Genomic DNA, 72,089 nt, shown 5'->3' on the forward strand with positions numbered 1-72,089 from the left:
AGAAGTTCCGTAGAACTAACTCTGAAGAATCACATCTTATGCACAGCTTTTTATAATAATACATACGTCACACATACATTGCACCTTGTGACCCCTCAATGCCAATCCATACCCTGGTATCCTCCCTTAGGGATGGACTCTGGGCACATGCAGATCTCAGTTGTCCATGTGCCAACATAAAAGAGGAAGGACTGGATGAATTCCAGTCCCTTATGGTGCAATTTCCACAAGGTACAAAAAAGATATGAGTACATGAATTCTGAAAAGCTTCAAAACCAAACCATGATTATATGAAACTTCTCAGCAAAACATTCTTGTGTTCTAGTTCCTCTTTTAATACAGTGTTGTCTTGACACTGACTTTCAGGAAGCACACCAACCGCAAACCACTTTTCTTTGCAGAGAGACAAAACAGTATCCAAAGGCCTATTTCCTCTTTTATGCCAAGAAGTTTGGTTCCTCTTTATACAAACCACTGCAACCGATACATTTAATATAATGAAACACAGCACTCAGATTATTGAATATAGGATAGAGGCACTCTGAATGTATAAATCAAAATCAGAAATCAATTTCCACAGCAGGAAACTAGGATGTGATCAGTGAAAGAGAAAAGGTGGGAAGGATATTGGCTGAGGAATGACAGTGAAACCAGAAGGTGAGAGGAATATGTTTCGATAGTGATTTTGTGGGGCTTTGGGAAAGGTAAGCATTAGAAGAAAGAAACTGGAAGAATCTAAAAGACCACCTTTTAATTTTAGAGTTGGCTTTCCTGATAACTTGGTAGCATTCTTGGAGCCTACTAATTTTTTTGGAATCCAAATACCCAGGTATAACAAATATAGCAAGAAGCAAAGAGTTTGATTTGATCATTAATTGAATTTTGGGGGCCAATTTGGAAATAAAGTATTTCTGTTTTATGGTAAGTTATGAAAAGACCACCAACTGAGGCATGTAATTAACAACAGCATAGCAGAATGATAATAGAATTGAGTCTATTGGCCAGAATCCCAGTGAAACTCTTATAAATCTGGTTAACAAAAGAGACTGGGTGGTAGAGGCTAGATCTGATTTAGCCTTCCTGGGCTAAACCACAATAGTATAAACACAAGAAATTGTATAACCACAATTTCTGATTGGTGCCATTTTTAATTAATTAATTAATGATTCATTAATGATTGGTGTCATTAAGGTGTCAGATGTGGAATGAGCAAGTCTTGGAATTTATGGTAAAAGAGCTTTATGAGATTTGAGATGCGAGTTCCTCATTCTAAATCAATATGTTAAGGAACGTACAGTGATCTGCAGTTAATGAGTAGAATCATTCAGATTGTAAGTATCTGCTGGGTCTGAAAATTACAACAATGAAAAGGTTTGGTTTATTTTCTGATGTTTTTGTCCATTTTAGTTATGAGAGCTAATATTTGTGCCTTATCTCTTTTAGGTTTGAGGGGATTAGTCAAAAGTTTAGTTTTTTTTTATTTATTTCCATGCTCATAATATCATTACCATTATAAGGCTTTCATTATTGCCTCACTCTCTAGGTTTTCAAGCTCTGCATTTGGCAATCATAATTATAACCTTTATGGTTGGTCTTTGTATCTCTTTTCTAATAGAGCAGCTCCTCTGATAAGGACTTATATATGAGCTTTAACTATTGAAGTCACCCCCAATTACAATGTCTACCTCAGCAAACCATTACTTTAAAGTATGAAAAAAAGAACAGCTTCTTATTGGACAAGGCTGGTTCTAAAAGGCAGCCAGGTTGGGCACTGGCCCGAGGGCCCCGGAGCTACAGGAGCCCCTGAGGGGCCCCTGAGGGCCCCTCTGCTCCCCTTCCGCAATCTGCCCCCCCACACCCCCTTACCTGTCAGCCGGCTTTTTAGCATTGCCCTTAATGAAGATGGCAGCCGCAACTTCCCTAAGGTACTGAAGCCGCTGCCACCATCTTAGTTGATGGCAGAGATGTGCGGATGTAGCACGCACATGTGCCATCAACAAAGATGGCAGCGGAGGCTTCATTCCCCTTAGGGAAACCGCAGCCGCCATCTTCATTAAGGGCAATGGTAAAGACTAGACAGGTAGGGGGGCCATGGGGGGCCATGCGGGAGGGCCACCCACCCACCGGGGGGCCAGGGCAAGCTGATGCCCAAGGGCCCCCGCATGCCTGGAGCCGGCCCTGATATTGGGGCAATAGTATATATGCAAATTAGGGGCATGTCCTTTATAAGAACCTTTTATAAAAGTGAATCTACCTGAAGGGGCCCTCAACATTCTCAAACATTGAAAAGGAAAACCAGCCTCAATATTTCAAGCTGCCAGGTGCTGTAAAATGAGAGGTAAACATTTTGTCTGTCAATAAGCAATCTACTTTTTACATTTGTATGCAAGTGTTTTGTGGGCATATATGTCACCAGTCACCTTTATTTATTTATTTTATTTGATTCAATTTCTATACCGCCCATAGCAAGCTCTCTGGGTGGTGCACATCAAGTAAAAACACAGCAAATACAATTTAAAACAACCTGGTCATCAGATTACAATTTAACTGTCTGTTAGAACATTAAATACAAAATACTAAAATACCTTATCACAGAACCACCCCAATTTTCCATGTTGACAGGGTTGCAAACAGATTTAGCAATTAACATAGAAGAGCACAAGACTGTCACTTGATTCCGCTAGATTTCCAAACGTTCCATTTATGATGTTCGAAAAAGGTATGCTTTAATTTGGATACCTGCGTTGAACAGGGAGTTGGACTCAGTGGTCTTATGGGCCCCTTCCAACTCTACGATTCTATGATTCCATGCAAACAAAAGCATTAAAACACTTTAACACATCATAAAAACAGACTTTAAAATATATTACAACAAAACAACCATTAAAAGCATATTTAAAAAAAGTATTTAAAAACATTTTTAAAAGCTTTAAAAACATCTATTAAAAACCTTTTTAAAAAAAATATATTAAAAAGCAATTCCAACACAGATGCAGATTTGGATAAGGTCTTTACTTAAAAGGCTTGTTGAAAGAGGAAGGTCTTCAGCAGGTGCTGAAAAGATAACAAAGATGGTGCCTGTCTAATATTTAAGGGGAGGGAATTCCAAAGGGTAGGTGCCACTACACTAAAGATCCATTTCCTATGTTGTGCAGAATGGACCTCCTGATAAGATGGTATCTGCAGGAGGCCCTCACCTGCAGAGCGCAGTGATTGACTGGGTATATAAGGGGTAAGATGGCCTTTCAGGTATCCTGGTCCCAAGCTGTATAAGGCTTTGTACACCAAAAGTAGAACCTTGAACTTAGCCTGGTAGCTAATCCATAGCCAGTGCAATTCTTTCAGCAGCAGGGTGACATGTTGGCGATACCCTGCCCCTGTGAGTAGTCTTGAAGCCACGTTTTGCACCAGCTGCAGCTTCTGGACTAACCTCAAGGGTAGCCCCACATAGAGCGCATTACAGTAATCCAGCCTGGAGGTTACCAGTGCATGGAGAACAGTGGTCAGGCTATCCCAGTCCAGAAACAGCCACAGCTGTCTTACAAGCCTAAGCTGGTAAAAGGCACTCCTAGCCACTGAGGTCACCTGGGCCTCTAGTGACAAAGATGGGTCCAGGAGCACCCCCAGACTACGGACCTGCTCTTTCAGAGGGAGTACAACCCCATCCAAAGCAGTCAACTGACCAATTATCAAAAATGCCATATAGACAGTATAGTAGCCATGACCAACAGGTATGTACATTAAATTTGTATGTGGTGTACAGAGCTTGGAAGTAACTCATTACAAATAACGAGTTACTTGTAATTTATTACTTTTTTGAGTAACAAGTGGGTAACTTTATTACATTTTGTTGGTAATAGAATGAGTAGTAACTTCATTACTTTTGAGCTGTAACTGTAATGTTTCCAGAGTTACTACATGGGGGAGAAGCAGAGGAAGTCTTCTGCTCCTCTGATTTGTGGATAAAAATCACGTGCTTCAAATTGGGCTTCTGTGCAATGTCGCTCTTCCCTTGTGCTCTATGGGTGCTTCGGAGGTGACGAGGGAGGAGGTGGAGAGTGAGACAGGGTGGAGAAAACAATTGTTTAAAAATAGACAGGAGTGGAGGGAGAAAAGAGCTGGAGGGCAAGGAGGCAGCAGAAAAATGGACATGAAGAACTGGCTGCATAGGTGAGAAACGATGATGACGTGTGTGTGTGGTGCGCAAAGCTTGAGGTGGCTTCTGCCTCTCTCCTCACCTGTCTCTTACCAGCGGAGAGAGACTCAAGCCAAAAACCATGGCTTCAGGGTGAGCGAGGGGCAGTGCTCAGTAGAGGGGAACTAGTGGTTCACATAATTTGGACACTGTACTTCAGGTAAAAAGGTGCGAGTCGTTTCCAACTCTTAGGGTGACGTCTTGCGACGTTTACTAGGCAGACCGTATATATGGGGTGAGATTGCTAGTTCCTTCCCCGGCCTTTCTTTACCCCCCAGCATATTCCGGGTACTCATTTTACCAACCACGGATGGATGGAAGGCTGAGTGGACCTCGACCCCTTTTACCGGAGATTCAACTTCCTCCTTCCATTGGAATCAAACTCCAGCCGTGAGCAGACCTTTGGCTGCATTACCGCCGCTTACCACTCTGCGCCACGGAGGATCTTGCTGCATTACTTCAGGTAATGCAGCCTATAAGAGCATTTGCCTTTTTTGCAGCCACAGTGCACTGTTGACTCATATTCACCTTTGATCAACAACAATTCCAAGATCCTTCTCACATGTAGTATTGCTGAGCCAAGTATCCCCCCATCTTATAACCGTGTTTGGTTTCTTTTTACTAGGTGTAGAATTTTACACTTATCCTTATTAAATTTCATTCTGTTGTTTTCAGCAGAATGCTCCAGCCCTCCTTCAGTCATCATTCTCATCATATCAAAACTGCAGAGTTTAGGTATTTCCTTTCTTTCCCCATGGCAGTGCAGAGCATTTCCTTGAACACTACCTATGCCTCTGCTTTATGCATTTCAACTCTGGTGACTATCTGTGCACTGAATCTCATTCTGTTGCGGTTCTTTTTAGTTTGTTAATTGCCTCCAGTGGATAATCCATTTTCCTCTCTATGTGTTCAATTAGCTAGGATTTTGAGAGCTCCCACATCCCATCCCTTTCCGCTTTCTGAGTCACATTTCAGGAAGCAATCTATTGTGCTCTCCATTTAACATCTCTGGCTTTCTGCCATTTTGAAACTTAAATCCCTTTTATTGTGATGTGAGGACAATGGATAAAACAAATCTTAAAGAGTCGGAAGATAATTTAATGACTTTCTCTATTAGGGTCATTCCCAGCCTATCTGCCTGGGAAAACTAATGTGAATTAAACCTACCAAGAGAAATACATCAATTAAGGAATCAAAAGCTGTACTCTGAGGTCCTGAGCATGCCTCTTTCTAACCAGACTCTGGGAGTAGGTGTCTGTCTCTGAATCTGGATGGATTGACCTCAAGGCAGTATGGTCAGCAGTCACCACCACTAAAATCAGAAAGGGATGAGGGGGAGGAAGTCCCCATGTGAGTTTCACATGCTTCTTACAACAGGACACCAAATACTACTACTAGGGATGGGGGGGAGCAATGAAGTCAACACTATATGGACATGGGCTGAAAGGCCCATATTTCCTTATTAACATACTGACCATATGTAGTAGCAGTCAGTGGATCGGGCAAACCACAAATCAGAGGAGGTGCTAAAGGTACTCAGATAAAGACAAGCTACCCTAGGTGCGGTAGAACCCATGAACAACATGGCTGCTGCTTCAGAATTCTGATATTGTGATAAGGTTGGGCATATTGAGTGTCATGGGTCCCAAGGAGAACCTTTAGCAAGAGTGGGCAGATGAAAAGTGGGGTACAGATCTGGGGGTTGGGGTTGCCAGTACTGCTGGAAGTAATAAAGGAGGCACAGAGCAAAGGTCTTCAGAAGTGTCTGGGCTTGCTAATAGAATTATTGAGAAAAGCCCTAAACCCTTCCTCTTCTCCTGAATTGTCTAGTTATGAATCTGATCTCTCTGGGCACCCAGACTAGATTTAACTGTGGAACAGTTAAAACTCAATAAAGACCCAAGAAAGCAATGTGAAAGTAGTCAGTCTGAGTTGGAGTTTACACTTTCACCAGTGTCAAGGAGATTAGATGAGAGAAGGCTTCAGAAAATGCTTTCACTCCTAGAAAGAACCTTCGCCTTATAAGCAAAAGCAAGAAAGACCTAGAATAAACCTGTAGAAGTAAGCCCTTGCTCTTCTCTGATATGAAAGTTTGGTATTGACTTTTTTTAGCACTGTTGTGGCAAACTCCTTGCTCTCACCGCCATCCCTTGTTCCTGAGCCTATACTGTTTGATAGCCTGAAAAAATGCCACACTATTCTGGTTCATGCCTAGAGTGTTTTAACTTCCTGAAGAAAAATCCTGCTTCATTGGTTGGAAGCCAAAGTGAGATCAACCTTTGGCAGGAGTGCAATGAAACAAAAGCCACTGCTGTCCCTACATGAAAGTGTCTACATGTGCCTCTCATCTATGAAAACAGAGCACTGTGATGCCCCTGTATTTATAATACTGTAAATATGGTAAGTGTGGGTTTATTAGAGTATATATGGTAAGTAGACTGAGTGAGAGGGGGGAGTACATGGGCTGGAATGCTGGAGAATGTTGTACTATGATTGGCTGAGTGTTTGAGTGTCTGAAGGTATAAATGAGAGGATGAAAGTTGAGAGACAGTTCTGTTGGTGGGAGTTCTGAGGGAGGTTGGAGTTGGTTTTGTGGGTTGGATTGGATTAGGCTGGTAGTGATGCAGGTTATTGACAACTAGAAACATAAAGAGAAACGCATCTGATGAAACCATACGCTTGTTAACTATACCTTTAAGTAAACTTGTTATTCCTGTGTATATAAATAAATATTTCTTGGTTTACCTAACGCCTGATCCTTGGCTGGGTTTATACAGACCAGAAGGGTGTGCAGGGCTTATACCAAGGTTGGGAAACAGTATACATGGTGGCAGCGGTGAAGAGATAGTGTAACATCATCAGGTATCCAGAGCAACCCAGGACTGTATGCTTTATAGTAGTCGCTGTTTTGTTGCATTTAGGGTTCTGTGTTTCTATCTCCTTTTGCTTTTGCTTTCCTTCTCTTCAATACAAATTACACACTCCTTATCATCCCCAATCATCTGGTTTTGTTGAATGCTGTAACCAGTCTTTGAAAACAAGGTTAGCAAAGCTGTGTGCTGAAACTAATCTTTCTTGGCCAGATGCACTTCCTTTAGTTCTTATGGGGATGCAAAATACACCAAACAGAAAACATGGACTGACACCACATGAAATTCTCTTTGGCCGCCCTATGAAAGTGCGGGTGGCTCCTAGACCAGCTCAATTACAGTCTTTATTGGAAGGCCAGGAGGAACTCCTGGTCTACTGCACTAATCTTGCAAAAATGCAAATTGCCTCAGAAGAACTCTAAGATAAATAGTAATGGTTCTTACCAGGAATGCCTATAGTAGGCTGGGAATCTCTCCCGCACAACACAAACAAACAGAAATTACTCAATATTATAAAGGAAAAGGAAAAGAAAAAGGGAAAGGGAAAGAAGTAACAACACTGGATTCAAATTGTATGCCTCTCCTAAGATCAGATAAGGATATTATTGATGTTTCTTTAAGTGCCTCAGAAGTGCTGGCTCAGAAGTGGGAGGATTCACCTTGTCTAAACTTAGCTTAAGAGCTAAAACGGGCAGAGGAATGTGCTGCTTCTACCACTCTTGCTGCTCTAGCTATAAAAGAAACTGCAGCCGACCTATCCATCTCCAGCTCTATGCCTTCTTTAGAATCCTCTCATAGAGACGAAACACCGGAGCCACTAACTCATAGAGACACTGAAACTTCAACATCTTCTATAACTTCCCCTTTAAGAGCGAACTCTCCGGAATATGACGATTTCAGTGTCTGTGACTTTACGGATTTCATTGAAGCTATGTATAAAGAGGGAAATTTGGACAACAAAGTGTCTCATAATTTATGTGAAAGCAACTCTAACCATGCGAAGCATGGCAAACAGGGAGACAATGGGTTAAATGAAGAATGGATCTCAGCAGTTATACAATATTTTTTGCAAATTGTCACATATGTTGCTGAGTCAAATTCCTTACTAACAACGTTAATAGAGCTCATTTCAAAAATAGACTCTCAGACTAAACCCCTCAAAGAAAACCCAGCAAAAAGATCACAAGTCTCCCAAACTATGACAAAGGATTTGAACTCTGGCCTAAAGAATAATGTTCATATGAATTCACAAACAACACAACAGTGCAAGAAAAGCAAAAATATAAAAAATTCTAGATTTCCCCGAAAGTCACACATGAACTTTGGGAATCTATATAAGTTGTTAGATCCTCCGCGCTGTGCTACAAATACAAAAAGAAAAGAAAAGCAGAGCTAAGAAAAAGAAGGAAGTCAAAAACTCTCAAGAGATCGAGCCCCCCCGGAAGGAAGACAACGCCATATTGGCGCAACATATACCTTGTTAGGTAAAATCCTATCCTCTGGGCCTAAATGTTACTTGGAAGTCTCATGAACCAAAGTTGCAAGGCACGATGGAACACTGCTAAGACCGGAGGAGGGAGGGGGACAACAGCCGCTCTAAGTTTCATTTCCTCTCCTGGGAACTTAGCCCCAGAGGTGCCTGCCAGTCGGCAGCAATGTTTTAGCAATGTCTTAGAAGATAATCATTCAGCTGTCCTTGACTGTTTTACCTCTTATGTGCCTTGTACTTCCCCCCCCCGCTCATGTATCTGTCTTGTAAATAATCAGAGGCTTGTATTGCTTTCTGAATTCTCTCTGGATACTCTCTTAGAGATGTAGTAATAAAATCTCATAAGGTTATTGATAAGCGCCCCTTTCAGGGCTATATGTATTTTCTTGTGTGAATGTTCCCATGTTTTATGACCCCCAAAGTGTCAAACCAACCCCTCTTCCCAGCCCTTATCTTAGAACATATTGCTCAAGGGTCCGAATTTCAAAGGAAGGACATCCTGACATCCGATACGCAACTAGTGATATGTATCTTGGGCCTGTTACTTGTCTCATATGTTATGTTACATTCTGTTTGTTGATGTTTTGCTTGTAAATCCTATATATTGGCACTGTTACAAATAAACGGGGTCTTCATTCTTGCCAGGCTGTTGTGCCTGTGTTGAGACTGAGGCCACTTTTTGATCAAGAAGTTGTTTGTGTCTTTACTTGGTACCTGGCCGAAAGCCCAGCAGTCAATCAGGTTCTCCTCAGCTCGCACTTCCACTCGGGAATTGAGGTGAGCATCACACCGTCTTGGCGGGTGCTAAAAATAGCCTCAACAGTTTGGGGGCTCGTACAGGATCAAGTGCGCTCCCGCAGTTCCGCACCAGGTTTTCCAAACACCGACAGGCACCAGGAGAGATTTCTCTCAGCCGGTGTTCAGAGCTGTGCAGTGGCGCCGCCGGGGTAAGGCACAGCAGAGGAGTTTCTGCCAGGTACCATGGGACAAATAAAAAGTAAATCTGATAATGCTGATGTAACCCCTATAAATGTTATGTGCAGGTTCTGGGATGAAGGACGTCTTCTAATCAAAGCAGGTATGAAAAAGAAAGTCATGATAAGATTGTGTGTCAAGGAGTGGACATGGATGACCGCGGTCGGGGGGCCCAAACATCGGTGGCCTCGGGATGGATGCTTTGATGCCGGACGCCTGTCTGGGGTAAGGAAACGGCTAGATAAGGACCACCCAGAGCAGTTGGATTTCTGGCTCCTGTGGCAAGCAGGGGCGCAGAAATGGATTGGCATCAAGGTAATGATTGGTAGGTCTGTACCCGGTAATGAACCCCCTCCCAGCTATTTTGCTGACGACCCCCCCAGACAGCAGCCTATTGGCCACACCATAATTCCATCTGCCCCGCTGCCTTCACCTCAGGACGGTGGTTCCCCATTGGGGCGGGCGTCCAACCCAGCTCCAAAAGTCGGTGGTGCGCTGTCTGAGGATGCCCCCATTCAAAGGCCCGAGTCTTTTGTCCAAAGCAAAGATGGGGGCCCAAAAATGGGGAGAGGTTGGGAGAGGGATCCTGAGGGCTGGTTGACGTGCTTGTGCACACCCTCTCCAAAAGCGGGGGACACCCCCAACCTGCTCTCCTGCAAAACCAAGCCTGGGGAAATGAGCCCCACAATGCAGACGACACTGCCAAAACCTACAATCATGGAACGCCAAGATGCAACCCACAGTTCTACCTCATATAGTTCTACCTCATCAGACTTCCAAGCCTTGCCCCAATCTCTCAATCCTCTCACCCCTGCCGCTCTGCCCCTTTCTGCATTCTTTCAGCAGCAGCCTCACTCTTTACCCCAAGCTGCCTTTTTCCAGCAGCCTACTTCCCCATACCCTTTTCCACAATCCTTTCCTCATCCAACTGCCTCCACCCCACACCCCTTCCTGTCTACCGCACACCCCTCTCCAGACTCCCGCAAGCCAGCTGCTTAATCCCATGCACACCCCACAGACCCCCATGAGCCCAATCCTACAGCAACCGACACCGCTACAGCCCTCTCCTCTACAACGGCCCATAAACATGGTCCCCTTAGTAGTACATCAGCAACCCTACATCGATGTGGATGGAACTGTGAAGCACGTTGCGTTGGCCAAGCACAAAGCATGGATTGAGTGGGACCTCCAGACATGGAGCACATTGGAGGGAACGTTCGAGGAAAACCCACGGAAAATACAGAACCTACTCTGAAGGCTGTTTGGCAGCCACAACCCCACATACAGCGATGTGAATTACCTCCTGGATCGAGTCCTTACAGGAGAAGAGCACTGCAGGCTCTGGGTCCTCGAATCCGCATGGGTCACCGAGGATTCGGGTATCAGGCGATCCTGGGAAAGAAGGGCAAAAACGGCCACTACATGGACAGGTAATGAATGGACTTCTGACAGGCTCACACAGCTTAGAACAGACAGGGACTGACTCCTCGCCCACCTAAAACAAATGGCCCAGAAGCCACCTAACCAGACCAAGTTCCTCGCAATTAGACAAGAGCCCACTGAGCCTCCGCATAAATTCTGGACTCGGTTGTTGGAAGGGGCTCGTAGCTATACTAATTTGAACCCTGAGAAGAGCGAAGATCAGCCCACCTTGGTAGCCTCCTTTGTGCACCAATCCATACCATCCATTAGGGACTACTTCCAACATTTCAGACCAGGATGGGGTGCGGAGTCAGTCACAGCAATTTTGGAGGTAGCAGACGTAGTATGGGAGAACGAGAAGGAAAAGGGAAAGAAAAAGGAAAAGAAAGAGCAGTACCAGATGCTGGCTACCGCCCTTCGTGGTTCTCTGGGAATTAGATTTCCCCAAGGAGGGAGGGGCAGAACACCAAGAGGACGAGGAAGGGGGCAGACCAGGCAGTCATAGGCAGAGGACAGAGACAGTCGAGGGTGCTACAGATGCGGGGACCCTCTCATTTCAAGCGAGACTGCCCACTGGCAGACGAGGGTTATGCTCAGGATGGAAATGATAATGCTTTGACTTTTACAGGAAACAGTGCACTGCCTCCTCCACCTCCTCCTTGCGCGCCAACGCCTCAACAGCAACAGCAACAAGTCCCAGCAGCATGGAATCAGCTGGGAGCTGCCCCGCGCCGTAGCCCACAATGACTAGCAGGGGCAGAGACCCAGACACAAAAAAGGGGGGGGAAATGGGAATGCTAACACTGTTGTCTTTGGTGGGTGCGTTTCTTTCGCTCTCCTCCCCGGTCACTGAGCCGGTCATCTCGATGAGGGTAGAGGGTATGCAGTTTTCCTTCCTGATCGACACGGGAGACACGTACTCCCTCTTGAACAAAGCGCCAGCGGCGTGGCTCACGAAGGACTCTAAACTAGCAATGGGGATGGGAGGGGTGCCGCAAGCATTGTGTGTAACTAAGCCTTTGCAGGTGGAATATGAAAACAAGGTGTTTAATCATGTGTTTCTCTTTTCCAGCGCTTGTCCCATCTCCTTAATGGGACGAGACATGTTATGTCAGCTTGAGGCCACCTTAACTTGCACTCCTGAAGGGGTGGATTTGTTGCTTAGTGTATTGGGGGTATGGGAAGACACACACACACTTGAAAGGTGCACACTGCACGACGACCTGATGGACTTGCCAGCCTCGCTTGGGGAACGAAGGACACTGACGTTGGGTTGTTAAAATCAGTACAACCAGTAAGGATCCAGGTAAAGCCATCTCTTCCTCCCTCGTGTATTCCTCAATACCCGCTGTCCCTAGAAGCCCAAGAAGGAATCCGCCCCATCATAGAAGGCTTCATAAGAGAAGGAATCATTCACCCTCAACAAACCCCATGCAACACCCCAATATTGCCAATAAAGTAAGTTCCTAAGAACCCAGGGGATCCTGTGAAATGGAGATTTTGCCAAGACCTGAGAGCCATTAACCGGTACGTCATTCCCTTGCATACTGTAGTACCAGATCCGGCCACTATCATTAGCCAGATCCCTTGGGATGCTCAATGGTTTACAGTAATAGACTTAAAGAATGCTTTTTTTAGCATCCCCTTGCACCCAGATTCTAAGCATTTGTTCGGGTTCACCTGGGACCACCGCAGTTTTGTCTGGGACTGGATCCCACAAGGATTCCACGATAGTCCAGGAATCTTCAGCCAATGTTTAAAGGGGGACCTGGAAGACTTCACCCCCCTTAAGGGCTCCACGGTGGTTCTTTATGTGGATGACGTCCTATTGGCCAGTGTGATGGATGCTGGATTGCGGGAGGATGATAAGATGTTTTTACGCTATTTACACTCCCGAGGGCACAAAGTGGACCCAAAGAAGATACAGTGGGTTTCTCAGAGCGTCAAGTACCTGGGGTTTATTCTAACGCCTGAAGGCAGACAGATGGACCCAGGCAGGATAGCTGCCATCCAACAGTGCCCATTGCCAAACACCAAGAAACAATTGCGGGGTTTCCTAGGCATCATCGGGTTCTGCAGACAGTGGCTCCCCTCCTGTGGAGAGCTCTGCAAGCCCCTCCATGTCCTCACAGCAAAGAAAGCCACGGACTCCCTCACGTGGTGCCCTAGCTCGACTCAAGCATTCCAGCTACTGAAGGACTGTGTAGCTACTTCCATGTCCCTGAAACCGCCCAATTACAGCAAGCCCTTCCACTTGTTCGTGCACGAAAGGGAAGGGGTGGCAAGCGGTGTACTGACCCAGAAATGGGGCCCCAGCCACTTCCCTGTGGCATTTTACTCCCAACAGATAGACAATGTGGCAAAGGGAACACCTTCATGCACACATACTCTGATGGCTACAGCTCCCCTGGTAAGGAAAAACAAGAGCCTAACTTTGGGGCACAGTACTGTTATTTGGACCTCACATGCCTTGTCAGCTTTGCTCCGCAAGGGCACCACACAAGTTTTTTCTGCGCAAAGACAGCAGCAATTGGAAGCAGAACTGCTGGAGGACCCCAATCTGACAATTGAAAGATGTGGCCCCCTTAATCTGGCCACTCTCCTCCCCGATCTGCCGGCACCGCTGGACACTCATGATTGCGTGGATGTAGTCAATTCCACCCTCCAAGTAAGACAAAACTTGTCTGACGAGCCTCTATCTAATCCAGACCTCATCCTTTTCACGGACGGGAGCTCCTTCTATGACAACGGGACTCGACATACCAGGTATGCCATTGTCAACCAATGGGAACCACTGGAAGCGGCAGCACTGCCCGGCAGATGGGGGGCCCAAGCAGCGGAACTGTATGCACTGGCCAGAGCATGCCAGATGGCAGCGGGTAAGACTGTTACAGTTTACACCGACAGTAGATATGCCTTTGGGGTGGTTCACTGCCACATATATCTGTGGAAGTACCGAGGGTTCCTAACTGCAGGAGGGAAGCCCATCCAGCACTTGCCCCTGATACGGAGACTACTGGAAGCAGTACAAATGCCAACAGAGATAGCTGTAGTACATTGTCGAGCACACACGAAAGAGCGTGATCCCGTGACTCTGGGAAATGCTCTCGCAGACACAACAGCAAAGAATGCCACCAGACTCCCCCTCACTCTCCCCACCCTGGCCCTAGTCACTGATGATTTCCAACCGACCGCTCAAGCTTCTGTATCACAAAATGAGATCCAGAAGTGGGAAAGACTGGGGGCGAGCTGCCAGAACGGCCTATGGATAATGCCAGACGGAAGGGCCTGTCTACCTTGCTCTGCTTACTCTACGGCTGTAGCCTGGTACCACAATAAAGGAGGACATTATGGGACGCACTCATTGACAGATACCATCACCAGGTACTGGTACACCCCTGGCATCCACGCCATTTGCACGGCGATAATAAGAGCCTGCAGCTTGTGCCAAGCCAACGGCCCAGCTATGCCAAACCAAGCACCAAAAGGGGGGCGTCCCCCCGCAGCCGCACCATTCTAGCAGTTACAGATGGACTTTGTGGATTTACCAAAGGCAATGGGTAAGAAACACCTGCTTGTCATTGTTTGCACACTCACGTCTTGGGTGGAGGCGTACCCCACTACTAACGCCACCGCTTTAACTGTAGCCAAGGTGTTGCTGAAGGAAGTCATCCCACGGTTTGGAGTGCCAGAGACAATTGACTCAGACTGGGGAACGCACTTCACAGGACAAGTATTGGCACACATAGAGGAAGGGCTAGGCATCTCTCACCTTTTTCACACGCCATACCACCCCCAATCCTCAGGGAAGACCGAGAGACATAAGCAAGAATTGAAATCATTTTTGGCCAAATATACTCAGGAGACGGGGTTAAAGTGGCCTCAGGTATTGCCTCTTGTACTGTTTCACTTACGCACCCAGCCCACAAGGGCTCTGGGTCTCTCTCCCTATGAATTGTTGTTTGGACACCTGCCGTCAAAGGGCGGAAATTTGCCAAAACCCGATGTCTCTTTGTTGCAGGGGGAACATGTGACTGCCGCTCAGTTTCTTTCCTTACACAGCAGGTTACAAGAACTGTGGCGTGTTGCGAGATATGCACAGACGGTACCCCTAGAGGAGCAAGTCCATCCCTTCCAGCCGGGAGACTTTGTCTGGGTGAGCCCGCTCCATCCAAGATACACGGGTCCACACCAGATCTTACTGACAACCCAGACAGCGGTGTTCCTTGAGGGAAGGAAGTCCTGGATCCACCACTCGCATGTAAAGCCAGCGGTTGTAGACTTCAGCTCCCCTGACGAGACGGACTCAAGCCCCGGAAAAGGACCGGCACCTCCAGCACCAAATACCCCACCAATACCCAGGATCTGTTTGCGATGGGATCCAGTGACTGACTTGTGGGCCCCCAACACAGTCCCTTTCCGCGAAGTAGAATCATGGTAAATGCCAGCGCACGCTGGGTTTCTGTGGTCCGGACTTTCGTTCTTCTCACCTGTTTGGGGAGACTCCGTGTTTCACCCTTATGCTGCCCAGATGGAATAAAGATATGCTCAGAGGCAGATTATAATATGGCCCCGGCAGGGACCAGGATGGGATTACCTGACCCGAAAACGCCTGGGGAGTGTCTGGATCCTTACATGTACCACATCTTTCAAGCGCACAATCAGTCTTTTATAGTTGATATTGCTGGATGGAAGTCCAGATGCCAAAAAGCAGCCATGGTGTTCCAGCACAGGTATTTGGGCCCCAAGATCACACAATGTATCCGGGCGGAGGTGGCCTGGGCAGTACGCTTAGCCCTGAATTGTGTTAGACAAAAGGGGCTGGCCAGGTATTCCCCGTGTCCAGCAAGCATGGACACATTTTCTCTCGCACAAGAATATTCTGTGTTTACTTATACAGAGAAAGGAGCCCCAAGTCCTAAATACTCCATTGGACTTGAATTTCTTACTTGTTACAATACACTAAGGGAATTAAGGCAGAAAGGTCTCACCGCAAGATATCGCCCGCCTTCTAGCACTCCTATCCCAGCAAAATATCTATCTCCGCCTCCCTTGGCATACAAAGGGGACAGCTGGAAAGCTAATGTATTCCTCTCCCTTCTGGAAGCCACAGCTCCTAAGAATGGCACCTGTTACATTTGTGCACACACACCCCCTCATGGAGCAGCTGGGGTCCCCTTGATAGGTACACCTCTCTCCTTTGAGGAGATCCCTGGTTTTTTAAGGCGACAGCCTGTGAAGGAGCTAGACGGTCCTTTGGAAACTAGCGGCCCGCTGCGTGGGGATATCTGTGTAAGCAACAAACCCAGGACATACTTGGGTATGCATTGCCATTTCATCATAAGTCAAGTGCAGGTCGGTGTATGGGGAACACGTAATGACTCCCATTCCCTCAGTAGTAATTCCTCCTGGATACAGGCCTGGTATTCTTTTTTGCCCCAGGATTCTCCCGATCCTGACCTGTTTCCTTTTCTTTTCAACTTGCAATTTAAACCTACTCCCAAGGGTCTTTGGTGGTTATGTGGGCACCGAGCCCAATGGTACCTTCCACTAATGGATAATTGGACATGCACCTTGGGGAGGGTAATCCCGGGGCTCCGCGTGACAGACACTCCACCTGTAGCCAGACACAGGAACCAGAGGAAGGCGGGAGAGTCAGTTCTTCGGAGCCTCTTCCCTCAATATGGGGCTGGACAAAACTACATGGACCTGATAAAATTATCTAATTTTTTTTAGGATTTTTTAAATGACACCACGGTCTCCTTGAGAGATTTAACTAATGAGCAGGGACAGATCAGAACAGTAGCCTTGCAGAACAGGCTAGCCATTGACTACCTCTTGGCTAGCTCTGGCGGCATCTGCGCGTTAATTGGGAGTGAATGCTGTACTTCTATTACAGATTCAAAGGCAGATGTCTTACAACATTTGAATCACTTGGGAAAAATGTACAATGACGTAGAAAGTATTAAGCAATCATCCCTGTTTCCAGACATTGCGGAATGGTTTAGTAGCTGGCCTAGCTGGCATAGAATAATAGCTTATGTCATGTTTGGATTAAGTGCCTTAGTTACTTGCTGCTGTTGTATCCAGTGTTTTCCCAACCTTTTATCCATGTTCTCCACTTGTTGCGCACAGTGTGGCTCAGCCTGTCTCAAATGGTCTCCCACAGTGACCGAGTTGGCTTTACAGGAGATGACTTACCGCCTGATGTACGAGGCTCACACGCAATGGCCAGTGGACGATGAGGCAGCTGTCTATTAGCCGCTGGACATCTAATAGCGCTGAAAGGGGGGAATTGTTAGGTAAAATCCTATCCTCTGGGCCTAAATGTTACTTGGAAGTCTCATGAACCAAAGTTGCAAGGCACGATGGAACACTGCTAAGACCGGAGGAGGGAGGGGGGCAACAGCCGCTCTAAGTTTCATTTCCTGTCCTGGGAACTTAGCCCCAGAGGTGCCTGCCAGTCACCAGCAATGTTTTAGCAATGTCTTAGAAGATAATCATTCAGCTGTCCTTGACTGTTTTACCTCTTATGTGCCTTGTACTCCCCCCCCGCTCATGTATCTGTCTTGTAAATAATCAGAGGCTTGTATTGCTTTCTGAATTCTCTCTGGATACTCCCTTAGAGATGTAGTAATAAAATCTCATAAGGTTATTGATAAGCGCCCCTTTCAGGGCTATATGTATTTTCTTGTGTGAATGTTCCCATGTTTTATGACCCCCAAAGTGTCAAACCAACCCCTCTTCCCAGCCCTTATCTTAGAACATATTGCTCAAGGGTCCGAATTTCAAAGGAAGGACATCCTGACATCCGATACGCAACTAGTGATATGTATCTTGGGCCTGTTACTTGTCTCATATGTTATGTTACATCCTGTTTGTTGATGTTTTGCTTGTAAATCCTATATATTGGCACTGTTACAAATAAACGGGGTCTTCATTCTTGCCAGGCTGTTGTGCCTGTGTTGAGACTGAGGCCACTTTTTGATCAAGAAGTTGTTTGTGTCTTTACTTGGTACTTGGCTGAAAGCCCAGCAGTCAATCAGGTTCTCATCAGCTCGCACTTCCACTCGGGAATTGAGGTGAGCATCACACCGTCTTGGCGGGTGCTAAAAATAGCCTCAACAACCTCAAGAGATTATATCCCAGAGGTTAGAAAAGCGAAATTCTATCATGCCCAACCTGATTCAACCGGAATGCAGAAGTAATAATGAGGCGATAATAAATCAACGGAAAAGACAACACTGGGAGCTGATCCTTAATCAAGAAAAATTGGTACTTCTAAATTTTCCTAAACCTAAGGGTTGGCTTGCACAAATTGATCGAAGACAACATCTATGGGAGCTACTTGAGAGAATAGTTCTAGGTCTTATCAACATAAATTTAATCATAGCGGTTCAATATTTTTTCTATAATTATAGCATGGCTAGAGCAGTTGTCACATTAGTACCACAAATTTGCTGTATAAAAACAAAACTAAATTCCCATCCCAGCATCTATGGATAACAAGATACTTTGAAAATCATGCTCCGCAGCAAAGTCTTTTGAATTCTTTACCATCATATTCAAATCCACATATACAACTAAAACCAACAAAGGAGACTAAAAGGGAAGAGAGGGACAATAACCCCTCCATAGTGTTAGACGAACAACAACTAATGACGAAAGCCACTAATGAAGATTCGCCAAATATGTCTAATAATCTAAAGATATTGAATACATTACCTGAAGAAATCTTCCTCCTTGATTCATTCTCTGATTTTAACCCTGAAGAGCAGCTGGAGATTATTGACAGATTAAAAAACTTACTGTGGACCTTGGAAAATGCAAGAAAGGTGCTTATCTTACCTGCTACACATGAACTCTCAATCGTGCCTAATTCTTGGGATGATGTAGAACCACCCCACAGTACCAATATGATACAACCGCCATGTACTAGCCCCTCAAATAAGCTTCCAATAGCCACTTCCTCCATCTTTGCTATGCCCCCCTCAGGTGATAACATCCCTGAGAGTTTTCAGTGTCAGACATCTATGGAAAGCGAACGCAGGGAAATGATTCCACAACGAAGCCCAACTATACAATATTCCTTGAATTGACTGAAATCTAATTCAAATGCTGAGGAACTAAAAATATCATGGAATATCACAGGATGGAACAGTAAATCTACAACTCAAGATACAAAAGACTTTTTGACTTCCTACGATGTAATATCACTCCAAGAAACTTGGACTCTAAATGAACCAATTCTTGATGGCTACTTATCCTTTCACCTCCAAGCTACACTTAGTGAAAGGGGAGGTCGACCAAAAGGAGGGATCTGCACTTTTATTTCAACTTCTTTGAAAGCCAAAATTACATCTTTCGAGTATTTACAAGATCTAGCAATTGCCCTCATCCTGAATTTCACTCAACTTTCAATAATACTTGTTAACGCATACTTACCTCCGGTGCGAAGCAATAAAATAATTACCAAAAGAATCTCCTTGTTAGAGGCATTCATAACGAAGCTGATGTGTGAAAACCCTGAAAAGCAATTGATTTCACTTGGTGATTTCAATGCAAGGATCGGTACGTCAGACACGGCTCTATATCGAAAATACCATCAATTACCCCTATTACCAATGGAGATTATAAATATACCTCCTTGATGCACTAAAGACAGTGGTATAAATTATGCCAGATTACTGCTAATGAAGATGTGTACTAAAACGAATCTCATCATATTAAATGGACGAACTTCTGGAGACATCAATGGAGATCTTACCTATCACTCATCTAATGGGTCGTCCCTTATCGATCTAGTCTTTGTCTCAATTGAACTTTATTATTTGGTAAATAAATTCCATATCAAAAATCGCCCAGAAAGTGATCATTTGCCAGTCACTACAGAAATCAAATCCAACTTAGTAGATATTCACTTACCTCACAGGACATTTATTGACAATGAAATAGAAATATGTACAACTAGAGTCAGATGGATCCCCAAGCTTGACACTGAGATCTCCAATGCATTGGTTTCCTCAACCATTACTGAAATCAAAGAGGAACTTTTAGAACCTACCCCTGATACTAATCCCCTTTTCACTTTTCAAAAACTTATGGTAAGATTACAAGCAGTCATCACAAAAAATACACGTCCTTGTACTACTTCCTACCACCCAAAATCTGAGACGTGGTTTGATAGTGAATGCGGTGGAATTAAAAGACAACTGATGGATACCTACCAGAGAGCCAATGCCACGGGGACACCAGAAGATCTACAAAAATACTGCGAAGCAAAGAAAAAATATAAGTCTCTAATTAAGGACAAAAAACAACAAGAAAGAAATACCATTTGGCAAAACTTACTTAATGCTGCAAAATTAAAAAAATTCAAATATTTTTTGGCACCTTGTTACGCACCATTGGCGAAAAGCACATTCTCAAAACTCTGCAAATGTCCCAGCTCATGTCTGGAAAAATTACTTTTTAAACCTTTTCTTGGATCGAACTGATCTAAGACTAGATTCCTATTCCCTAAATGGGAGCCTTCAGGACTGGCCCCCAGTCACTAAAGAGGAAATTATTCACCTAATTTCCAAATTGAAATCCAACAAAGCCCCTGGGCCGGATAATATCCCCCCAGAGGTCTTTAAAGCCAACGCAAACTGGTGGGCCCCTGTGCTTGCCTCTCTCTTTACGTATATTGATTCATCATTAGAAATACCAGAGAATTGGGGAATGGCCACGATTGTTCCTATTTATAAAAAAGGTCCCGCTAATGATCCGATGAATTACAGGCCGATCAGTTTAATAAATATAATCAGCAAATTATATGCAGCCCACCTATATATAAAATTAATTGATTGGCTTGATCAGAATGATATATTAGCGATCGAACAAGCGGGCTTTCGCCCAAAAAGATCAATATTTGACCATATATTAGTACTCCATCATCTAATTGATAAATATGCGGGCAGAAAAGGAGGAACTTTCTATACGGCCTTCATAGATTTAAAATCTGCGTTTGACTCAATATCTCGTCCTCGCCTCTGGTCGAAGCTTAATAATCTTGGTATGGACAGGCGTCTTATAGCTTTAATACAAGATCTTTACAATAACACCTCACTGCAAATAAGATGTAACATCAAAGGCCATCTATCTAATCTGTCCCTACAACAAGAGGAGTTAAGCAAGGCTGCGTATTAGCCCCAGTACTGTTCAACATTTATATTAATGACATAGTACATAATTTAACTCCAATCTCTGCTCATCCGCCCATTTTGACTAAAAAACCGAGAAACATCTTATTATATGCAGATGATGTAGCCTTGCTTTCAAGAACCCCAATTGATTTGAAAAGTCTGCTAGCTAAACTTGCAACCTACTGTTCTACGGAACTTTTGACAATCAATTACCAGAAAACTAAAATAATAGCTTTCTCTCGGAAAAAAACTAAGCACCAATGGCAGATACATGGATATAAAATTGAGCAAGTCAATTCATTAAAATACCTGGGTTATGTATTCCAAGCCTCAGGTGGCCACCAGCTTCACAATAAACTGATGATTCTCAACGCACGGAGAATGATGAAAACATTATTGATGTTTTACTATTCTAAAGGGGGGCAAGCTTTTCTGCCAGCTATCAAAATCTTTAATGCCAAAATTATATCGCAGTTGACTTTTGGCTCCCAAGTTAACAAGAATTTGAAATTTAGTGAGTTTGAAGCAATTCAAACCATTTTTTAAAGATCTATTATGGCAATTCCTCCATGTATACCTAATAATATTCTTAGACTGGAAGCTGGAGTCCAGTCAGTAGAGGCCAAGATATGGCTGCTAAGAATTAATACTTTCAATCCCATTGGACTTGCTCCCGACATTTTAAAAGATAACTTTCACTCTGCTTGGGTTGGTTTAGTGACAGGCAAACTTTTAAAGATAGGGCTTTCTCCTCAACTTGTCTCTCTTTTGGGCCCTGAAACAGCTTTAGCGAACATACGACAGCGTCTGAAAGATATAGATTACCAACAGCAATTAATGCGAATTAAAAAACAAAGGCATAATCCCAAATTTTTTACTCCAATGCCGTATTTACTGAACCTAGGAATCCCCAAATATCGAAAAGCCTTCGCACAGATCCGATTGGATGCTTTACCTTCTGCTGTTATGGAGGGCAAATTTACTAAAACACCCTACAAAGATCGTTTATGTCTTTGCGGTGAAGATGCAGTTGAGAACAATGCACATGTGTTGCTTCATTGCTCTCTCTATAAGACCTTAAGGCAACAGCTTACTGGCCTCTCTCTCGCATGAACCTGAATATTTCTGGCTGGAATACCTTCTAGGTGATACATCTCTAAAAATCACTTCACAAGTAGCAAAGTTCACCGTGGCTGCTCAAAATTTAAGGTGCAATACTGTAAAAAGTCTTTTTAACTTAAATAGTGCAATACAATAAATCTTAAATTGGATAAACTGATGCTATCCTAACCTTTTGAGATGAATATCACTATACAGCTGAAACTCATGCTCGAGCTACAGGAAAGTCAATTAGAAATGCATAGTTTTGATATCTCTGTATTTATCTTAAATTTATATTTTATTTTATTGTCTTAAAGTGTCATATAATATTTATTTGTCATGTACCACACAGTTTGATTTTATTATGTCTCTATGCTGACCATTTGGTCGAATAAACTGTGATTGATTGATTGAGTCTTTGAAAACAAGGTTAGCAAAGCTGTGTGCTGAAACTAATATTTCTTGGCCAGATGCACTCCCTTTAGTTCTTATGGGGATGCCAAATACACCAAACAGAAAACATGGACTGACACCACATGAAATTCTCTTTGGCCACCCTATGAAAGTGGGGGTGGCTCCTAGACCAGCTCAATTACAGTCTTTATTGGAAGGCCAGGAGGAACTCCTGGTCTACTGCACTAATCTGTCGATGTGCTGAACTGTTGCCTGGCCGCGACAATGGACTGGATGAGAGCTAACAAACTGAGGCTCAATCCTGACAAGACTGAGATGCTGCTGGTGGACGGTTTCTCTGATCGGATGGTGGATACATACCCTATCCTGGATGGGGTTACACTCCCCCTAAAGGACCGGGTTTGGAGCTTGGGAGTCATTCTAGACTCTTCCCTTTCACTTGAGGCTCAAGTAGCCTCGGTGGCACGGAATGTGTTCTACCAACTTCGGTTGGTAGCCCAGCTACGTCCCTATCTGAGTAAGGAGGACCTTACATCAGTGGTACATGCTCTGATAACCTCGCGTTTGGACTACTGCAATGCACTCTACTTTGGGCTGCCTTTGAAGACAGTTCGGAAGCTGCAGCTAGTGCAAAATGCGGCTGCCAGATTGTTGACAGGGACCAAGCTGTCCGATCATATAACACCTGTTCTGGCACGCTTGCACTGGCTGCCAATATGCTTCCGGGCCAGATTCAAAGTGTTGGTACTAACCTATAAAGCCTTATACGGCATGGGACCACAATATCTGTTGGAATGCCTCTCCCGATATGAACCTGCCCATTCACTGCGTTCTGCTTTGAAGGCCCTCCTCCGGGTTCCGACTCATAGGGAGGCCTGGGGGGTGGTGACAAGATCTAGGGCCTTCTCAGTGGTGGCCCCTGAACTGTGGAGCAGTCTCCCCGAGGAGGTACGCTTGGCGCCGACACTGCTATCTTTTCAGCGCCAAGTTAAAACCTTCCTCTTTCCCAATGCATTTTAACTTAAGCTATTGATTGTTCATTTGTTGTATTGTTTTTAGACTGTTTTATTGTTATACGTTTTTATTGTATTATATTGTGTATTTTAGTATTTTTGTTGTTCACCGCCCAGAGAGCTTCGGCTAGTCGGGCGGTATAAAAGTTTAATAAATAAATAAATATATAAATAAATAATCTTGCAAAAATGTTGAGAGCTCTTTCCTCCCAGGTCCAGGAAGCCACTCCTGTTCCGTTGGATGTGCCTGCCCACCAGTTTCACCCTGGCGATTGAATCCTGGTTTGTGAATTTCAGAGAAGAGACTCTTCAACCTCGATGGGTGGGTCCTTTTCAGATTCTCCTCATGACTTTCGCTGTGGTGCACATTGCTGAGAGGACAGCTCGGATACACGCGTCCCACTGTCAGAAGACCCAGCCACCTCATGAAAGGGGCCAACTGGATCCTGACAGAACACCAGAAGAAAAGACCGAGGGAAAGGAGTCCCTTCCCAAGGACCACCATTCCTACCATCTGAGGAGAGGTCCCTGCCCTGCCAGAGGAGTTTGTGAGTGAGATCCTATCTACTTGGGAGAAGTTAAGACTACAAATCTGAAGCATGCCTGAGAAGGCAAGACAAACAATATCTATCTATTCTAGAGCCAATGAGGTGCAGCCCCTTTGGCAGACCAGCTCCCCACATTGATTTTGAGCTTATCAAAGTAGTGTGTGGCTAACTGGACTCTTTTGGACCTTCTCACACTGAGGTGGGGAGGCCAGTGGCTTGGGGAGGTAGAGAAAAGTGGGGCTTTATTGTTGTTTGCTGGTTATTTTTTACAATTATTGTCATAATATGGGTCCTGTGGGAGTTAGGTTTGCTTCCCTAATACTGTGCAGCCTTTTCAGTATAGGGCATCTGGATTGGAGTCGGAACACATATTTAAGGTTAATGGTTGATCTTGCTAGAGGGATGAATAAGAGTACTTGCTGGATCTGTATGTATACTTCAGCTTATGAAAAAGAAGGTATCCCACTGGTAGGGGTTCCTCTGAATGCAACTGGTCATCTCAGATGAATGGCTCAAACGTGATGAATCCCTGAAGAGACTTGATACTACTCAGTATGTGGCCTTGTCTGGATGGGCAAAAGGAGAACTTTGTTTAAAGTTTGTGGGGAAAGCATTTATTGGTAGCAGCCAATGTGAATGGGTCCTTCATCGAACCAAGGGTAGATGGAGTCTCAGTAACTCCACAGGGCCAGTCATGAAGAACAGGTGAAGGGTAATGAAGCCATTGTGTATGGCTCTCGGGTCCCAGTGGCTCTCATATTACAATGAAACCTGTACCCATGAGGAAGCTATTATAGCCATGCTCATGTATGGTGAGAAGGAGTAAGGCAGGATGGATTTGGTCACATCCTTTCTCCCCTACTGGTGGATCTATGGACAGAAGGCTTGGAAGAAATTACCTGCCAATGCAAAGGAAACTTGTTTTGTGGGTCTCCTGGCTCCTGGAATCAGAATCATGGATACCTTTCCTAAGGGTCTGATACAGCATTATCAAAGGGTAGCCCCTAGCCATAAAATCCTGGACGCTTATAAATATCTTAAAGCTCCAGGTGAGTCCTGGCTGCGAGGTATCTTCCCCTTTTATGGGGCAGGGGCAAACCATTTAGATATTTTAATATTTGTACTCTGCTTGAGAACTTCATGAATGAAACTGATGGTGTCCTAGCTATGGTTAACACCGAGCTTCAACAAATCTGACAATTTGCCTTACAGAACCATATAGCTTTATACCTCGCAAGGCGGAGTCTGTGGTTTTATTGGCCCAGAATGCAGCACCTACATTGTTGATGGCTCTGTGAGCATCACTGGGTCAATTGAAAATATCCGCCTGTTAGCATCCAAGGTTAAAACCTCTGGGTGGCAATGGAGTCCAGGAGATTGGTTCAGTGGACTAAGAGGTTGGATGAAATCAATCCTTTTAGGTTTAGTGTTGGGTATATTGTTCCTCTTTGCCTTATACATCTTGGTTAATTGTGTGTTATTTTGCTTAAAGAGTACCATGTTGAAGACCACCCAAATATTAACACCTGCCAAAGTGAACCAAATGTATTTGGAACTTGATAGACAATGGAGAGGAGAAGGAGGAGGTGTTATCTATCATGCAAATTGGGATGGGACTCCAAAGGAGTCCCATAGGGTGGAGTGAGGAGGATTCCGATTGATTCTGACTTCCATTCTCGGTAAGCAGGGGAATCACATAGACAATAATGAATAGCACTGCTGTAACAGAATGAATATGTGTCAAGGATACTGATATCGCAGAAATGCATAGAGGAGGGCGGCTGGCACAGGGGGCAGAGCATCACTGTAGCACTGTAGCATAGAGCAATTGGATGAAACTGTTGCCATTGTCATGATGAATGTGGTGGTATATATATGTTTGTAACTGACCATCATTTTAGTTGAGTCCTGTAGTTTGCTCCAGCTAAGCGCTTGGCTGAATAAACAACCTTAAAACAGGCTTTGGCTTCGTCCTTAAGTCTCCTCCAAAAAGAACCTGGTCATAAATTCCACAACATAATCAATTTGGCACCTGCTAAAAACATTTTTTGTTTAGGCAAGCCTACCCAGGCATGTAGAAGCTATTATGCTTTTTATCTGTTTTTAATGCATTGATGGTTTTATTATTTTGAATGGTTTTAAATACCTGTCTTTAACTGTTTTTGCCAATAATTTTGTTGTTTTAATTCCTTCTGTAAACTGCTTTGAGGTTTTTTACAATAAACTGGTAAATAAATGTTGAAAAAATACATAAATAAATTTCAGAGTCACTGTGGCCCTTGGGTCTCTTTCCTCTTTTAGGAACAAAGGAATCTGTCTTATACTGACTCAGGCCATTTGGTACTGTCTAGCTCAGTACTGATGACATGGACTAGCATTGGCTGTTCTGGATTCCAGGCAATGGTCTTTTCCAGAGATTGGATTTTGGACCTTTGCATGCAGAGCATGTGCCCTATCACTGAGCTACAGCCCTTCCCCTGTTTAAAAATTATATATTAAATTTTCTCTTTTCAATTCATTAATAAATGCACAACATACCTAGGGCATGCATTTTAAGCACATTTAACATACAAATGAAGAATATGGACCTCAGAATCATGGGAACAGTAGTTTGTTAAGGGTAGTGGGAACCATGACTGTGAGGGGGAAACACCACTTCCCAGGATTCTTTGGGGAAAGTCATGTGCAAGTTGGATGTGCTTTAAATGTGTGGATCTGCATTACTTCATAAAATTTGTCTGCATATAAATCATTTTAATTATTTTAGAAATGGAAATCTGCTACAAAGTTTACTTAGCCTAATCTCAGCCTAATCTGCCCCTCAGGGTGAAAACAATGGGGGTGGACCATCACCACCCCAAGAAAGAAGGGCACACTTAAAATGTAGAGGAAATAATAATGTACAATCATAGCGTGAAATCAGAAACATATTGAGACATAGTATGAAGAAATATTTATATAAGTATGCATGTCAAGGATGTTAATTGTTTACCCAATCTGTAAAGATATTTATAGTGTAATCCTATGCAGGTTTACTCAGAAGCAAGTCTCATTGTATTCAAACAGGGAAGGGTGCACAGGACTGCAACCTCAAATGATAAGGAACTTCACTCACCCAATCCAAACATGAGAATCATGCCACTTTAAGCTATTTTGCAACTGTTTTATACTTGTTTTATGGTTATTGGATTTAAATGGATTTATTTCTTGTTGTAAGCTGTCTTGGTTTCCAACCCTACCTCACAGGGTTGTTGGAAAGATTCCACATACACACACACTGGAGATGTAAAAATACGTACATCCTATATAATAGTTTATTGTCAAAACCAGTTGGTCACTGTAGAACATTTTTTTAGAAAAACAATCACCATTAGTATCCTACCAAATAAAAGCATTGACCTTGGGGTAAAGGGTGGGTAATAAATTCTAATTCTAATAATAATTCTAAGTAAGACCTGCCTAGTTGCTTTTTTAAAAAAAGGATTGGAGGGGGAGAGAAAGATTTACAACACAATCCTTTGCTATACTCATTCAAAAGTCCCATTGATTTACAACACATTCCTAACCAAGTCTACTCAAAAGTAAGCCTTACTGAATTCAATGGGGTTTACTCACAGGTATATGAGATTAGCATTGCTGCTTTACTCCCAGAAAAGTGGCTAATGGATTAAAATTTCATATTGGAAAGGTTTTCAAAATAGGCTATGAATTAGACAAAGAAACTGCCCTCTTCAACAGCCCAGTAATATTTAAACTTGTTTGACTTCTTATAAATTAGAAAAGTGTAATGTATTATACACTCACTCAACTTCTGATGCACAGACAAACAGAAAAAGGAAACTGCTTTCACAATGAGTTCTAGTTCTTGCCTGGAAGTCCACTATTCTCTTGTCAATCACAACCTTGAGTTAACTTATTGTCTAAAAATCTGAAAGGGAGGGGATTAGAGCAGCCGGCTTCTAACAGAAGTTGTGGGGAGGGGGGGTGCAGCCGACATTTTGGTGTGTATCTCCTGAACCAGGCCTTAACTAGAAACTTATTTTTTTAAAAAAATGAAAGCTAAGAGTCCGGAGATTAAAGTGACTCACCCAGCGATCCGGATAAGTCCCCCAAAAACAGGAGTCTTCAGGCAAAAACCGGAGACCTGGCAATCATATGTAACATCCCTAGCAAACTCACTAAATGCAGACCCTCGTGCTTCATTCAGTCCAAGTTCTAGCTTCACTTTCCATGCCATGCCATGCCATATCACCATATTGTCTCTCTATTCTGGATCACATTTCATGACGGCAGTCCCACAAAAATATCAAGACAGAGCAGAAATAGGTCCCAGGCTATGGTCTGAAGGCATATAAGGCCACCACGTTGCTGAAGCTAAACAGGTCTGGCTGTGGTCAGTGCCTGGATGGGAGACCATCTGGGAACCACACGTATGCCGCCTTGGGTTCCAAGGTGAAAGAAAGGTGTGGTATAAATGTAAGAAATAATAAACAAACCCTTATGAAGCATTCCCCATTTATAAAGGTCTCAGGCAGAGGGCTGTGGGAGGACAGGTGGAAAAACTGGTGACAAGAAATGAAGTTCTAAAAGCTGACAAATTGCAGGGTTCAGGTGGCATCCACCTGAGAATTCTCCAAGAAGGCAAATGTAAAATTACTAAATGTAACTTGTCCCTTAGATTTGCCTCCATACCTGAGGACTGGAAAGTGGCTAATGTAACAGCAATCTTTAAAAAGGGATCCACAAGTATTATTAAAGACAAATTAATGAAGCATATAGAAGAACAAGCCTTGCTGAAGCACAGACAGATGGTTTCTGAAAGGAAAAGTCCTGTCTCAATAACCTATTAGAATTCTTTGACAACAATCATACAGATAGAGATGATCCAGGGGACATAGAAAGCTTCTGACAAGGTATCTCACCAAAGACTCCTGAGTAAGGTTAGCAGTCATGGTATAAGAGGAGAGGAACTGGTTAAGTAGCAGGAAGCAGGGGTAGGAATAAATGGACAGTTCTCCCAATGGAGGGCTGTAGAAAGTGGAGTTCTCCAAGAATTGTTATTGGGACCTGTGCTTTTTAACTCATTTATAAATGAGCTAGAGTTAGGGGTGAGCAGTGAGGTGGCCAAGTTTGCTGATGATACTAAATTGTTTAGGGTTGTTAAAACCAAATGGGATTATGAAGAGCTCCCAAAGGACCTTTCCAAACTGCGAATGGGTGATAAAATGGCAAATGAAATTCAGTGTAAACAAGTTATGCATATTGGAGTAAAAAATCTTAATTTCACATATATGCTCTTGGGGTTTGAACTGACGGTGACTGACCAGGAATGAGACCTTGTAGTCGTTGTGGATAGCTCAATGAAGATATCAACCCAGTGTGTGTCAACTGTGAAAAGGCAAAATACATGCTAGGCATCATTACGAAAGGTATTGAAAACAGAAGTGCTGATATCATAATGCCATTGTATAAATTATGGTGTGGCCACATTTGGAGTATTGTGTACAGTTCTGGTCACCTCACCTCAAAAAAGATGTTGTAGAATTGGAAAAGGTTCAGAAAAGGGCAATCAGAATGATCAAGGGGATGGAGCGACTCCCTCATGAGGAAAGGTTGCAGCATTTGGGGGCTCTTTAGTTGAGAGAAAAAACAAGTCAGAGGCAACATTATAGGAGTGTATAAATTACAGCCAGTGTGGCGTAGTGGTTAAGGTGTTGGACTACGACCTGGGAGACCAGGGTTCGAACCCCCACACAGCCATGAAGCTCACTGGGTGACCTTGGGCCAGTCACTGCCTCTCAGCCTCATGAAAACCCTATTCATAGGGTCGCCATAAGTCAGAATCGACTTGAAGGCAGTACATTTCCATTTTATAAATTATGCATGGCATAGAAAAATGATGTAACATAATATGGTGCCACTTCTTTCTTGCCCTCCTACAATTACATTTTCAACTTTTGCAGGGAAGGTTTCCCTTTTTACTAATATGCCATAGTATTTCTGGACGTGAGCCATGGTATGATTTTACATGCTTGCTTGCTGTGAGATTGGCTCTGGTATTTCTAAGCCATAGCATCAGACTCTGAGTGAGTTCTTCTGTGCCAAAATCTCAAGTGGGAGGAATGTCCCGCATTAAGGAGCATATTATCCCTCATGCTGTTTCTTTCTTGCTACTTCTGTGACAATGAAATCCATCTTAGCTTTCCTCCTTGACTCCCACTTCTCAGCTTCATGGGAAAATGTTGTGGCTCTCTTAAAAATGTAAAGCATTCATAGTAGGTCTGTGATAAATTCTTATATGAAATTTGGAAGGAACTTTAGTTGTACATTTAATTTTTTCTGAATTTTTCTCCAGATTGTAACTAATCACTGTAATTCTGTAACCTTGGACTTTGTATCTTCTCATAGAGCCCTCCACTTCAAGAGAGTCATTTAAATTTTTTTTTTAAATTAAGTTTCTATTCCCCTCCCCCTTTCTCTCAAGGGAACCCAAGCCAGCAAACACCAGCGTGGTAAAACAATACTAATACAAATAAAATAAAAACCTATTTAAAACATTTAAAAACATGAAGAGTAGCTGCATACCCTCATAGCTAACAATTTAAAGGTTGCCAAGAACAGCAGCTTTCAGTCATCAAATGCACTATTTTAGATACTTGGGTCCCAAGCCATTAAGGATTTTGTACATTAGTACTACCACCTTAAATTGCGTCTGGTAACTCACTAGCAGTCAGTGCAGTGCTTTCACGGCCACTGACACATAGTCACATCAGGCTGCCCCACTTATCAAGTGTAGTTAGTGAAGGGTGCTGAGAGTTGCTAGGAGATGCCTTGCTCCCCTCACAGACCTTCAATCAGAGTGGCTGACTATTAAACCAGTCTGGCCACTGAAGCTCTGTCAGTGGAAAAGGAGTTACATAGATTACTAAACTACCCTGCTAAAGCAAATGGAAATACATTCATCATTAGTTATACAGCCACAAGAGTGGCTGTATACTATAGCCAGCGTGCATATTTCACATTCCGCAATGTTAAATTGAAAATACCCCCATGCCATCCTGATGCTTCCCATAAGCTCATTTCAAAACAAAACCTCACAAATCTTATAGTCCTGAACTCTGAAACGCTTCCTTAACAATCCTCTCAATTTTCATGGCGATACACAAAACAGAGAGAATAGACAGTTCAAAGTGTAAAAAGAGAGAGAGAAAAACCAGACCCCTGTTGGAGATTTTTCTGTCAGAGTTTTCATAATTTTTTGAAATTCATTAAAAAACAGCCATGTTCACAGAGTACATGTCATCCTGTTACTGACCTTGCCCCATACTCTGACCTTCATCATCTGCAGTTTAAAAGATAGGATACAATGGGAAGGGGAGAAGCATGTACACCACCTTGAGCTCCTTGGAGGAAAGGTGGAATATCAATGCAATAATGCATAACATTTTGCCTCTGTTCAGTAGGCTGGTTTCTACACACACACACCCCCACACACACCCTAACTTTCATCCAGACAAGCAAGAGACATTATCAGAGCTGAAGGAAACATTATAGGCAGTCAAAAACACTTATGATTTGAAGCAGGACCAGTAAGCAGTATGGCCTGGGGAAAGGATGTGCGGCCTGGGGAGAGTACTGAGAGCCCTACAGAGATGCCTGGATCCCTGGGACTGAGGTTTCCAAAATCTGCTTTATATACTCTGCCAGGGCCTGGTATTATGCACTCAATTTTATGGACCAAAACAAGGATCAGTTTACATATAGGCTGGGCGTGAAGATTGTAAACATGGCAACATGCATAGGACTGTTAATGTAAATCAAAGCTTATATATTTAAATGCCTACCTCAGTACCAGTCACATAATCCATGAAAAGGAGTGGGGGTGGATTATTGGTCCTAGCTATGTATGTAAACATAATCCTGGTTCACATTAATGGTTCCAAGTGTGATGGGAGAGGGCATGTATATATTGGTGAACTGGCCCTGTACCTCATAGGATATATCTACACAAATGACTTAAGTGGTTTAGTAGTCACTCCCTCTCTTCAGGGGATCATGGGCTCTGTCATTCTACGAAGGGGCTGAAGATTGCTAATGATTTTCAGTACTCTCACTTCACCAAACTCCAATTATTTAGGAGAAAACATAAGAAAACTAGAATAAAAACTTGTGCATGAGTTGGGATTTTCACCCCCAAGTCATATTGGCTATGAACAGGTGTATTTATTTATTTATTTAATTAATTAATTAATTAATACCCCGCCCTTCCTTCCAGCAGGAGCCCAGGGTGGCATTGTGTATGTATGTGTAGCATTTCTGTAAGAATTTTTGAAAATACAATTTTAAAATGATATGTATGTACCTAGGCAGAAAGAAGAAAATTATATTCTTCTAAGAAGAAAATGTCATGTAATTATTTTGCTTCTGGTTCACAAATTTGTAAGACTACATGCAAGCAGACACCATCTTTCTAAATTATACAGCCACGAGGGTATTTTCAATTTAACATTGCGGAATGTGAAAACTCCATGCTGACTATAGTATACAGCCACTCTCGTGTCTGTATAATAATCTTCCCTTATCATAAACATTGAAATAAATCCACAGCAATTATTTACACAGCAACATGGTACATCATATCTCACCCCCCTATACAAATGTAGTATACTTCTTGTACCCAAGAAGGATAAGCAGATTCCATTGCAAGTTCTCATCTCTCTTTGGGAAGACAGTCCATACTGCATCAGTCTGAAGGTTTCAGGAACACAGTCTCTGCGCCAAATCTTGATAAGCCATCCACGATGATGTTGTCCTTGTCTTTAATGTGCTGGAACTCTACTTGGAATTCCTGCAGACTCCACGGCTATCTCTGAAGCATGGTGTTTGTGTTCCTCCCTGGTCTCTAGCCACAGCAGTGCTCTATGAATTAGTTGATTTAAAGTCCATACAATCTCCAGACACTTCTTCTGCACAGATGAGTAGTTACACTCCCTCTGCATTAATTTGTGGCTCAGGAAGGCAATAGGAAGTTTCAACTCCTCTGTCTCTTGCATGAGCACAGCTCCCAGTCCAAGATCTGATAATCAGTGGCTATGAAGAAGTGTTCATCGTAATATGGAGCTATTAATATTGGACTCTGACACAGGGTTTGTTTCAGCTTGCCAAACACCTCCTGACACTTGTTGCTCCAAATTATTTTATCAGGGCATTTCTTCTTGGTAAGGTCATGTAAAGGGACAGCTGTGTCACCAAATCTATCTATGAAGCACTAAGACTGCACACGTTTGTATTTTAGTCTTAGCAATGGGCCACTTCCAGATAGCTTCCACCTTACTCCACAAAGGTGATATATGCCCATTGCCCACTTTGTGTCCTAAATATATAACTTCAGACAAATCAAACAGGCATTTGTTAGTCTTTATAATTAATCCAGCTTTGTCCAGAGTCCCTAACAGCATGGACAAGTGTTGCAAATGGTCTGACAGGGCTTTGCTGAAAATGGCCACATCATCAATATGGTGCAATCAACACAATTACGAAGTCTGACATGCCTGAAATTACTGTATTATACAGTAGCCTTTGAAATGAGGCTGGTGAGTTCCTTAAGCCAAACGGGAGAACTGTGAACTCAAACAACCCATCTGGTGTAGTAAAGGCTGTTTTGCATTTTGATTCTTCCTCCAGCTCCATTTGCCAAAACCCCTTGCACAGATCTAAAGTGGAGATAATATGGGCTGACCTCAATAGCTTTTGGCTTCAGCATGTTAAAGTGTACAATTTTATATTTCCTCTGTTTTCCTACAGCTAGTGAGTCATGAGTCTCCAACCTCTCTCTGATGGACTCTCCCAAGTAGCCTGTAGTTTGTTACGGTTCCTAGGTATATAGGCCATACCCAAGACTCCTACTTCATATGACCTCTCCCATGCATTCCTATTATACCAGGTGCTTTGCTTTTTTGAGCCTTTCAGAGGTTTTGTTGCACTAACTGCATCAAACCTTCCTGTTTGGCCCTGAACCCCAAAACATAATCTGCCACTGATACTTTCTGTTCAGCTAAACCTCCTTCCCAGGATTCTTTTTAGTCTTTTTGCAGAGCCCCCCTCAGTCTCCTCCTTTTAACCTCAAAAGGAGAAAATCCTGTGGACTCCCAGAAAAGCTCCTTGTATGCAAATAGAAGCATCCTAGCCACTCATCCCAATCATTTGGATGATCTTGCACATATGCCTTAATCATGCCCTTCAGAACTGCATTAAAGAGTTCTGTGAGGCCATTTGTGGCTGGATGATATGTTGTGATCTTAAGGTGCTTTATCCCACAACATCTCCATAGGCACTGCATCACCTCTTCCATAAAGACACTGCCCTGATCAGTCAGCACTTCATGCAGGAAACCTAGGCTGCTTTCACACATGGGGCTAATAGCGCTAGTTTATCGGATTAAAAAGGTAGAGCTTCGTTTCGTATTTCAAAAATCCCTTTCACACTGCAGTACCTGTTATACTGGTATTTTGTGCAACAGTCTTTCACACACAGAGCACAGTTTTTCTCCCCCCCTTCATTCAGCCTCATGTGACACCGGATGAGCTGGTTTGAGGCCTGTTCTTTTGGTGCATGGGGGGTTGAAAGAGGCGCGATCACGATTGCGATCAGCTGAGAGGCACGGCAGAGCAGCAGCAGAGGCTCAGGAGCAGCTGGGATCGGCTGGGAGGCGCAGCGGTGGCAGAGCAACAGCGCATGAAGGCTGCATGCAGGCAGGGCTGTTGGTAAGGGCGGGAACGCACTGCATGCTGGGAGGGCTGTTGGTAAGGGTGGGAATGCACTGCATACTGGGATGGCTGTCACGTGAGCAGCGGCAGCTAACGCAAATCTCCCACAATCTTCCGGTTTCCCAGCCTGCTATTGGGATTTTTCAGGTATCATTTATTACGGAAATTAGCGCTAAACTTCCAATACATTCCACCAGAATTCCGGAGCTACCCGTTATGTCATGTGAAAGCTCAAATTTTATGTGCAAATTAACAGGAAATAAATTGTCAGAATAACAGAATAAAGTGCAGTGTGAAAGGGGCCTCAGATACATGCACATCTTAAGCAGGGCCTTAGCCACCGACTGGGCATCCACTACTCGCAAAGGTTCAACGGCTGGAAATCTTGTGGCATGATCTACCACCACTTGAACAAACCTCTGCCCATGCCTTGAAGGTTTATACACTGGCCCAATTATATCCATTCCGATCCAGTGGAATGCCTGCCCAATAATGGGTAGTGGTTTTAGAGGAGACTTGGTCTTAGCCCCACTTTTTTCCACCCTCTGGCATAGGGGACAAGATAAACAATATTGTTGGACTTCCTGCGAGATGTTAAGCCAGTAATGGTGGGCTGCTAACCTCTTTTTCATTTTCTTGATGCCTAAGTGGCCAGCACATGGGATGTCATGCGCTTACTCCAGTAACTGTAACCACCTCCTTCTGAGGAACCACTAGCTGTTTCACTGGCTCACAGTTGTGGTATCTGTCCTTAGGCATCCATAATCTTTATAGCAACCCCTTCTTCCACATAATTTGCTCCTTTATAAGCTCAGGAAAAGGTTTTTTCTCATTTAAATCCAGCTTCCTGATTTTTTTTAAGCTGGTGTCACTGTTCACTTCCTGCTTAAAATCTTGGATTTCACAGGAGATTTCTGGGAGTGCTGTCATATTGGATTCTGCTTCTCCCTCCACAGAGGACTCAGCAATAACAATTTGTTCATTCAGACTAACAGGTTAAGCTTCAGGCAAATGGGATACAATGTCATCCAGGCTCTGTGCTTCTGACTCAGCCTAATTAGTTTTGTTTTTTTGCCCCCTGGCGACTATGTATATCTTTTCTCCTACTCACATAACATCTCTGCCGAATATCACAGGCTCATCCCGATCTGAATTAATTCCAGCCTTAAAAACAGGTTTTGGCTGTGAGCCGGGCAGCACTGTACCAACTCCATCTGATACGGAGGCTACACTCCTCCCTTCCCAATCATCTGCTCCCATCGGTGGTACATGCCCTGGTCTCCTCTCGCCTTGACTACTGTAATGCGCTCTACGTAGGGCTAAAATGGTCCAGAAGCTGCAACTGGTTCAGAATGAGGTGGCACGCCTGATTAAAGGCAGCCGCCGGGGAGATCACGTAACTCCAGTGCTCAAAGAGTTGCACTGGCTACCAGTGGCTTGCCGGGCCCAATTCAAGGTGTTGGTTTTGACCTTTAAATCCCTACACAGTTTCGGCCCAGTCTATCTGAAGGAGCGCCTCCAGCATCATCAGCTATGCCGCCTAACAAGATCGGCCTCAAAAGACCTTCTCTCTATCCCACCAGTCAAAACAGCTAGACTGGTGAGGACCAGAGAGAGGGCTTTTTCAATTGTGGCCCCCACCCTATGGAACTCCCTTCAAATGATCTCCGCCAGGCCCCCTCTACGATGAGTTTCTGCCGGGCTGTGAAGACCTGGCTCTTCAGGCAGGCCTTTGGGGTGGGCTAGATTTTAACATCATTGCTTTTAGATTTTATTGTATTGTATTGATGTGTCATTTTGTGCTATTTTGCTTATTTTGTACGTCGCCCAGAGTGACTGGTTAGCCAGCCAGATGGGCGACTAAGAAATCCAATAAATAAATAAATAAATAAAAACTCCCTCCTTGCCCCTCCAAGAAACTTTTGCTATAGCCAGTGGGATCTCATTTTATGACTCTAATAATATTGATGGTCTCATTGGGAACTAAATCTGAGGCAGCATTAAGGTCTTCTCTAACCAGGCTAAGCTCTGCCCCAATGTCTAAGACAGCCCAGTACTTAATACCATTTACTAGAACTTCCTCCCTCAGGCTAGTAACAGAATCATCAGCTTGCAGTAGTGAACTGTCTGTCAGACTCTGAAGAAGATTCTATAGCTTTACACATTTTTACTGAAACTGGGGCGCTAGATGTCATTCAGATATCTGGACAAGCATACCATAGGAGTCTAGACTTCAAGCTCTTTGGTCATACATTAAACACAGGCTTGAACTAACCCACATTCACACTGGTTTTTTAATTGTGATCTGTGTTCATTAGGCTTTGACTGTTCCATTTTGAGCCCATATTGTATTCTCTGTGTTCAGTTTGTAACAGTTCTCCCTGAACAGTCTGCCTGACCCTCCCCCTCTGTTCAAGGCTAACCGGTCGGACAACTCAGCAGCCTTCTGAACATTCCAAGGATCTCTATCCCTCACTATTAACCACATTCCTGAGGGGAGTTGGTGAAGGAATTGATCCAGTATAGTTAAATCCCTTATACCTTCCTTTGTTTTCACTTTAGGACTGCACGCTCATTTGTCAAATAGATCTGTTAATCTGACAACTAGATCTATATAGGACTTGCCAGCTTGTAAATGACAAGACCGAAATTGTTTCCTGAAATGGTCTGGCCTCAACCTGAATCTCTTATACACAGCCTCCTTAAATTGGTCATAAGTGATAGGCCTCTCTGAGGAAAAACTGTGTTAAATCTCTACAAGTTCAGCTGTCACCAAACTTGGGATACATTTCATAAAATCCTCCCTTGGTATTTCCCAAATTTGTGCTGTTTTCTCAAAAAAGGATAAAACTATCTCAGGATTTTCTCCAGGAGAATAAGGGTGGAAATCTCTGGGAATTACTTTTTGATATTTTAGAGATCTCTGCTTGAGCCCTTTCCTGATCTCTCAATTGTTCCCACCAAATATCCTCATTGCTTAATCTCTCCGTTTCAGTTCTTAACTTTTCTATTTCCACCTCACATTGTCTCTCTGTCTCTCCTCCAATTTCACTCTCCATCTTGTATTTCTTTTTCCTCAACCTCCATCCTCAATTTTATGACTCTAATAAGTGCTGTTTCTCGCTGTCTCTTTCTGTAACTTCTTCTCACTCTGCTGCATTTCTCTCCCTTTCAAATTCTAAATACACTGGGCACATGGGTGTCACTTGGTTCTCTCAGAAGGTGTTGCTCTCTCAGCAGATCCTTTTGTTAATTAATAACTATATCAACATTAACTGTATTTCATCCACACTTTTCCCTTCTGAAGGGAGGTTTAATTTCCTATATTGCTCCAACAGAGCTTCCTTCTTAATACTCAAATTTTCTGTGATGTTTCACTGTCACTAGAAACACACAGCTCACCACACACTCTTTAACTTTTTTTTGCTTATCCCCCCCCCTCCCAAAAAAAGCACATTGTTTTTGGACTATTTCTTTTGTCGGTATCACACATTTTAGTTTTATGTCTCTGCACACAAAACACACTGTTTTGGAGGTATTTCTTTGGTTGGTATCCCACCACAGAATAAGGATGGGGTGCACTGTTTAGCTCCAATGAGCTTGTATTCTGATAGTCTGTCGTTCTATTCTGATCCAGCCTTCTTTTGTTCCCACTTGTTTTAGTGCTTGCCAATTTGATCCACTGGTTTTTTTTCCTGGTTGCAACAAAAAAACTGCATAATTTTTAACATAAATGCCTATGTAAATGATCACAGTGTTCGACATGGTTTATTTTTTCCTATTTATCACACCTACATACTGTTATGAATGCATCAACTTAGATGAAATTGCAAAGATAATTAAGTAAAATTGGGGGGGGACTCCAAATCCGTGCTGATTACAGCCGCAGCCTGCCGCAAAAAATCCGTGCCAGTTCGAAAAGAAAGTGGACTGTCGAATTCAGTAGGAATTTGATACTAATGTCCAATTTAGCAGATATTCTCCCCTATCCCTACCACATAGTCTACCACCTGTTATGCCTCCCCACTATACCTCCTATACCCACCAGGCAAGCCTCACCCCCCGATGACACCTTTGTGTTTTCCCTAAGGCCACAGTCATGGGTTAGTTTCGTTCCCTGGTTAGTGTCCCTCAGAGGCAATTTTTGCTCCCACCATATATACCGTTTATCTCATGCTTGTTTCTGATTTTCCCCCTTATGGGCTACTTTGTAGCTGGCCGAGAATCAGGCATGTGTTAAACCCCAAATAGATTTTATTTGACAAAATATATAAATAAAACAGTTTTTCAAGGGTGTGGTTACAGATTATTGTTCTTCAGTTCATGTTACTCATTAAGTTCCTTTATTACTACAGATAATCCTACCTCACTACCCACTACTGAATAAACCCTAATAAAGGCTTGTAATGATAGGGATACTTGCCTTTTTTGGCATACGCTATCAAATTTTTTAGAGAACAGTTATAGAGCTCCATTGTGTGTTATTGGTCCCAATGAATGGAAGCAGTATTATCAATCACTATTCCTTGACCATGGAATTAGGGAGAACTAAACACTGAATATCCCAGAAAATTGACTGGATTGGCTGCCAGTTTCTGTAACCAAAGTCAAGAACCTTATCTCACAGCTAAACAACAATAAAGCACCAGGCATTGAATTTTTACCACCAGAACTTTTAAAATCTAACATGACTGGTGGGCTCCTCTACTGGCAGTTATATTTTCATTTATTTCATTCAACAAGGCTAATGGCTGAGGATTGGGGTACTGCCATAATTGTTCCTATATTTAAAAAAGGATTCAAATCTGACCCAGCCAACTATTGCCCAATCAGTTTGTTATGTGTAATTAGTAAACTCTATGCAAAACATCTTCATAATAAATTAACTGATTGGATAACTGAGGAAGCCATTTTGGCTGATGAACAAGCGGGATTCAGGCAGGGCAGATCTACTATAGATCATTGCTTTGTTCTTAACCATTTAATTGAAAAATATGCAAAAAGGAAACCAGGTGGGATATTATACGCAGCATTTATTGACTTGAAGGCAGCATTCAATTCAATCTCTCATACAAGACTCTGGTAAAAATTAGCCCTTTCATCTATAGATAAAAGACTCCTCTTTTTGATCAAGTGTTTATATAATAATACTTGGCTGAAGGTGCAATGTACTATAGATGGACATCTTACAGATTCTGTCTTGGTGACAAAAGCAGTTAAACAAGGCTGCATATTTGCCCTTGTATTGTTCCATTTGTATATTAATGACATAGTTGAGCATCTAGCATCTCCAGCCTTTCATGCCCCCAAACTGGATATACAAGCTGTCTTTGTGTTATTGTATGCAGACGATGCTGTACTTCTCTCTCAAAGAAGAGTGGGCTTGAAAAGACTGATGCGGGCCTATTCTCATTATTGCCAAAAAGAATACTTAGTGGTTAATTATAACAAAACTAAGGTTGTGGTATTCTCTAAACATCATAGGCCCCATAGATGGTTTCTGGACATACAGCCAATTGAAAAAGTTAGAGTTTTTAAATACTGGGGTGTAGCTTTTCAATCGACAGGGACATGGCTAGCCCAACAGAAATATGTAGGTGAAAAAGCCCTACAGAGTTGTACAGTCTAAATGTGTGTTTTTTCACGCAAAAGGTGGAGATTTCATACCTCCAGCACTTGAGGTTTTTAAGGCTAAACCTTAGCACAATTATTGTACGGGATTCAAATCTGGGCTCATTCCGTGTCCTGCACTCTGGGACAATCAAGAAGAGATCCCGGCTCTCCTCTGTGTGGCAACCTTTCTAGTACTTGAAGAGTGCTATCATATCTCCCCTCAGTCTTCTCTTCTCCAGGCTAAACATGCCCAGTTCTTTCAGTCTCTCTTCATAGGGCTTTCTTTCCAGTCCCCTGATCATCCTTGTTGCCCTCCTCTGAACCTGTTCCAGTTTGTCTGCATTCTTCTTGAAGTGCAGAGACCAGAACTGGACGCAGTATTCAAGATGAGGCCTAACCAGTGCTGAATAGAGGGGAATTAATACTTCAAACGATTTGGAAATTGTACTTCTGTTAAAAAACAAAAAACAAATTATTGCCTTCAAGTCGATCCCAACAATGAATAGGGTTTTCATGGTAAGCTGTATTCAAAGGTGGTTTACCATTGCCTCCCTCTGAGGGGCAGTGACTGGCCCAAGGTCACCCAGTGAGCTTTGTGGCTGTGTGGGGATTTGAACCCTGGTCTCCCAGGTTGTAGTCCAACACCTTAACCACTACACCACACTGGCTTCTGTTAATGCAGCCTAATATAGCATTTGCCTTTTTTGCAGCCACATCACACTATTGGCTCATATTCAGCTTGTGATCAATGACAATTCCAAGAGCCAAGTATCCCCCATCTTATAACTGTGCATTTGGTTTCTTTTTCCTAAATGTAGAACTTTGCATTTATCCTTGTTGAATTTCATTCTTCTTTTTTTAGCCCAATGCTCCATCCTATCAAGGTCTCTTTGAATTTTTGCAGAGCACTGGGCCCAGGACCAAGCCCTGTGGTACATCTCTTGTTACTTCCACCCAGTTTGAGAAGGAACCATTCATAAGCACTTTTTGAGTACGATTCTGGAGCCAACTGTGGATCCACCTGATAGTTGTTCCATTCAGCCCACATTTAACTAGCTTGCTAATCAGAATATCATGGGGCACTTTGTCAAAAGCTTTGCTGAAGTCAAGTTATATTATGTCCACAGCATTCCCATGGTCTACAAGGGAGGTTACCCGATCAAAAAATGAGATAAAATTAGTTTGGCAGGATTTGTTCTTCATAAATCCATGTTGCCTCCTAGTAATCACTGCATTGTTTTCAAGGTGCATACAGACTGACTGCTTTATAATCTTCTCCAGAGTTTTTCCAGGGATTGATGTTAGGCTGACTGGTCCAGAGCTTGGAAAAGTTACTTTTTTGAACTACAAGTCCCATCAGCCCCAGCCAGCATGGCCACCAGATTGGGCTGATGGGAGTTGTAGTTTAAAAAAGTAACTTTTCCAAGCTCTGGACTGGTCTGCAGTTCCCTGGTTCCTCCTTTTTGCCTTTTTTGAAGATAGGGACAACATTAGCTCTTCTCCAGTCTTCTGGCACTTCAGCAGGCCTCCATGATTTTGCAAAGATAATAGGGAGCGGTTCTGACAGTTCTTCAGCCAGTTCCTTCAATACTCTAGGATGCAGTTGATCAGGCCCTGCTGATTTGAACTCATTGAAAGTGATTCGGTATTCCTTGACCATTTGTCTATCAATCTCAAGCTCCAATCCTGCCCCTTCTACTTCATGTTTCCCGAGAGGGTCATGTCCCTTTTTTGGGAGAAGACTGAGCCAAAGTAAGGATTAAGCATTTTTGCCTCTTCTTTGTCATCTGTTATCATTTTGCCAAGCTGCCCCAAAGGCTTGACAAGCCGCTGCCTCCTTCCCCAGTGGGACTGGGAGGGCTCGATCGGATTGGGCCAGCCGGCTTTCCCATGACACCCAAAGGACACCCCCTCTAGGGAGCTCCTTTCGCCTGCCAAGCCCCTGCATTTGAACAAGCGCTTGAAGCGTGCTGGCAGCAGCCGCACCACTGGCTCCTTGGCACTGTCTGCCTCCCGTGCTCGCGCACCTTAAAGGGTTGATATGAGAGGCTGCCCCGGCCCTCCCTCCGGCCCTCGACAGCTCCAGGCAGAGTTGGCGGCAGCTCCACAAGGCCGGCTCTCCTTCTCCGGCGAGTGCTGTCATCAAAGAGGTAGGAAGGAACGTACCATGGGCCAGAGGGAGAGTGCCGGCTTCTCAAGCAGGTAAGAAGATGCGTGCTTCTGGCTCTCTATCATGGAGGAAACCCCGGGGCACTTTACCTCAGGGAAACTACTTCAGAGTAAGAGTGAGAGGCATCTTCGTGGTAGTTTGTTGTGCTTGGGGCAGTGTGCTCTGGGAGAAAACAACAGCCCCCCGCCCCAAGTCAGCCGCACCTTCTCTCTATCTCTCTGCCTCCTGGGAGGGTTTCTCTGAGAGAGGGGGGAGATTTTTGCCTCTCAGTTGGATAAATCCTGGCTTCTGCGCAGCATGACTACAAGGGTGTTGCTGAGCATGGACAGAGGCCCCCTGCCTCAGTACTGAAGGGCGGTAACTATATTGAGGTGGGATTAAAGAGGGATGTGTGGCTACAGCTCAGTGTAGGGCTGTCAGGTAGACATTCAGGAGGTGCAGCTTTACCCTGCCTGGCCATGCAGAGATGGGGAGGCATGCTTCTGTTGGATTTCTGACAGCCCCACAGCTGTGAAGAGTGCAGGAGCCCTCCCACCAATCTGGTGCCCACGTTCTGCGATCTTGGCACAGCAATGGTGGTGCCTGAGAGTTAAGCAGCAGAGCAAGTTCGGCAGCAGGGCAAGGAGGCCAGGGCCCCCCATGTGATGTTCCTGCTTATAGTATAAATATGGTAAGTGCTGTTTATATAGAAGACATATGGTAAGTGGAGTGAAAGAGGAGGGGGGAGTACATGAGCAGTAGAATGCTGGATGATTGGCTGAGCGTTTGAATGGCTGGGAGTATAAATGGAAGAATGACAGTTGAATCTGGGTGGATGTTGGGAGTGTGAAGAAAGAGGTGTTTGAGGGTGGAGGTCAGGAGTGTGGAGAAAGAGGGAGTTGGAGTTCTGATTAATAATAAGTCAATGTACAAAACAGGAATAGAATGTGAAACATTCTAAAACTAATCTTGTTATTTCTGATATTTAATAAATACTTATTTGGTTTACCAAAGGCCTGATCCTTGGCTGGGGGATATACATACCAGAAGGGAGGGCAAGGTAATTACCAAGGTTGAACAGAAACAGTATCTAATGGTGGTAGCAGTGAAGGGAGGAATAATAACAATTCAAGTATCCAGAGCAACCCAGAGTTGTATGCGTTATCTATAAAGATACAAGGGGGTTGGGAACAGCATAAGCATGCAGTCACAAAAGTAACCAGCTAGAGAGAGACTCAGGCAAAGTCTCTGGGAGTATTGGTTATAGGAAGTGACTGGTGGTGCTGCCTAGCAAGGGGATCTAGTGAGATCTGTGCTAGAGCGGAGTGAGAAACCATATAAAAGACAGTCCGGACTGGTGGTATCCCTGGTGGTGCCTAGTGAAAGGCAGTAGCCACAAGCAGGTGGGAACCTGACAGGGAGAACCAGGGAAGGACGTCACACCCCACTCTTCCCGTCTGTTCCCTGACCTCAGCTAAACCGCAGTTTCCAACCCATTAATGTAATAAACCTTAAACAAAACTATACTGGTAAGAAGCCAGCAGGGGTGTGGGGGCTTTCCAGTGTTTTGCACTGCCTGCAGCATGTACGACTATCTGCCTGTTGGACAGAAGTCATGGGTGTGCTCTCAGTGCAATGAGCTCCTGGCTATCCGGGAACGACTTCATTTCCTTGAGGCCAAGGTGGCTGACCTGGAAAATCTGAGAGAGGCAGAGAGGTGTGTGGATGAGGCCTTCAGGGACACTATAGCTGTGTCCCACTCCAAGGATGGTAGCTCTCCTGCTATCATGGAGAACAATGGTCTCGGGGAAGGAGAGCATCCAGCCGAGGAAGAGGGAAACAATCCCTTAGAAGGGACCCATTCCTTGAGGGATGAGCAGCTATCCTCTCATGCTGAGGATATTTCTCCAGGGAGGTGGAGGGATCCTTGTAGTGGGCAATTCGATCATTAGGAACATAGATGTGTGATAGGCGTGCAGACCGCATGGTGATTTGCCTGCCTGGTGCAAAGGTTTCGGATATCGCCCATCATTTAGATAGTTTGGTAGACAGTGCTGGGGAGGAGTCAGTGGTCGTGGTGCACGTTGGCACCAATGACACAGGGAAATGCAGCCGTGAGGTCCTGGAAGCAAAGTTTAGGTTGCTAGGTAGGATGCTGAAAGCCAGGACCTCCAAGGTGGCTTTCTCTGAAATCCTACCAGTTCCACGCGCAGGACCAGCCAGACAGGCACAGCTTTGTAGTCTCAATGTGTGGATGAGACAATGGTGTCGGGAGGAGGGGTTTGGATTTGTTAGGCACTGGGGAACATTTTGGGACAAGCCGGGCCTGTACAAAAGGGATGGGCTCCACTTGAACCAGAATGGAACCAGACTGCTGGCACTTAAAATTAAAAAGGTGGCAGAGCAGCTTTTAAACTGACTGAGGAGGGAAACCCGACAGGAGCTGAGGAAGGTCCAGTTTGGAATAAACCTCCCCCCCTGGGATAAAAACCAAAGAAATGATGAAATTTTAAAAGGGGTAGGCCTAGAAGTAGGCATTGTGAGAGCAGGGGCACAGGATATCAATCCAGAAGGGCAAAATTACCACAGGCCAAACTGAAAGTGCCAAAAACACTTGAAGAGAGACACTGCTTACAAGTGCCTGTACGCTAATGCTAGGAGCCTCCGAACCAAGATGGGAGAACTGGAGTGCTTGGTCTTAGAGGAGAGCATTGATCTAGTGAGCATAACGGAGACCTGGTGGAATGGAGAAAACCAGTGAGATACGGTTATCCCTGGATATAAACTATATCAGAAGGACAGGGAAGAACATATTTGTGGCGGAGTTGCTCTATACGTGAAAGAAGGCATTGAATCCAGCAAGCTCGAAACCCAAAAGAGGCAGACTCCTCCACAGAATCGTTGTGGGTGGTGATACCATGCCCCAGGAGGGATTTAATTCTGGGAACGATCTATCGTCCCCCTGATCAAAATGCTCAGGGAGACCTTGAGATGAGATATGAAATTGAGGAAGCATCCAAACTAGGAAATGTGGTAGTAATGGGTGACTTCAACTACCCAGACATAGACTGGCCGCATATGTGTTCCAGTCTTGACAAAGAAGCAAAATTTCTAGATATTCTAAATGACTATGCCCTAGACCAGTTGGTCATGGAACCGACCAGAGGGACCACATCCCTGGACTTAATCCTCAGTGGGGACCAGGACCTGGTGCGAGATGTAAGTGTTGTCGAACCGATTGGGAGCAGTGACCATAGTGCTATTAAATTAAACATACATGTAAATGGCCAATTGCCAAGAAAATCCAACACAGTCACGTTTAACTTCAAAAGAGGAAACTTCACAAAAATGAGGGGATTGGTAAAAAGAAAGCTGAAAAACAAAGTCCAGAGGGTCACATCACTCGAAAACGTTCGGAAGTTGTTTAAAAACACTATATTAGAAGCTCAACTGGAGTGCATACCGCAGATCAGAAAAGGTACCACCAGGGCCAAGAAGATGCCAGCATGGTTAATGAGCAAAGTCAAGGAAGCTCTAAGAGGCAAAAAGTCTTCCTTCAGAAAATGGAAGTCTTGCCCGAATGAGGAAAATAAAAAGGAACACAAACTCTGGCAAAAGAAATGCAAGAAGACAATAAGGGATGCTAAAAAAGAATTTGAGGAGCACATTGCTAAGAACATGAAAACCAACAACAAAAAATTCTATAAATACATTCAAAGCAGGAGACCATCTAGGGAGGCGATTGGACCCTTGGATGATAAGGGAGTCAAAGGCGTACTAAAGAACGATAAGAAGATTGCGGAGAAGCTAAATGAATTTTTTGCATCTGTCTTCACAGTTGAAGATATAGGGCAGATCCCTGAACCTGAACTAACATTTGCAGGAAGGGATTCTGAGGAACTGAGACAAATAGTGGTAACAAGAGAGGACGTTCTAGGCTTAATAGACAATATAAAAACTGACAAATCACTGGGCCCGGATGGCATCCACCCAAGAGTTCTCAAAGAACTCAAATGTGAAATTGCTGATCTGCTAACTAAAATATGTAACTTGTCCCTCAGGTCCTCCTCCATGCCTGAGGACTGGAAAGTAGCAAATGTAACACCAATCTTCAAAAAGGGATCCAGGGGGGATCCCGGAAATTACAGGCCAGTTAGCTTAACTTCTGTCCCTGGAAAACTGGTAGAAAGTATTATTAAAGCTAGATTAACTAAGCACATAGAAGAACAAGCCTTGCTGAAGCAGAGCCAGCATGGCTTCTGCAAGGGAAAGTCCTGTCTCAGTAACCTATTAGAATTCTTTGAGAGTGTCAACAAGCATATAGATAGAGGTGATCCAGTGGACATAGTGTACTTAGACTTTCAAAAAGCGTTTGACAAGGTACCTCACCAAAGACTTCTGAGGAAGCTTAGCAGTCATGGAATAAGAGGAGAGGTCCTCTTGTGGATAAGGAATTGGTTAAGAAGCAGAAAGCAGAGAGTAGGAATAAACGGACAGTTCTCCCAATGGAGGGCTGTAGAAAGTGGAGTCCCTCAAGGATCGGTATTGGGACCTGTACTTTTCAACTTGTTCATTAATGACCTAGAATTAGGAGTGAGCAGTGAAGTGGCCAAGTTTGCTGACGATACTTAATTGTTCAGGGTTGTTAAAACAAAAAGGGATTGCGAAGAGCTCCAAAAAGACCTCTCCAAACTGAGTGAATGGGCGGGAAAATGGCAAATGCAATTCAATATAAACAAGTGTAAAATTATGCATATTGCAGCAAAAAATCTGAATTTCACATATATGCTCATGGGGTCTGAACTGGCGGTGACCGACCAGGAAAGAGACCTCGGGGTTGCAGTGGACAGCACTATGAAAATGTCGACCCAGTGTGCGGCAGCTGTGAAAAAGGCAAATTCCATGCTAGGGATAATTAGGAAAGGTATTGAAAATAAAACAGCCGATATCATAATGCCGTTGTATAAATCTATGGTGCGGCCGCATTTGGAATACTATGTACAGTTCTGGTCACCTCATCTCAAAAAAGGATATTATAGAGTTGGAAAAGGTTCAGAAGAGGGCAACCAGAATGATCAAGGGGATGGAGCAACTCCCTTATAAGGAAAGGTTGCAGCATTTGGGACTTTTTAGTTCAGAGAAAAGGCGGGTCAGAGGAGACATGATAGAAGTGTATAAAATTATGCATGGCATTGAGAAAGTGGATAGAGAAAAGTTTTTCTCCCTCTTTCATAATAGTAGAACTCGTGGACATTCAAAGAAGCTGAATGTTGGAAGATTCAGGACAGACAAAAGGAAGTACTTCTTTACTCAGCACATAGTTAAACTATGGAATTTGCTCCCACAAGATGCAGTAATGGCCACCAGCTTGGATGGCTTTAAAAGATTAGACAAATTCATGGAGGACAGGGCTATCTATGTCTACTAGCCATGATGGCTGTGCTCTGCCACCCTTGTCAGAGGCAGCATGCTTCTGAAAACCAGTTGCCGGAAGCGTCAGGAGGGGAGAGTGTTCTTGCACTCGGGTCCTGCTTGCGGGCTTCCCCCAGGCACCTGGTTGGCCACTGTGAGAACAGGATGCTGGACTAGATGGGCCACTGGCCTGATCCAGCAGGCTCTTCTTATGTTCTTATGTTATGTTCTTATGTTCTCCCCCATGAATCTGCCACCTCTAAGCAGGGGCCCCTCTCCCCACTGGCTGGAATGGGGTGAGTCCTGCACAGCAGGTGGCTGCTTTGGGCTACCAAATTCCCTGGCTGGGCCATGCTCTTCTGCCTTCTAAATTAGCCAGCTGAAATAGAGAGAACACAACCATGGAATCACTCTTCCTGTCTTTCTGTCCTTGTTAGGATAATCTTTGTCGGCTAGATTTTCGCTTGTTAGAGCCAAAAGGCTGGTATCTCATCTTTCTGTGTGTGCCTGTTTGAGAGTGAAAAATCTTACAGGGGTGCAGACTTGGTAGTTGTGAAGTGCTGGGGGGACTCCTGTTAGAAAAAAAAAAAATTTTAGAAGTCAGGCTATAAATGCATTAGAATAAATTGATAAAATCAATAAATTCACATGCACTCCCAGCAGCTTGGAAACTCAGCAGTTGGCATAGTTTCAATTGAAAGATGAACAGAAAAAATTATAAAAGGTAAGGGCACTGATTTATTTGCAGGGGGGCGCCGAACACACCAGCACTAGCCCTGAACTTCTCCATGCTGTGGCCAAACACATTCTTCCCAGTCCTTGTGAGATGCAACCCATCACTTGCCAGCAGTCCATCTTCCAGAAAGCATAGCCCGTGGGCTCAGAATCAAAATCTGTCATGTTGGCACCATCTTCATAGCCATTCATTCACACAGAGTATTTTTCTTTCCCTTTCTACTCCTCTTCTAAGTACTGGAAGGATGGATGAAAAAACTATCTGGGCCCCAAAGTCCTTCAGTTTCCTTCCTAGAGCTTCAAAGTCTGATGTGATTTCTTCATAGCTCTGTTTGGCAGTATCATTTGTTCTGACATGGATGAGGAGAAAGGGATACCTGTCAGTGGGCTTGATGAGTGATGGCAATGCTTCCGTCACATCTCTAATCCGTCCTCCTGGTGGACAGCATGCCTGGCGAGTGCACAGATCTTCTTGGCATACTTGGGTTTTGATTCCACGCAGTAGGGAGTCTCCCACTACTAGTACTCTTTTCTTCTTCTTGTGGGGTATGGTTTCATTGCCCCCACTTGAGTGAGCTTCAGCCTCTTGCTCATTGTCACACGGGGTCCCCTGTAATTCTTCCACCACAGGCTGTCCTCCAGTCTCACCCTCGAGTGGTTGAAAGCGGTTCCACAGTTCCACTGGTGAAGGGTGTCTTCTAGCTCTTCTGCTCCTGTCACCCTTTCCCACGGAGTTTCCTCCACTTCGTTGTTCCTCTCCAAAGCAGTCTCCTCTTCTGCTACCACATGCTGTTGTTCTTCCACCTCCACTTCTCTTTGCTGCTGTTTTTCCAGCATTCTGTCTAAGAACTCTTCATCTTCTCTTATAGTCCTCAGTGTGGCCACCTGCCGTTCCAGGCCTCTCACTTTTTATTCCAGCAGTGCCACGAGCTTGCACTTTTTGCACGCTGACACCATGTTATTCTCAGGCAAGAAAACAAACATGGCACACTCCTTGCAGGTCACAACCACTGGAGTATCCTTCCTGTTCACTTTTGTTTCTTTCTAACTACTTGTTTTGGAGTGGCCTGTGCTTTGTCCTGTCCTACTTCAGGGTAAACTTGAGAGTCCCACTGGTATGAGGTGCGCTGTACAAGGAGAATTAGTAAAAAAAATTTAGGGACCTCCCCCTTGACCTCCCTTGTCAAACTCCTTTGTCAAACTCCTGTTTGCTCTCCCTGTTCACTTGCTCTGTTTGCTCTCTCTCTGAAAGCGGGCTTGCTTATATCTCCTCACCTGTAGACCAACTGAGACAGCTCCCTCTGCTGTGCTCAGTTAGGAGTCAGGAAACAGAATTTTGAACAGAGATGGAATTTATGCATTTTAATTAGGAACTATGACTTGTGAAATTTACAAAAAAGCATATCAATTTAAATACATTTTCCACATGCAAAATAGTTGTGGAAACCAAATAACAGTGACTTTGGAAGTAAATGTGTATCATGCAAGTCATCCTACCATAATGATCATGAACACAAAAACTGAACACAAAAAACATGCAAATGATCAAACCTGCCTGTGAGGCTTCCTTCCCTGGCTCTCCCTGTCAGGTTCCTACCTGCTCGTGGTTACTGCCTGTCTCTAGGCACCACCAGGGACTCCACCAGTCCGGACCGTACTCTCTTATGGTTTACCTATCTGCTCTAGCACAGATCTCAACAGATCCCCCTGCTAGGCAACCACCAGTAACATCCCAATACTAGTATTCCCAGAGACTCTGAATACTGGTATTGTTATTCTCTTCACCGCTGCCACCATTTGTTACAGTTCCCCTTCAGCCTTGGTCATTACCTTACCCTCCCTTCTGGTCTGTGAAACCCCAGCCAAGGATCAGCCCTTTGGTAAACCAAATTAAGTATTTATTACAGATAACAAAGCTAACAAGATTAACAAGATTTCTTCTTAAGGCACATAAGCATATGGTTTTACTCAATACTAATCCGAACTCCACCTCCCTCCTTCTCCACTCTCTCCTGGCAAACAACTCTCTCAAACCCCACCAACAACACTTACCATATATACATTAATATAGGAACATCACATTTCCCCCCCCCCTAAACAACAGCAGAGTATTATTCCTGTTCCAGGATTTATATGTCGCGTTAACAAATAAAAGTCTCTATGGGGAAAATGTCTTTCTTTGTTCCTCTGTCTGGTCACGTCACTGCAGTCCCAGCCACTTGCCTGGAAAGTCCATCGGCCAGTACATTGTCCTTGCCTTTGATGAACTGGAAGTCCACTTGATAGTCCTGTAGGGCCCAGGACCACCTCTGCAGCATAGTGTTATGGTTTTTCATAGTCTGCAACCATAACAAGGCCCGATGATCCGTAGTCACTGTGAATCTTCGTCCCCACACGTATGGGCGCAACTTGTTCAGTCCCCACACGACCGCTAGGCACTCCTTCTGGACCAACGAATAGTTTTTCTCCCTCGGCGTCAGCTTGCAACTCAGGTACACCACTGGATGTCTGGTGCCTTCTCTCTCCTGTAGCAAGACGACTCCCAGTGCCAGGTCCGACGCATCTGTAGCCATGATGAATGGTTTCTCATAGTCTGGTGCTATTAATATGGGTCCTTGGCACAAGGCTTGCTTCAGTAGATCAAAAGCCTTCTGACATTCATCCGTCCATACCACCCGCTCAGAACACTTCTTCTTTGTTAATTCATGCAAGGGGGTTGCTATTTCCCCAAAATTTCTCACAAACTTCCTATAAAATCCAGCCACACCCAGAAATGCCCTTACTTGTTTTTTGGTTAATGGGATAGGCCACGCTTGCTCCATAAGGGGGTGATTTTCCCACTCCCCACCTTATGTCCTAAATAGATTACTTCCTTTAGTCCAAACTGGCATTTCTTAGCTTTTATTGTGAGGCCTGCTTTTCTTAAGGCCTCCAATACTGTTGTCAGGTTGGACATGCTCAGGCACCGACTTGCTAAAAATGGCCACGTCATCGATATAGGCCACTGCAAAATCTGACATGCCTCGCAACACAGTATTGATTAGCCTCTGAAATGAACTTGGTGAGTTCCTTAGTCCCATGGGTAAGGTCACAAACTCATATAACCCATCTGGTGTACTGAAGGCAGTTTTGGCTCTGGATTGCTCGTCTAGTTCCATTTGCCAAAATCCTTTACAGAGATCTAGTGTAGAGATAATGGTTGCTGCCCCCAATAACTCTAACATAGCGTCTACCCTAGGCATAGGATACGCATCTGGGACAGTAATTTTATTGATTAGCCGATAATCAATGCAAAACCTTGTCGTTCCATCTTTTTCGGAACCAGGACAATACTTGAGGCCCAGGGACTGATGGATTCCCTGATCACTCCTAATTCCAGCATATCTTCCACCTCCTTTTTGATCTCATTCAAAACTTTCCCATTCACACAGTACGGAACAGATCTGATTGGGGCATGATCTCCAGTATCAATGGAATGTATAACTATACTGGTTCGGCCAGGTTTGTTGCTAAAGAGATTCCTATAGGTTTTCAAAACTCTCAGAATCTCCTCTTTTACTTCCTCCTTCACCTCCTCTGACCATTCCACTTGATCTACCCCTCCTTTGTCTTTGCTTTCCTGTACCAAATCTGGAAGTTCAGGCCCACTTCCCTCAGGGAATAAGGTAACTTGCAACACCTGTGCATCCCTGGTATGGTAAGGCTTTAACATATTTACATGAACCACTTTGTTTTTGTTTAATTGGTCTGTGGTAATTACATACGTCACTGTGTCAAGCCTTTCTCTGATGGTATATGGTCCTTCCCAGTTAGCCTGTAATTTGTCATGTTTCCTGGGTATGAACGCCATAACCATATCTCCCACATCATACACACGTTCCCTGGCTGTTCTGTCATACCAGTAACGTTGCTTCTGCTGAGCTTGACTCAAATTCTCTTTCACCACTTCCATCATTTGTTTCACTGGTTCACATTCACCCTTTCTCTCAGCAGGCATCCACAGTCTATATAAAATCCCATTCTCACACACAACTTGATTCCTCAGTTTGTCAGTGAAAGGAATCTGTTGGGTCAGGGCTTGTTCCTTTATCTGCTTCAAACTTATATCTTTATGCAGCTCTTCCCTGAATTGATCTGCTTCTTCCCCAGAGACCACTTGATACAGTTTGTCTTCTTCAGCAGGCCTGCTAGTGGTTGCTATGGTGACCTGAGGCTGGTTAACAGATCCCACCCTGTTTGTTTCAGCCCCCCTTAATATGGCTTCTTTTTCTCTGCCAGTTTGCTGTCTGGTCACTACATAGATCTTTCCTTGGGCGCCCATTACATCCCTTCCCAGTATTACTGGTTCTTGTTGCTGGGCATTAATGCCTACTTTATATCGGCCCTCTCGGCCTCTCCAAGTCATTTCCACCAGGGCCACAGGCAAACTTTCTGGTTGACCCCTCACTCCTTGGATAGTCACAGTTTCCTGAGGTAATATTACCTCAGATTTTATTAAATCTGGCCTCAGTAATGTCTGAGCAGCACCAATATCAAGCAATGCCCAATAATTTGCCCCTTGTACACTCACTTCCTCTCTCAGACTTGAATCAAGGTCTGTTACTCTGTCCAGTTTATCTGGCAGAACTGAACCTTTTTAGCTGTTTCTAAAGCCTTGGGCTCTGTTTTCACTGTCCTTGTCTGAGCAGGATTACTAATGGGGTTGGCAACCTCACATTGAAAACGTAGGTGCCCCGGTCTACCACATTTGTAGCATAATTTCTCCTCACTTTTAGGGTACACAGATCCACTCTGGGGTGTCCTGTGCCCTTCAGATTTTAATGGAGGACTCACTCGCTGTGGTACCACATCCCTTCTGCCTTCTATATGGTCTGGGTTTAAACTCTCTTGATGTTTTCCCCACCCAGCCAGTTCTACTGGAGGCGAAGTGATCCACCAACTCTGCGGCCTCCTGCACAGATGTAGGGGAACGGTCTTTGACCAGGAGCCTTATTTCTGGTGGTAACTGATGGTATAATTGATCCAGTATCATGAGGCTTTTCACCTCTTCCACTGACTGAGCTTTGGCACTACTCATCCACTTTCCAAATATATCCATCAACTTTGCTCCCAGTTCCACAAAAGACCTCCCTGTCTGTATCTGGCAATTTCTGAAAAGCTTTCTAAAATAATTAGGCCCCAGTCTGAATCTTTTAAACACTGCTTCTTTGAATTCAGCATAGGTGACGGGCCTGTCTGAGGGGAAATATTGGTATACCTCTGCCAATTCCCCTTTAATCAGGTTTGATAAATACTGCATGTATTTATCTTCAGGTAGCCCCCACAACTGAGCTGCTTTTTCAAAGGTGCTGAGGTAAATTTGAGGATCTTGACCAGGCTCATAGACAGCAAAGTCCTTTGGAGTAATTTTTATTTTTGCTCCATCTCTGTCCTTTCTTGTTTCATCAGAATGAAACTTCTCTCTTTCAAATTTTAACTTTTCTACTTGTAATTCGGCATCCACTGCTCGTTGCTTCTCCCTCTCCTCAAACCCATTCTCATTCTCTCAGCTTCCATCTTCAATCTCTCAGCTTCCAACTCTCGCTGTTTATCTTTTTCCTCAGCCTCAAAGACCCACTGCTTTTCTTTCTCATCAGCCTCCCTCCTCAATCTTTCAGTTTCCAACTCATGCTCCCATCTTAACTTCTCTCTCAAATACTCTATATAAGCGGGATTGGTTGAGTATCCTTCTGGGGTCTCTTCTCTGACAGGTTGTTTTTGCTGGGCAGTTGCAAATCCTATTAGTGCTACCCTCAATTCATCTACCCCTTTACCCTCGTGAGGTAAATTGAATGTTACGCACTTCTCCACCAGCTCCTCTCTTTTCATTTTTATATATTCAGCCATGGTGTTTGAGTTCACTCTTTGCCACACACTCTTTGCCAGTCACTCTCACAAGAAATCTTGTTTTGTTATTTCTGTTTGCCACACCACTGTTCTGGATTCTCTAGTATTCGTATCTGGATTCTCTGTTGTTCGTATCCCACCGCTACTGACACCACATGTGATGCGTCCTTCTTTGGCTCTCCCTGTCAAGTTCCTACCTGCTCGTGGCTACTGCCTGTCTCTAGGCACCACCAGGGACTCCACCAGTCCGGACCGCACTCTCTTATGGTTTACCTATCCGCTCTAGCACAGATCTCAACAGATCCCCCTGCTAGGCAACCACCAGTAACGTCCCAATACTAGTATTCCCAGAGACTCTGAATACTGGTATTGTTATTCTCTTCACCGCTGCCACCATTTGTTACAGTTCCCCTTCAGCCTTGGTCATTACCTTACCCTCCCTTCTGGTCTGTGAAACCCCAGCCAAGGATCAGCCCTTTGGTAAACCAAATTAAGTATTTATTACAGATAACAAAGCTAACAAGATTAACAAGATTTCTTCTTAAGGCACATAAGCATATGGTTTTACTCAATACTAATCCGAACTCCACCTCCCTCCTTCTCCACTCTCTCCTGGCAAACAACTCTCTCAAACCACACCAAGCAATCCACTCTTTCTCTTCTCCCCCCCGATTCCACTCTCACTCTTCCTTTTATACATTCAGCCATTTTAAACACTCAGCCAATCATCTCGCATTCTACTGCCCATTCACTCCCCCTCCTCTTTCACTCCACTTACCATGTATCTTCTAAAACAACAACACTTACCATATATACATTAATATAGGAACATCACACTGCCCTCTTCCTCCCTTCTCCCTGCCCTTCCTCCCCCTCCCCTCCCCCTCCCTCATTGTCAATTTCACCTATCCTAAGCATGATTGCATGGGGAGTAAATCCCATTGAACTCAATAAGCATGCAAATTATCAATCCATTCTCAGCAAACTTGTACAGCATCCCATTTCTTACCTCCTGGACTAAAAACCAGGGAAATTCACTAATAGGCAAAAAAAAAACCCTTGCGGTTGAAGAATTTACCTATAGCCAACAAATATTTCTATCAAACTTTAAAAAGCAGGGGAATTTGGCAGGTATAGTGAATGCACCAGGAAAGCAGGAGACCTGACCTCCTCTCTGAGATATTGGACTGCCCTACAAATTTGTAAAAATGCAAACACCATTTGGGTTTATTTATTTATTAGATTTATATCCCACCCTTCCTCCCAGTAGGAGCCCAGGGAAGCAAACAAAAGCACTAAAATCACTCTAAAATATTAAAAACAGACTTTAAAATATATTAAAACAAAACATCTTTTAAAACATCTTTTTTTAAAAAAAAATAAAGCTTTGAAGACATCTTTTAAAAAAAGGTTTAAAAAATATTAAAAAGCAATTCCAACACAGATGCAGACTGGGATAAAGTCTTTACTTAACAGGCTTGTTGAAAGAGGAAGGTGTTCACTGGGTGCCTAAAAGTTAACAGAGATAACGCCTGTCTAATATTTAAGGGGAGGGGAGGTGCCATCACACTAAAGGTCTGCTTCTTATGTTGTGCGGAACGGACCTCATGATAAGATGGTATCAGCAGGAGGCCCTCTCTACAGAGCATAGTGATTGACTGGGTATATAAGGAGTAAAGCGATCTTTCAGGTATCCTGGTCCAAAGCTGTATAGGGCTTTGTACACCAAAATCAGAACCTTGAATTTGGCCCAGTAGCTAATGGGCAGCCAGTGCAATTCTTTCAGCAGTGGGGTCACATGTTGGCAATACCCTGCCACAGTGAGCAGTCTCGCTGTCGCATTTTGCACCAGCTGCAGCTTCCGGACCAACCTCATGGGCAGCCCCACATAGAGCTCATTACAGTGATCCAGCCTGGAGGTTACCAGTGCATAGACAACAATGGTCAGGCTATCCTTATCCAGAAATGGCTGCAGCTGTCTCACCAGCCAAAGCTGGTAAAAGGCACTCCTAGCCACTGAGGTCACCTGGGCCTCTAATGACAAAGATGGATGCAGGAGCATCCCCAGATTACGCACCTGTTCTTTCAGAGGGAATACGACCCCATCCAAAGCAGAAAACTGACCAATTATCTGAACTTGGGAACCACCAACTCACAGGATCTCCATCTTGCTAGGATAGAGAGTCAGTTTATTATCCAGCCCACCACCCAGTCCAGGCAGTGGTCCAGGGCTTGCACAGCCTCTCCTTATTAAGTTGTTACAGAGAAATAGAACTAGGTATTGTCAGCATACTGCTGACGCCTCACCCCAAATCTCCTGATGACCACTCCCAAGACTTCATATAGATGTTATGCAGCATGGGGGACAAGATGGTACACTGCGGCACCCCATAGCACAACTGCCAGTGGGCCAATGCTATTTTCTGAAAACAACCCTGGTGTCAGGATACAGGATTGGGACCCTGAGGTTTCAGAAGATGAGGAAAGGGAGGGGGTCATTTGGCCAGAGCCGTGTGAAGAAGAAGCAGAAGAGGGGGAGGGAATCCCAGAGATAGAACTGTCTGGCGGCGAAGACCTTGAAAGGCCAACAGACACAGATCCTTCCCGTGAGCTTCCCACTCCTTCTCTCCCTTCGAACTCAGAGCAGTTGGAGAAGGAGGGAGGGCAAGGGGGAATCCAACTCCCTCCTGATTCAGAGAAAAGCAAGGAGAAGCAACCAGATGCTTCAAGCATTCCCCCCGCTTTCCCCCATACCTGAGTCAGAGTCTTCAGAAGGGGAGGGGGTAGTAGCACCCCCTTCGCCATGCACAAGACGACAACAAAAGAGGTGGCAAAAGAGGGAGGAGAGGAGGGGTGTGGATGCGAGCACTTTAAGGTGGAGTGAGAGAATTTGTGCTCGATTGCCCCCTTCTTAAGAGATAGGGGGAATAGCGGTTCCTTGTTCTGTCAACTCTCTTTCAAGCCACAGGTTATGTTTTATAGTGAAACTTCATGAGAAGGCGTAGCCTTTGTCTGGATATTACTTTAATAAAAACTGAATTGCTTTCACCAACTGGTCTGGTTCCTAAGTCCCAACCTGGATACGACAGCTTGACAGAACCACCTACCCAACCCTCAACACTCTCACCACTTGAACGTGACAAGATGGAAAAGGGAGCAGCTGGGGGGACAAATCCCACTTCTGAGGCGGAGGAAGTGCAACGACTGAGGACTACTGTTGCAGATTTACAGGCAGATGTCTAAACCTTGTTGGCGTCAGTTAGAGCATTGAAAACTGAGAATCAGACCTTGAAAGCCACGATAGATCAAATGCGGACAGCCCCTTCAGCCGCTGTGGTTAAGATCCCGACTGGACTACCACCTAAATATGCAGGACAGAGTGACCAACTCTCCACCTTCGTGGCTCAATGTGAAATGTATCTGGACATTAGGAATGCGGAATTTCCTAGTGATGCGGCCAAAGTGGCCTTCGTGATCAGTCTATTGGAAGGGGAAGCGGCCAAGTGGGTCACTCCCTATCTGGTAAGAAAGGATGCCATTCTAGGAAGAAATTGAGGATTTATGCAAGCCATGACCGAGATGTTTCAGGACCCTCAAACAGCTGAGACTGTGGCAAGGCAATTGGGTGCTTTGAAGCAAGGGAAAGGAACCGTTTCAGAGTATACCTATGCCTTTAAAATTCTGGCTCAGGAAACTGGTTTTAATGACTTAGCCCTGATGTTTATGTACCGAAGTGGACTAAATGCTGAGATCTTGGATGAGCTGGTCAGAACTACACCCCCAACGAATCTGCCTTGGCTGATTCGGCTGTGACTGCAAATCGACAACCGGTTGGAAGGAAGGCGCCTGGAGAGGAAACAGGACATACAGAGGTACTCAGCTTCAGCCTCTCACAGTAAAATCCCTCCGACTCCTGGGGTGACAGGTAACACAGGAGAAGGGTCGGAAGGGGCTCATCCGAAGATCTCAGAGGAGGAAAAAGAAAGGCGTCATCGGGAACGTCTATGTTTTTATTGTTCCAAGCCGGGGCACATCGCCAGGGAATGCGGATTTAAAACAGAGAAAACAGGGCCGTCGGGAAACTAAAATACCCAGCTCTCATGCAGGCCAGAGGGCTGGGTGTTGTGGTGTACAAAGGGCCTCTGGTAGTACAGCCCCCTTCAAAAGGGGTATTGGTGCTACCGATTCGGATTACAACTTCCACAGGAGAAATGTTCAACTCTACAGCACTGATTGACAGTGGAGCCTCCACCAATTTCATTGATGCAAAGTTGGCAAAACGTCATCGAATCTCCCAATGGAACTTGGAAACCCCCTTGTCAGTTGAAACCATTGATGGCAGACCATTGAAGTCGGGCGGAGTGACTCCAGCCACAGAGGAATTGAAGCAAGAAATTCCTGGGCACCAAGAGCGCATTTCTTTGTATGTGTCAGATCTCTCGAACTTTGATGTGATTCTGGGAATGCCCTGGCTAGCAAAGCATGACCCAAAAATAGCTTGGAAGGATGCGGTTGTATGGTTCACTTCTCAATATTGTCACGAGAACTGTCAGCCTGAGACAACCATAAAAGCTGTGGCAGGAGCTGTGCAAGAGGCCAAGGAATTGGTACTTCCCTCAAAATATGTGGATTTTGAAGATGTATTTAATGAAAAAGAAGCAGAGACATTGCCCCCTCATCGCCCTTATGACTGTGCTATTGATTTAGTGCCAGGAGCAAGTATTCCAGCCGGAAGGATCTACTCCCGTACAGAGGCAGAGAGAGCAGCTCTGAGAGAGTTTTTGGACAAAAACCTGAAGCGAGGATTTATCCGTCCCTCACAATCCCCCGCAGGGGCCTCCTTGTTGTTCATGAAGAAGAAAGGAGGTGAACTCAGACCCTGTAATGATTACCGCGCCTTAAATCAAATCACCATACCTAACAGTTATCCCTTACCCTTGATTCCGGAGTTGTTAGACCGACTGTGTTCTGCAACAATCTTCACGAAATTGGACTTAAGAGGGGCATATAATCTGATTCGAATGAGGGAGGGGGATGAATGGAAGACTGGGTTCAACACCTCTTATGGTCAATTCGAATACCTGGTAATACCTTTTGGGCTATGTGGGAGCCCTGGCGTGTTTCAGAAGTTTATGAACGAAGTGTTTAGAGACCTCTTGGGTCAGTATGTGATTTGTTATCTGGATGATATTCTGGTGTTTTCAAAGAACCAGGAAGAACATGATCAACACGTGAAAACTGTGTTGAAAAGACTGAGAGAGAATCACTTGTATGCCAAGTTAGAGAAATGTGGGTTTGACTTGTCATCTTTGGACTTCCTTGGATACCGAATCTCGGCAGGAGGTGTAGAGATGGATCCAGGAAAAGTGAGTTGTGTATTGGATTGGGGCCAGCTGACCACCAAGAAGGACGTACAGCATTTTTTGGGATTTGCCAATTACTACAGAAAATTCATCCCAGGCTTTTCCAAGCTAAAAGCCCCCCTTACTGACTGTTTAAGGGGAAAAGGAAAGTTTCAATGGACAGAGAACGCAGCGAGAGCTTTCGAGGAACTGAAAAGGAAATTCGCATCCGAGCCTATTTTGCGTTTTGCTGACCCTACCCGCCCTTTCGTCGTGGAAGCGGATGCTTCAGATCTAGCCATAGGCGGGGTTCTTTTGCAGCCAGGCAGGGACGGGAAGGAATTGTATCCCTGTGCGTATTTCTCCAGAAAATTAAAGGTTGCCGAAAGAAATTATACAGTGTGGGAAAAAGAGCTGTTAGCCATCAAGGACTCATTTGAGAATTGGAGACAGTATTTAGAGGGAGCCCAGCAGCAGATAGAAGTACGTTCTGATCATAAGAACTTGGAAAGTCTGCAAACAGCAAGGAAACTGAACCAAAGACAGATACGTTGGTCGCAGTTTTTCGCCAGGTTTAACTTCAGGATCACTTACTATGCCCATGCAAAAAATCAGAGAGCAGATGCACTATCCAGACAACCGCAATACAAAGGAGATGAAGGTGGCAGTCTTCCCCAGTTCATTGTCCCGCCGGAGAAGCTGATGTTGGGATTATGCCAGCCTTCGTGGGAAGAGAAGCTCAGGAAGGCACAGCAGGGGGATTCATGCATGCAACAATATATCAAGGAAATGGAACAGGATCAGGATTCAGAAGTAAGTTTCCATTGGAAGGATGGACTGTTGTGGTTTAAAGCTGCCAGATATGTGCCAAAGGGGGACCTAAGACTCAGAATTTTGCGTCAATGTCAAGACTCTATCACGGCTGGGCACTTTGGCATCTTTAACACCATTCAGAATGTGGCTACGGATTTTTGGTGGCCCCAAATGTGCCAAGACATTGAGAACTATGTAAAAGCCTGCTCTGTCTGTATGCGAGTGAAAACAGACACGGGAAAACTGGCAGGTTTGCTTAACCCTTTACCCATGCCGACCGAACCCTGGAAGGACCTTTCCATGGATTTTATAACTGATTTACCGAAGTCACAAGGAATGACAGCAATATTGGTCATAGTGGATTCATTGACCAAAATGGCACATTTCCTTCCTTGCTCAGGGGCCTTAGAAGCTAGAGAAACAGCAAAACTGTTCATAAAGGAAATCTATTGATTGCATGGATTGCCAAATAGCCTAGTCTCGGACCGGGGAACTCAGTTTACAGCTAAATTTTGGAGGGCTGTTTGGAAACAGCTGCAGACGGAGTTAAAACTTTCTTCAGCGCATCACCCCCAGACAGACGGACAGACGGACAGACGGAGAGACTTAACGCTGTTCTGGAAAGATATTTACGTTGTTATGTGTCTTATCAACAGACGGATTGGGTCTCCTATTTGAATTTTGCAGAATTTGCTTATAATAACTCTTTGCATACCAGTACTGGGCAAACACCTTTCTTTGCTAATTACGGACTCCACCCCAAAGCTTTCCCTAGCAGTACAGGAAGTACACCTGTACCAGCTGCAGGAGAATTCCTGCAGGAGCTTCAGGCAGTGCAGCAGGTACTGAAACAAGAATTAGACAAAGCCAAAACGGAGTACAAACGAATTGCTTATCAGCATCGGTGGGAGGGCCCCCCCTTCAAATAGGAGACGAGGTATGGTTGTCTACCCGCTTCCTCCAGATGCCGGGCAAATGCAGAAAGCTGCAGGATAAGAGAGTGGGGCCCTTTGAAATAGAGGCACAAATCAATCCAGTGGCTTATCGTCTGAAGTTGCCAGATACTTTTAAAATACACCCTGTGTTCCATCACTCCTTGTTAATGAAAGCAGCCCCTCCCAGTGACTTAAGACCGGTGGAATCTCCAGGGGCGCCGATAATAGTTGATGAGCAAACGGAGTTTGAAGTGGCAGAAATTCTGGACTCAAGTTGAAGGCGTAATAAACTACAGTATTTGATTCACTGGAAGGGTTATGGACCAGCCGACAGGTCATGGGAAAATGAAACCGATGTACATGCTCCGGACTTAGTAAAAAATTTTCATCAACGATTCCCTCATCGTCCCAAGCCAATAAGTTGGGGGGGAGCACAGCATGGGAGAGGGGATGGTGTCAGGATACAGGATTGGGACCCTGAGGTTTCAGAAGATGAGGAAAGGGAGGGGGTCATTTGGCCAGAGCTGTGTGAAGAAGAAGCAGAAGAGGGGGAGGGAATCCCAGAGATAGAACTGTCTGGCGGCGAAGACCTTGAAAGGCCAACAGACACAGATCCTTCCTGTGAGCTTCCCACGCCTTCTCCCCCTTCGAGCTCAGAGCAGTCGGAGAAGGAGGGGGAGGGCAAGGGGGAATCCAACCCCCTCCTGATTCAGAGAAAAGCAAGAAGAAGCAACCAGATGCTTCAAGCATTGCCCCCCCACTTTCCCCCATACCTGAGTCAGAGTCTTCAGAAGGGGAGGGGGCAGTAGCACCCCCTTCGCCATGCACAAGACGACAACAAAAGAGGCAGCAAAAGATGGAGGAGAGGAGGGGTGTGGATGCGAGCACTTTAAGGCGGAGTGAGAGAATTCACGCTCGATTGCCCCCTTCTTAAGAGATAGGGGGAATAGCATTTAGCATTTTAGTATTTTTAGTATTTCAGTATTTTAGTTTAGTATAGGTTTATTTTGAAATTTAATGAGTTATGTTTTAAATTGACTAATGTGTGGTTTTAAATTGTATGTTGATATTTTGATGTTGTGAACCACCCAGAGAGCTTCGGCTATGGGGCGGTATAAAAATTTAATAAATAATAATAAATAATAATAATAGCGGTTCCTTGTTCTGTCAACTCTCTTTCAAGTCGCAGGTTATGTTTTGTAGTGAAACTTCATGAGAAGGCGTAGCCTTTGTCCGGATATTACTTTAATAAAAACTGAATTGCTTTCACCAACTGGTCTGGTTCCTGAGTCCCAACCTGGATACAACACCTGGAGATAGGATCGGAACCACTGTAAAATCTTGCCTCTGATACCCATCTCATCAAGTCAACCCAGAAGGATACTGTCAATGGTATCAAAAGCTGCTGAGATATCAAGTAAGAATAACAGGGTCGCACTCCCCCTGTCCTTCTCCCAATCGAGGTCATCCATCAGGGCTACCAAGGCTGATTCAGTGACATAACCAGGCCTGAACTCAGACTAAAATGGGTCAAGATAATCTGTTTCATCCAAGAGTACTTGCAATTGCTGTGGCACAACCCTCTCAATCACCTTCCCTAAAAAGGGGATATTTGCAACTTGGCAGTAGTTGTCACAAACGAATGGGTCCAGGAGTGGTCTGATCACCACCTCTTTCAGGGCAGCTGGAACCACTCCCTCCTGCAATGATGTGTTGACCACACCCTGGATCCACTTGGTCAAACCCCTTGGCAAGCTTTAATAAGCCAAAAAGGACAAGGGTTGCTAGGACACAATGGTGGCAGCATTGTCGCAAGCACCTCGTCCACATCATCAGGCCGCATCAACTGAAACCATTCCCAAGAAGTTGCAGCAGATATTGCACTGGACACGTCACTGGGGGCTACAGTAAATGTGGATGGGGCATCAAGATTGCTATGGAGGCAAGCAACTTTACCCTCAAAGTGTCTTGCAAACAATTCACAGTTGGGCCTCTGAAGGCTCTAAAACTCAATTTCCTGGAGTTGATGTGAACAGAAGAGTTCCACTGGATGGCTATTTGAGGATGCAATGGTGGCAGAGAAGTGGGCCTTCTTCGCAGCCCTCACCGCCACACAATAGGTACAGTTATGTTGTTTTACTTGTGCCTGATTGGCCTGACAGCACGTCTTTCGCCATTTGCGCTCTAACCATCATCCAGCCTGTTTCATTGCCCTTACCTCACTGGTGTACCAAGGTGCAAACTGGGCTCCACAATGCTGGAGAGGGCGCTCAGGGGCAACTGTGTCAAGAGCCTGACGTGCCTTGTTGTTCCTCAGCGTGACAAGTGCTTCAACAGGGTCACCTGCTTTGTCCACTGGGAACTGCCCCAGGGAATTCAGGAATCCTGTGGATTCCATTAGTTTCCGGGGGCAGACTGATTTTACATTAAACTGCAGTTTCAGATTCAACTGTTTATGCACCAAAAATAGAAATAGAACATAACCTCCACTATGAAACACAAAAGGCTGTCTTCACCATCATATGACATTGACATGGCTTTGAAATTAATGAAAATAAATTTGACACAGATTTCTAGGATGAATACTGAGAGAAATATAATTTTCTCGGTTAGTTTCTCTGTAGAAACATTAGTAACACAGGAAAGAAGGAAAGTAAGACGAACACCAAAAAATACAAAAAATGTAATTCTCCATCTTTGAAGATGTAGTCCTAATTGCAGAACCTTTTACAACTCTACAGTATCCTTTTTTGAGATGATGTGACCAGAACTGTATACAACATTCCAAACGCAGCCACACCACAGATGTGTATAGTGACATTATATCAGAAGTTTCATTTCAATGTTTTTCTGTTTCTCATGTTGTACAAACTCTTTATTGATTTCACTTTTTTCTCCTTCTGTTACAGGTATCTTTCAAAGAGAAAGCATCATCAAGTACCAGTCATATATCAGAAGAAACCATAAGGAAATATAATCAAAATAAAACAAAACTAGAACAGGAAACTTAGGGCATATGCTACAAACTTTGACATATACGTCTTTGTTGTTGTTGTTGTTATGTGCCTTCAAGTCAATTACAACTTATGGCAACCCTATGAATCAGTGACCTCCAACAGCATCTGTCATGAACCAGGTTCGTACAACTCCAGACTCTCCATTCGCATCTGTGAAAGGGCTTCCTTTTGGCTTTGACCCAGCTGTGTCATTAGTCACAGCACTACTCATACTTGTCCTTTGTTCTTCCTCAGTAGCTCAGTGAGTGCCTTCTGACCTGGGGGTCTCATCTTCCAGCACTATCTTGTGTTGCATTTTGGATACTCTGTTCATAGGGTTTTTGTGGTAAGAGGTAATCAGAGGTGGTTTACCATTGCCTTCCTCTGAGTTTGGATGCATCTTAGTCTGATGTCTCAGCTTTGACCATTCCACCTTGGGTGCCCCTACTAGGAGTCTAGCCTCTTGGACTAGACTCCTGACAGCATTGCTCTCAGCTTCTTCAACACTCTCAAACCCCTTCACCACGTTAAGGGGTGCATCCTAAAGGGGGTGACATATACGTATGGAAACCAAAATACTAGTTGGGTCAATGAGAAATGTCCAATTCAGTCTAGCATCATTTCAAGACACTAGCATTCTCATAAGTGTGTCCAGATTTGCCATGCTTCAGAAGATGGATTGTTTATAAATGTGTCCTGTAAAGTGAAATCAATAAATGCATGCCGAACCATGCCCTTGTCTGATTTTCAGTTCGTGTGTGAGTTTTCCCATTATAGCTATGTTCCAAAGAGAATTAAATCAACTTCCAGGGAGAGATAACAAGCTGTTTTCCAGTGTGAGGCAATTATCAATTTAACTGCTAAATCATATAAACAATCAGTTCTTTAGATAGTAATTTAGAATGTTCATCATCAAAAATATGTAGCACTAGTAATTTTGGAGAAAATGACATTTGTTCTTGTGATATACATAACATCTTATTGTAAATTAATAACCAGAAGTCTTTCACCTCACCACATTCCCACCATAAATGAAAACAGGTCATCAATTTGCCACAGCCTTTCCAGCAAAGAGGGGAGACTGCAGAAAACATACAAGAAAATTGGACTGGTGTTCAGTACCAACGGTGAACAACCTTAAAAGAATTTTCTCTTATATAACGGGAGACAGATCTAAAAGGGCATGCCTCCCAAAGTTTGTTCCAGTCCTTGGGTCAGATTTCAATACATAAGTCAGTCTCCCACTGTGTTTTAAGTATAAGATTGGATTTTAAAGCCACATTAAGTAGGACAGTGTAGATCCTAGATACCAAACCTTTTTTCACCCTTGCATAGTTCCTCAATTAGTTGTTCAAACTGCATAGAGACCTTTTCACTTGGAGTTTAACATATCCAAAGTAATAAAACTTTAAATCTGTAGAAAAGTTAACCAATTAGTTTTCACCCCTTTTATTTTAAGTTTAAGTTGTTCAAGAGAAAGTGGGAGTCCATTAATATATAAAAATCATGTAATTTGTAAAGACCATTGTTGCTCCAAGCATCCAATTGGGCTTTTCTCTTAGGCGTACAAAGTTTAGGGTGAGCAGCAATTGGGATCAAAGGTGAGACTACAGTTGCTAACTTATGCTGCCACAGTTTCCAAGTTTGGGTCACACTTTTTGTAAAAGGGTTATCAATGTTATCAATAGTTGAAGCTTTAATATTTTGAAATGGTAAAGCCCATAAATCTACATTAGGAGCTGACTTAATTTCAATTTCAGTGCTTGTCCGCTGTATGTTTGATAAAGTAACCGACTTGTTGCAGTTGAAAAGCACTATGTGACAAATTAGGAATTCCCCAACCACCCAAAGCTGCTTTCCTATATATAAGTGAACAAACTAGTCTAGGCTTTTTCTGTTGATAAATGAGCTTGTTGACCAACTGCTGTCAAGATTTCATTACTTTCCCCATTATAGAAATACATAAAAGCTGGAATAAAAATAAAAAGCAAGGTAGAAACATCATTTGTATTGTGGCTATTCTGCCTAGAAGTGATAGATACTTGTCTTTCCAATTCTTTAAGCAGGTCCAACATTTTCTAATAATAGGGTTGTAATTTAAATGAAATAATTTTTGCATATTTAACCCCTAAGTATTTGAAGAACTTGGCACAGATAGAAATTCCCATGGTATTTTTTACCAAAATTTGTGCTGGGTTCCAAGTTAACAAAAAGAGAATCCAATTTAGTATAGTTGATTGTAAACCCAGACATATCAACATATTTTCTAAATAAAGCTAACAAATTATCCAGCTAGGCCAGATAAAAGAAGAGCCACATCATCAGCAAAAAGACTAATTTTGTGCTCACTTCCCACAATTGTATGTCCCTTAATGATAGGTCCTCTCTCACCACTTGTCCCAGTGGCTCCATAGTAGGAGCAAACAGAAGTGGTGAGAGAGGACATCCTTGTTTGGTCCCCCTTTCAATTCAGATTCAAAGGCATTGACTCTTATGCTTGCCAGTCCTTGCTGGTATAGTTTTATATAGTTTATATATGGTGTTTATTCATCTGACTAAGGCTTTTGATACTGTGAATTGAACTGCTCTCTGGACCATCTTTCTGAAAACTGGATGCCCTGATAAATTTGTGAATATTTTGCAACTCCTTCATGACAACATGACAGCGACAATTTTGGATAGCAATGGCTTTCAGAGCAATCCATTCAGAGTCGGATCAGGCATAAAACAGGGATGTGTCATTGCTCCTACCTTATTTGCTATCTTAATTGTTATGATTCTACACCTTATTGAGGGGAAACTTCCTACTGGTGTGGAAATCATATATCGAACAGATGGAAAGCTTTTTAATCTCAGTAGGCTGAAAGATCTTCAAACTATCCTAAATGTCTTTGCAGAAGCATATGGAAAGCTTGGGCTCTCAATATTAAAAACCCCAAAGTGCATCATGAACAGGTGTGAACTAGTCCCTCTGTAGCACCATCAATCCAGCTTAATGGTGCGACACTGGAGAACTTTGATCACTTCCCCTATCTTGGCAGCCATCTCTCTGTAAAAGTTGACAACGATGCTGAAATTCAACATTTTCTGAGCTCTGAATGAAGCGTAGAGTGTTCAAGGATTGGGATATTCACATGGAGACCAAAATGCTTATTTACAAAGCCATTATACTACCGACCTTACTGTATGCCTGTGAAACATGGACCATTTATAAATTCCACTCCCAGCTTCTTGAAAGATTCCATCAACGCTGCCTCCGGAAAATTCTGCAAATTACTTGGGAAGACAGACGGACTAATGTTAGGATTTTGGAAGAAGCAAAGATTACCAGTGTTGAAACAATGATCCTTCAACATCAACTTCGCTGGACTGGCCATGTTGTTCAAATGCCTGATCACCATCTTCCAAAGCAGCTACTTTACTCCCAACTTAAGGATGGAAAATGGAACATTGGTGGACAGTAAAAGAGGTTTAAAGATGTTCTTAAAGCAAATCTAAAAAAATGTAGCATGAGCATTAAGAACTGGGAAGTCTTGTCCCATGAACGTCCCAAATGGAGGTCAGCTATTATCAAAGGTGCTATGGGCTTCGAAGAAGCATGAATATTTATTTATTTATTTATTTATTAAATTTATTAGTTGCCCATCTGGCTGGTTGTCCAGCCACTCTGGGCGACGTACAAGATAAAAAAAACCAATACATTAAAACGTTAAAATTTAAAACCATAACCGTAAAAACCTAACCCACCCCAAAAGCCTGCCTGAAGAGCCAGGTCTTCAAGGCCCGGCGGAAGCTCATCATAGAAGGGGCATGGCAGAGATCATTTGGGAGAGAGTTCCACAGGGTGGGGGCCACTATTGAAAAAGCCCTTTCTCTAGTCCTCACCAGTCTAGCTGTTTTAACCAGTGGGATCGAGAGAAGGTCTTCTGAGGCTGATCTTGTTGAGCGGTATCCCTGACAATGCTGGAGGCGCTCCTTCAGATAGACTGGGCTAAAACCATGTAGGGTTTTAAAGGTCAAAACCAACACCTTGAATTGGGTTTTGTCAGGGTTCAGCTTCAGCTTATTCCTTCCCATCCAGCCACTCACCAACTCCAGGCACTTGGACAGGGTTTCTACAGCCAACCTCGGTGAAGATTTAAATGAGAGATAGAGCTGCGTGTCATCCGCATACTGATGACATTGCAGCCCAAATCTCCTGATGATTGCCCCCAGTGGCTTTATATAGATGTTGAACAGCATCGGGGAGAGGATGGAACCCTGTGGCACCCCACAAGTGAGAGGCCAAGGATCCGAAACCTCATCCTCCAATGCCACTCTTTGGTACCTACCAGAGAGGAAGGAATGGAACCACTGCAATACAGTGCCCCCCATGCCTAACCTCTTCAGGCGGTCCAGGAGGATACCGTGGTCAACAGTATCGAAAGCTGCTGAGAGATCAAGGAGGACAAGGAAGGTGCATTCGCCTCTATCCCACACCCTTCTCATATCATCTACCAAGGCGACCAAGGCTGTTTCAGTCCCATGTCCAGGCCTGAAGCCCAATTGAAATGGATCCAGATAATCCGCTTCCTCCAAGTGCGAAAATACAGGGTGAACGGGACAAATGAGCTAAGCGGAAGGCACGTCAAACAAATCCTCATCGCGACCACCTTCCTTCTGGAAACCTATGTCCTCACTGTGGGAGGCTGTGTGGATCCAGAATTGGCCTCCACAGTCACTTACGGACCCACTGTTAAAGACCTTATCTTGGAAGACAATCTTACTCGGCCACGAGTGATCGCCAATGAAAATGAATGAGTTTGTGGATGGTTCTGATGAAGGTTGATCCAAAAATAGAATAGTACAAAAATAGTGGCACAGAGTGGTAAGCAGCGGTAACGCAGCCGAAGCTCTGCTCACGGCCGGAGTTCGATTCCAACAGAAGGAGGAAGTCGAATCTCCGGTAAAAGGGGTGGAGGTCAACTCAGCCTTCCATCCATCCGTGGTCAGTAAAATGAGCACCCGGCATATGCTGGGGGGTAAAGAAAGGCCGGGGAAGGAACTGGCAATCCCACCCCTTATATACGGTCAGCCTAGTAAACGTTGAAGACGTCACCCTAAGTGTCAGAAACGACTCACACTACAAGTGCAGGGACACCTTTACTTTTACCTTTGTTACAAAAATAGTACAAAAATAAATTTCCAATGCAAAGAGTCAAATGCCTTTAAAGTATCTGTCTTAAATATGGTGAGAGGTTTACTGTGCCAAATTAAATTTAACAGACGTTGAATGGGATCAGAAATTGGTCTTCCTTTGATGAAATCTGCCTGGTCATGATTAATAATAGAAGGCATAAGACTAAGATTGTTAGCAATTCCAAGGTGAAGATATTTTTATCCTGTTTAAGTATATTAATTGGCCTATAATTATTCATCTCAGAAGTGTATCTTCCTGGTTAGGGATCAAAATTATATGTGAAACCTTCAGTGTTGATGGGATCTCTCCTCCGTCCCAGATGGTATTGAACAAATGTGTTAAATGGTCACTAGGAGTGTGCTAAATTGTTTGTAAAACACTGTAGAAAACCCATCAGGTCCCGGTATTTTATTGTTCATAAGTTTCATGATAACAGCCTTAACGTTTTCTTCTGTACAGTAGATCTGTTATTTAAGATAAATCTTTGATCTTGGTCAAGTTGTGTCAATTTAAGTTTCTGGGAAAAAAAGATGGTATATGGGTATTTGTGGGGTCAGGAAATTGATAATGTTTTTGATAATATCACATACGGGTAAAATGAATTTGTTTAGTATCATAAGAAAGCTTACTGTTAATTTGTCTAATGTTTCAAATTCTATTTAAAGAAACTTTATTACATAGCAAATTAGCTAACAATTTAGAATTCTGATTACCTTTTTCATATTTTTTTTCTTTAAGATAAAGCATAGGACTTCCCAGAAGGATTGCTCCGCCTGTGGTTGCCTCTGAGACAAGCTCCGTCTCAGAGGAAGCTTTTTCAATTTTAAAACCAGTCTAGAGAACCTTGACTGGTGCCAATTTTTCTCCCAGGCAAGGGAGAAACGAAGAGTTTATCCAAGGAAGCTTCATTGTGTTGTTGAAGGCCGGAATTCATCAGGAATTCCTGTGAAAGAAGGTATAATCAACAGCTGCGGATGAAGCTAGGACTACAAACAAGCTCAACTGATTAAGCGAGAAGTTTAACAAAACGGATTTTAATGGGCGAGCATTCTTCTGTCTAATCTTATATTTTGGTTTAAATTACTAGAGTAAAGAAGGTTTGTTTAAGAATCAGCGATAAAAAACCCTGGGAGAGTGATAATTTCCTCCTTTATATAAGGAATTAAGGAGGACGAGGAGAGAAAGAAAACCTAAATAACTTACTTTATTTTTTTTCCTATTGCAAAGAGCGGTTTTGGTTTTGGATATTTTAAAGATACAAACGGACGAGGGGTAACTTATCTGATGAGAATAATTGGATCTAATTAATATAGGTTTGGGACTACTTTCTCTGGACTATTTTCTTTGGATGAATCTGCTTTTCGTATAGGTTACTATTTGCTCTGAGGCTGTGAAATGGATTCGCTTTGCATTCCTGGATATGCAGGAGACAAGTTAATAGGCTTGGAATATTAACCCTTCTGTGGCTGGAAAAAAGAAATTGATTGCATTTTTAGCTGTGGAATAGTGGTTACAATTTGAAACTTAGAAGTCTCAGTTTGTTTTTAAAATGGCATCCAGGAAATCTAAAGCTCTAGAGAGAAGAGGATCAACTGAAATACAGGAAGGGGCTTCTCCTTCAGATATGTTTCAGAAAATAATGGATGAGATTAAGACAATGAGTAATGATTTAAGACAGGAAATGAAACAAGACAGACAAGAAATAAAAGTTGAATTTGGTAAAATGAAACAGGAATTGGAAGATATAAAAGAGTACATGAGAAAAGAGATGGATGAGATTAAAGATACAATTGGGCAAGTAACAGAGGATGTAAAAAAATTAAAGGAAAAGTGCAAACCCTAGAAAACAGAACAGAAATATTAAATGTGGAATTAGAAAAAGAGTTAGACTATACAGCAGTGATGGAACTTAGAGATAAGGAATATTGTTTGAGATTTCGAGCAATTCCTGAGGAAACAGGTGAAAATATTAGAGATAAGGTCGTTAATGTCTTGGTAAAATTCTTGGATTGGAATGAAGATCTGATGGAATTTGAAATAGATAAAGCT

The sequence above is a fragment of the Rhineura floridana genome, chromosome 8, assembly GCF_030035675.1.
Source record: "Rhineura floridana isolate rRhiFlo1 chromosome 8, rRhiFlo1.hap2, whole genome shotgun sequence".
Classification (NCBI taxonomy): Eukaryota; Metazoa; Chordata; class Lepidosauria; order Squamata; family Rhineuridae; genus Rhineura; species Rhineura floridana.